The sequence below is a fragment of the Dama dama genome, chromosome 7, assembly GCF_033118175.1.
Source record: "Dama dama isolate Ldn47 chromosome 7, ASM3311817v1, whole genome shotgun sequence".
NCBI lineage: Eukaryota > Metazoa > Chordata > Mammalia > Artiodactyla > Cervidae > Dama > Dama dama.
Window position 1 is genome coordinate 16,685,679 of NC_083687.1, and position 71,323 is coordinate 16,757,001.

The 71,323-nt window shown below is 49.8% G+C and overlaps 1 protein-coding gene and 1 non-coding gene across 2 annotated transcripts; one reads left to right on the top strand and one right to left on the bottom strand.

Moving 5' to 3' along the window:
- Nucleotides 1-9,077: 9,077 nt before the first annotated feature.
- On the bottom strand, nt 9,078-51,857 carry LRFN2 (leucine rich repeat and fibronectin type III domain containing 2). The gene is made up of 2 exons (XM_061146074.1): nt 50,458-51,857; nt 9,078-10,043 (listed from the first exon to the last, which is right to left on the bottom strand). The coding sequence occupies exons 1-2, from the start codon at nt 51,855-51,857 to the stop codon at nt 9,080-9,082; spliced, it is 2,364 nt and encodes a 787-aa protein (XP_061002057.1). The 3' UTR covers nt 9,078-9,079.
- Nucleotides 24,509-24,611, top strand: LOC133060040 (U6 spliceosomal RNA). The gene has a single exon (XR_009693707.1). It is a non-coding gene; the product is annotated as a U6 spliceosomal RNA (small nuclear RNA).
- Nucleotides 51,858-71,323: the final 19,466 nt, after the last annotated feature.

Below are 71,323 nucleotides of genomic sequence, written 5' to 3' on the forward strand. Positions count from 1 at the left end.
TTACTCCAAACCAAAGATGGAGGCAGCTTAGGCAAGGGGATTTTATGATGCCTGGCACAGGCCCCCATTTTCCCATAAATCTCAGGGAGGATGGAAGGCCCTAGAGCTCAACAGAAAAGTCCCAGGAAAAGTCCCAGCCTCTGCTTGCCTAGCAGGTTAGGAATGAATTAACCTACAGCTGTTTGAAGGATTCCTCAGAAGGTAGAATCTCAACAGAAGGCTTAAAACTGTGAAGATAAAGGAAGAATAAGGCCCCTTGATTGCTGTTGAGGTACTCCCCACCTTCTCCCAGGCCTCTAGGGTGACCCACAGTTGTCTCCATTTATTTTTCGACATGGAAGCCAAGCTGTTGGTATGTGGGGGGTCACTGACCCCCAGTATCGTGTCCTGTTGCCCTTCCTGAAGCAGCTGTGTACCGGCAGCTCTCGCAAGGGACCTGTCCAGCTGTGCATGCTCCAGCCAGCCCCCTCTACCTCCAGAGTGAGTAAAATGTTTCTCTAACATTCTTTCTTCATTCAAGCTGGTACTAGTGTGATGTTTCAGAAGTAAAAACCAAACTGGGAGCCAATTATGATCTTCCCACCTCAAGCAGATGGATGCTGTTTTTGCTACAGGAGACCTAGATGTTAAGGAGAGGCAGAGAGGGCTGGTGAGAGGGCTGCCTGGGGTCATCCCACCACCCCTTGGAAGTACTCACCACCTGACTCCAGTGGGGACCCTCTGGCCCCTCTACTTTCTTGAACAGAGCCAGCCTCTCCCTGGGTGGTTTACCTGGCCCCTGACAGAGTCTTCCCATGAGTATTTACATTACAGAAGGGTCTTTTCACCCAAAGGAATAAGGAAAAGCCAGTGGGAGGTTTTTAGTGGCAGCACTTGTCTTTCCAGAGCCCTGATGATTTGATTTTCATCATTATGTCAGACCCGGGACAAGGGTGAAGGGGGAGCAGGGATTGGGGAGTTGATGAGTGAGGGAACCTAGGGGAGAGGTTTGGAATCTTCCAGGCCCTTCTAACTGCTGGGGCAGTGGATCTCAGAAATTAAAGGAGCTTCAGGGACTGCAGAGGCTACCATGTACTTTCTGCTCCTTTCCTGCCTCCTTCCTTCTCTCAATGGCATGAGCAGGGTTGATTCAGCGAGGAAACAACAGCTCCTCCCCTCCCCTGACTGCACCCAGGGGAGATTTTCCCTGCAGGACTGTGGCTCTATACCTGGTTTCCTACCACTGTTGGGCCACAGCCGTCTCTGCCAGCTACTTTCTCTCTGGGCTCTGGATTCCTTGTGAAGGAAGGAATGATGGCTCTGCAAAGACCCACCAGGAAACATAACCATCAGGCATTGGTCTGATTGGAGTACAGGGAGCCGCTCCTTGTCTGGGGTGAATTTTGAAATTCATCATGCACGAGCTTGCCGGTAATAAGATTACTAACAGTTTTCATGGATATTGAACAGGTGATTCTAATACCCATTGTGGGAGGCCAGCGTGGATGACCTCTAATAGCTCTGTGAGCCCTGAGATTCTGTGAGCCTGAGATCCCTAATATTATTGCTAATATGCTGTAACTTATAATAATGTTTTCAATGATGCATATCATTAATAATAATGACCGTTATCACTCTGTCTTTCCCAACCCAATGTGTGATCTATATAACTAAATGGTAACTCCTCAGGCATACTTACCAGAGATGATACTTACCACTGTTACTTTACAAGAAAGAAAACTCAGGCCAAAAAAACAGACTCTGAAACCAGCTCCTCGCGCTGGATGCCCCTCCTCCTCCAGAAGCAGGTGCTCCTGCCTCAGGCTACTCAGGACCCTCCAGTTCTTTGCAGCTGTCCATCTGCCCTCTTCCAGGCCTCCTCCCAGCCACCTCAGAAGCTCCTGGAATTGCCACAGTTGTCATCCTTCTGCCCCTGCTTGTCCGGTACAGGATTCTAGTCCTGCCTGGGTCCCTTTGGCCCAAAGCTGGTCACGTCACCATGCTGGTCCCTTTGGAACTTAAAATCTAGTGAACTCTTCCAGTCAGAGGTGCCATGTGGGCTTGAGGCCAATCCATCCACCCATCCATCTCCTCCTGGGTAGTACATCTATAAGTTATCTTTAAAAGAGTGAAAACAGGCCACCTCTGTAAAACCAGAGGTCTGGGAACTAGCTTATGCCCTGCCCCTTGAGGAAGTGTGTAAGGCCCCCCAGTGCATGCCCTGCGTCCTTCACTTTTATTTTGATTTCTCTTCATAGTGGAGAGTGCTCGGCACACAGTAGGTTAGCAAATGCTTGCTGAAAACACCTAGTGCTGATTGCTCCAACTCTCTCACTTTTTCTTCTGGATCATTTTCTCAAACTCAAGGTTCACATACCAAGATTCAGGCTCTGATCTAAAACCCAGCAAGCTCTGCATCTCTAATGGTCTCTGCAGTTCTGTAGGTAACTTCAGTGTAAATCAATTTATTGAATGTTTACGCAGCTCTGCCACTCACTAGCTGTGTGACCTTGGGCAAGTTATTTAACCCCTCTCTACCTTAGCTTCCCCAGTGGGGATGATAATAGTAACCCATTTGATTGAACTGTTTTGATGACAAGTTGAGATAATCTATAGGAAGCTCTTAGAACAGTGCATAGAACATAGAAAACTCAATGAATGTTAGCTATTATCAATATAATCTTGCAGTTCAACATCAACTTGGAAAATACCAAGCTTCTGTCAACCTATGAAAGGATGAGAACTTTCCCATAATTAGTCAGGGTAGTTAAGGCAACCAGCCAATCCCTGGTAGACAGGCAGAATATTATCCTTGAGAGAGTCCCCAAGGAATGTGTGGAAAGGGTATGATAGGGAACCCAGGAGGGTAACATTCAAGGTTACTGAATGTAACTGAAGGCTTAATTCTCTTCTTCTTGGTAATATTCCTTCTCAAATGGTGAACAAGATACTTGCTTGTTACCAGGACAGGCCAAGTCAGAGATGGAGGGGACAGGTGTGGGGCTCTGAGGTTTTGTCTCATGAGAAAGTGGGGTTGGTCACAGAAAGGTCAGCTGATAGATGTAACCATGGTTTTGGGAACCAAGGACACCTCAGATATAGCACTGGGGATTCAAAGCAAAGACATTCACCCTGGCAAGACATATAAATGCTGGAGTCGCTGCTGGATGTGCCAGAAAGCAGCAATGAACACATGTTACAGAGGAGGTGACAAAAGAAGAGAGGGTGTGCTCATCATCACCTAACCAGATGGGCAGCCTGGACGGAGGGGCGCAGGGCTGTGGGAGGTTGGTCAGTAGGCTGACTGGCTATGGCCCAGGTGGGCTTGGGGATCTCATGGAGATGGGTGAGATTCCAGATTCACCCTCTATCAATAGGAAACCAAGTAAGTAACTGCAGGCTGCACTGACATCCCAGGAAGGGCCTGGGTAGTGAGATCTTCCTCACCACAGCCCTAGAGAGACTCCAGCACTCAATGGTGGAGAGAATGCTGGCTGTGATTCACTAGGAGTACACTCAACTGTTGGCTAAATGGATCAGAAGATCCTTATCCCAACAAAGCAGGACAACAACCAGATAAGAGCCTGCAATCTGGGTCCGTTTCCCCAGAGTCAGTGAGCAGAAGAAAGATGCCAAACATTGTCCCAAATAAGATCATGGGACAAGACCACTGCACTTGTTTGAAGATGCTGAATGGCCCTGCTGGGAATCACAGGATAGCTGGAGAGGGAAAGGTCAGCTTCCCTCTTTGGTCTGTTGGAAAACGTATTAATTTCCCTCTGCTAGAGGCTGCAGGGAAGGGAAACCTATGAGGCTTGTAAACATTCACTGCTGCGAGCTGGGGAACCTGAAATAAGAAAATGAAAGCTGAGAATCTAAGATCTTTGGCTTAAAGGCTGAAAACACAAATAGGTATTTTTAGACTGAGAAGGGGGTAGTGTTCCTTTGAGATGTTTGCAGAGCAACCCATGTAGGGGTCTGATTTTATTATGCAAAGGTAGAAACCTCAGTTGTTTACCTGTGAGAAGCCTTCTTTTCACAGCAAACTTTTCTTCTGCCAACTGTGTCACACGGGTCTGGGGATCTAAGCATGATGTGTGAAACTATGTGTTCAGATTTTGCCTGCTCCTTGCCAACAGTCTTTTCTTTCGGATGCAGGCATGCTTAGTTGCTCAGTCATGTCTGACTCTACGCAACCCCGTGGATTATAGCCCACCAGGCTTCTCTGTCCATGGGATTCTTCAGACAAGAACACTTGACTGGGTAGCCATTCCCTTCCCAAGGGATTTTCCTTACCCAGGAATCGAACCTGGGTCTCCTGCATTGCAGGCAAATTCTTTACCGTCTGAGCCACCAGGGAAGCCTTTTCTTTTGGATAAGTGTGTCTATTTCACCAGCAGCAGTTTGCAGAAATCCCCATGGCTGCAAAAACAGAGGAAGCCCCACCCAGTTTACTGAAGCCCTGAGACCTTCACTGCAAACATACTGAGAACAGACAGCAGAATACACAGAAGTACTCAGCCTGTACTTAGGAAACATCGATACCCGCAGACTCTGGGAGAAAAGTTACGACCCATGTGGGAAGGGGGACATCTGAGACAGTGACCTTCCTCTTACCTGGTTAGAAATGATGTCACTTAAAAAAAAAAAAAAAAAGCAAGTCTAAGTTCTTTTGGGATTTTAGTGCTGTAATCGTGGGAAAATGAAAAAAAAATCTCCTTTGAGGAGAATCTGTGGACTGTATCAATTTGTGGACTGAACTTGGGGAGAGAGGGTTGAAGTCTTGCCAGAAAGATTAATAATTCAGCCAGGCTCAGACTGTATCAGCTACCTCTCTTCTGCAAGAGATCAGAGAGCTAAAGCCTTCTGTCTATCAGGAAAGAGGATCTGGTAGGCAAACACCTCTTCAGTTGGAAGTTTTTGAATTAGGAAGAGACAGGAAGATGGGTTTGGTCTTTGGAGTGAGCTTTTGTGAGGTTTTCTGTCTTTAGGGGACAAAGTTACAGGCTTTCAGGGCAGAGGGGACCAGATGAGGCTGGAGATGGAAAACTATTAAACAAGGGACATCTAGAGGTCACCAGGCCAGGAGAAGGGATGGTAAGGTCTGGGCAAGACCATCTGAAGCCTGGGTGGATTTTCCTGGCCAGAGTAGGAATGTATACAAGCCAAAAGAGGTCAGAAAGACTAACGTGGGGTCAGAAGAAACCACTTAACCAAGAGGACCCTGAGTCAACATTCGGAGAATTTTAGTCCTTGAAGCCAACCCAAACGCTTTCAGATCAGACTATAAATTTGACTACTTCAGTCAGGACAAAATACTGTCTGAAATGAATGAGCTGAAGGGAGGAAGAAAGGATAGAGGAGGTAGTGTGATGTCATGGGAAGAGCTAAGTTTTTGCAGCCAGAGTTACTGTGTGACCTTGTGGAAGTTACTTAACCTCTCTGAGCCTCAGCCCCTTCATCTGAAAGACTGGCATAATAGTATTTACCTTGAGAGACTGCTGTGAGGGTTCGGTGATGCATGCAGATGAAGCAGCAGCACAGGATCTGGAACTGTAGGTGGTCAGTAACTATTAGCTTCCTTCCACTTCCAGAAGCTGTGCTTCCAAGTCAGTGGCTGCACATGTGGAGCTGACTGTACCAGCCCCGTGTGGTTCTCAAGCACCTTAAAGCCAGTTAGCCTGAACTGAGATGTGCTGTGTGAAACAGACGTCAGATTCCCAACACTATGTAAAATATTAATAATTCTGTACTGATTATATGTTGAAATGAAAATATTTTTGATATATTGGGTTAAATAAACTATATATTAATTTCACCTGGTTCTCTATACTTGATTTAATGGGCTACTAGCAAATTTTATATTACAGTGCAGCACAGACTTTATACCTCTTAGACAGTGCTGACCTAGACACTAAGAGGAAGGTAGGGTTGGGAAGCTGTGTTCCAGAAGCTCATTTGTTTCTCTACTGTGGGTCTGTGCTTTGGTTTGTTATCCTGAGTGCATGCGTGCTTAGTCGCTTCAGTTGTGTCAGACTCTTTTGTGGCCCTGTGGACTGTAGCCCGCCACGCTCCTCTGTCCATGGGGATTCTCCTGGCAAGAATACCAGAGTGGGTTGCCATGCCCTCTTCCAGGGGATCTTCCCAACCCAGGGATCAAACCTGCGTCTATTGTGTCTCCTGCATTGGCCGACGGGTTCTTTACCGCTAGCCCCACCTTGTTCTGCTTCCCCAGTAAAAGATCTTTTCGGGGAAAAAAAAGCCATCTTGGGCTTACCCAAAGTGGGTGGAAGGTACTCTGGCGCCCCTAGTGGCTACGTGTGGTGGTGGCCACTGTCCAGGAAAAAGGAAGCAGGGCTGAAGGTGAGAGGACAGAGCCATAAGGTGGTAGGTAGCCTGGACAGACTGAACTATTCCTTCTTAGCCTGGAGCTTCATTCCAGACCCTCTACGGACCTTTACTCCAAGAGGGCGGGTCCATTCTCTCTTAGTTCAGAAGGCTCCCGCCTTATTTGTGAACTTAGCAGGAAGCAGGCTCTCACCAGGCAGAACCAAACAGGTGTGAGAGAAAATGCCATCTCGAAGCCACCTTCAGAAAACCACAGAGTTTCCAGAGAAATAAACAGCAGACTTCACAGACACAGGAATGTTCTTTTTTTTTTTTTTGTCTCTCCCAAGAAATGTGGTTAGTTGTTGATTTTAAAACTGTACATTTTACTGTACACTTTTTTTTTTTTTTTTAGTAAAGGAGAAGGTTGGCATTTGTATTCTGCCCACAGGGATGTTGCTTTCCAAACCTGACAAACACAAGTGCTAGTACATATCATGTCACGACAGAGCTTGGAGCCGCTGACGAGGACAGCTGGTTCCCCTCGCTTCCCAAGTCTACCACTTTTCCTCTAGGTGCCTGAACCCAAAGGCAAAAAGAGAGTGGTATTTGGGGTCACCTCCTCAATGGCTACATTTAGAAAAGGCTGAGTGAGAAAGTGCAGAGGGAAAAAGGAGAGGAGGAAAATGGGGCAGAGAAAGAGGGAGGGTGGGGGAGATTTTCTTTCACGTCACCGAGGCTGGAGGTCTCCCATGACTGCAGAAACCTTGTGCTCCAGCACTGGGGCTGGAAGTGAGCTTGTGGTCTCAGGAAGAGACCGGCCTGGTCTGTTGATGACCTGGTCAGGACCAGAAAGGGACTGGGGGGAGGCAGAGAGGCACCAGAAAAAAAGGAATGAAGACAGGAGAGAGGAGGGAAGGTGAGGAGAGAGAGGAGGGGGGCAAGGAAGGAGGAAGGCATGGGGTCTGGAGGCTCCTGGGTGGGAGCCAGAAGGCAGTCCTGCATAGACGGTTCCCCGCCCTCTGCCTGTGTGTTCTGGGTGGGGCTGGGGGACCACCAGCTCAGCTCCAGGTCTGAGCCCATAAGAACGTTTCAGCCCCAGATGGACTCACCTGTATGCTTTGTAGGCTGTGTGGTCGGCAAGTGGCAGAAGGAGGGAGAATGAGGCTAGAGCTCTGTGGTGGAGGTTTGGGAAAGGAAGGAATGAGGTGGGGAGAGGTAGTGTGTTGACAATGAGGCGAGACCTGGGACAGACAGGGACCAAGAGAGACAGAGGTGCAGGGGAAGACCCTCCAGATGCTTCCAGATGCCTTCCCCTGCACCAGCCACAAGTTGCCTGTCCCCTCTTACCACGGTCTGTGAATGTGGGGTTCAGTCCCCAGATGGGCAGGAGCCTGTGTGCCCCTCCCATCACCATCCTGTCATGTCCATGACAGATCCGCCTCCTGACTGGCATCATGGAAGGCAGCCCCCGTGTCCCCGTGTCCCACCCTGAGCCACCTTCTTCAAGAACAAACGAAGGACAGGCTCTAGACACAGAAACGCCCTAGCCACGGTGAAGACTTGGTAACAGATTTCAGACACCACCCCCAAGAGGTACGTGGCCTTGGGGCCTGCCCTGACTTGGTCACTAACTCACTATGTGACCTTGGGCAGGTCCCTTGGACTCTGGAGGGAAGGAGAGAGAAGGTTAAGGGTGAAATGATCGCAAACACCTCTTCGAGCTTCAAAATCCTGCAACTCATTTAGTCATGAAGGATCCTTAGTCCTTCGAGCTGGAAGGGAGTTGGAGATTTGGTACGATCTCAGTATTTCATGAATTAGGAGCCTGAGGTCCCAGAGAGAAAGGGTCTTGCCTGCTGTATTCAACTGGGTATTGGGTGGTGGCTCTGAAACCCAGACTCGTAGCTTTGGACTCTGTGTCCAGTGCTCCTTCTGCTCCTTCGAGTCCACTCCCCTTAAGAGAAAACCTCTTGGCAATCCCCTCACAACCATGCCCCCCCATCCCAGCTTCCCTTAAAAGAAGCAAAAATCCCAAAGCACCTCCATAGGGTGCTTTGTACCCATGGGTCTCATAAAACCCTTCTCCCTCTCCCACATGTAGAGTCCTGCAAGTTACCCTTCTGGTTTAAGCTGATGTGCTGGGTGTGGGGCGTTGTGTTTGAGAAGCAAAGGAAGCTGGGCCCGCGATGGGGGGTTCACTCAGCCCTCCTGAGTGTGGGGACTTGGCAGTAATGAGGGGGTCTAGACGGAGGACTTCAATCTTCCCCCGAACAAACGTGCCACCCAAATCATTCCCTGCTTTGCTCAGCTGGCAGCGATTGCCCACCACCAGGGCTTCTGGGACCCACTTTTGTGCGTGGCGTAAACTCTCCATTATCTGTGTCACTGAAGAGGAGGAGTCTGGGACGTGGGAGAAATAAATTAAGAAACAAAACAACACTGGAACCATCCGCAATCCAAAGCTGCTTGCTTATAGGCTACATTTGTGATCAGAAAGGCAGGAGCCCTGCCTTCCCAAACACTCAGGGCTCAGTCTGACATGTGAGCGATCGAGTCCGCTTTCCCTGAGCACACCCCGACGGGTGGTGGGGGACGGGCCTGGGAAGGTGTGTGTGGGTGGCATAGTGGGGCGGGGGGAGGCCGTTGACAGGGAGACAAAATGGTCCCTGGATGTAAACATCACCATGGAAACTCCACAAAGACTTGTGGGTAAAGATGCTTCCCCTTCTCCCACCCTGGTAGGGTGGGAGGGAGGAGGCCCACCCCAGGCCTACACCGTGCTCTCCATCACCCACTCGGAGCTGCCGAAAGTTCCTCGGGCCCCCACCAGGTCACTCTCCTCGAAGGGCAAGAGCATGCCATTAACTGAGAGGCTGCGCTTTGTCCAGATGTTCGAGACCCTCCGCGGGGGGCTGTAGCCACCAGGGGCGACCCCTCCCGCAGCTGCGGCCGCAAAGTCCCCCATGTCGAAGGAGTGGCTGCGTTTGGCCTTGCCCTCCAGGGGCAAGGGGAGCAGGCTCCTGGCCCTGGCCGCGGGCGGCCCCAGCAGTGGCTCTCGGTCCGAGGGGTGCCCCTTGGCCGACGTCCCAGACCCTCTCCCGCCTGGAGTCCTGGAGTCCAGCAGCTCCTCCTTTCTCTGACTTTTGAGGTCCAAGGAGGCGAAGGCCCCCATGAGGCGGTCAAGGTTGGGCTTGGGGCGGGGAGCTGGGGGTGGGAGCCTCCAGGGGCCCCGACCCAGCCCCTCCCCGATGCCCAGAGAGCTGGAGGAAGAGGAGTCGCTGCCTCGGGCCAGGCTGGCACTGAAGTCCATGAGTTCGTTGCGCACCACCACCTTGGGTGGCCCAGGCGTGGGGGCCCCGCTGGGCACGCTGCCCAGAGCAGGCAGCTGGGCCCCGTTGGTCTGAGAGTGCACGTTGCTGACGGCAGCCGCGGGCTTCCCCGTGCCCTCCTGGTTGCAGACCTTGTAGCGCACCATGAGGATGACGATGAAGACCAGCAGCGTGGCCACGATGATGCCGCCGATGACCAGGATCATGGTGCCGCCCAGGATCTGGCTGTGCATGGACTGGCACTGCGGGTAGTCGGCCTTGGTGAAGAACTGGGCGCAGCCCACGATGTTGGTGGCCGTGAGCGTGGTGGCCGTGTCATCCCACATGGCCAGCACGCACAGGTCGTAGCCAGTCCCGGACACCAGGTTGTTGACCACAAAGGCCTTGTTGGAGGCTGGGATCATCCTGGGAGGCGGAGGGGATAGGTCCAAAGGGGCAGGCATGGTGAAGGACAGTAGGGTGATGGGGGACAGGGGCAGAAGTAGAAGAAAGAGAGAGGGTGACAGAGACAGGAGACATGGAGAGGGAGAGAGCCGCAGATGCAGAGAGAATGAGGCAGAGAGGAGAGGTGAGAGGTGGAGAGACAGGAGAAGGGAGAGCCAGAGAGGAGGGGGACCCAGGTAAGAGAACAGAGATGGGGGGGGGGTGAAGAGAGAGGAAAAGATTCCGGGGCAGGGGGTAGATGTGTCAGAGCCAGGTACACAGAGAGAGAGACATCGGCAACCAGGTGCGGGAGACAACCCGGACAAGGTGGAAATAAATCAATGATGAGTGTGACCACGAAGGGAATGGAACAGGAGTGGTTGGAGTTGGAGGTTCGGAGAACAAAGGGGAGAGATTCAAGGGAAAAAAGAGAGGAGACATGGGGGAGGGGCGGAGGGGGAGGCAGAGAGATTAAAGACTTGAAGACACAGAAATTAAACAAGAGGGACTGCCCACCTCCCCGCTTCTGCCTTCTCTGCTTCAAACAGCCCCTTGGTCTCTGGGCCGTGGGGGTGAGAGTCAGGTCAGCCATGGCCACCCACCCCGAGGGCTGCCTCCACCCCCTGTCTGTACTAGGAGATTCCCCAGCACTGACTGAGCCCCATTCCGAGACTGAGCTGTGCTGAGTCATGGACAAGGTCCTGTCCTCAGAGGCCAAGGCCACCCTCCACTCAAGATGGCTTTCTCTTGTCTCAGGAGGGAGAACTTCACTGCTGCAGATGGGTTGGGGGTGGGTGGGGGTCTAGGCAGAAGCAAACTGGAGGTGCGAAGAGGGGCATTGCTTGGAGGGGAAGGGCGTGGTGCAGTGGTGAAGACTGGGGGGAGCTCTGCTTCCCAGAGGGAGCAGCGGGGTCCTCCGTCACTGCCATAGCAGGCCAGGGGCATCCAAAGACACCCGGGGCAGTATCACTGGTTGGGGAGGACTTGATGGCTCCCTCCACCTTCAGAGAGGGTCAGAGGGGGCAGCAATCTCCCCGCACTGGGGCTGGTCCACCCTAGCCTCGGCCCCTCCAGCATGCCTTCTGGTGAGAGTTCCTAGAAACGACTTCTGTCTCATCCCACATACACTCTTGCAGAAATACTCACCTTAGCCGGAAGGAGCCTCGTCTCTCTGCAGCCTCCCCCACCCCTCTGCCCCCCCAACTCCCAAAGAACTGGGTATCCTTCTGTCCCCTGCTACTCCAGCACTGTCTGTGCCCGTCAACGGCTCACACCCAGGGCCCGGCAGCTTAATTGAGACCTCAAACACGAAATACTGGAGCCTGAAGACTTCCACCTGGGAACCGCTCACGGAGGCTGGGACTGACAGGCAGGTATTGACGTCCCGTCAGTGGGCAGCCCTGGAGGCTCCTGCCTCCCGCCTCACTCTCGGCCCCTCTCGGCTTCTGCGGAAGCCACACAAGGAAGTTGAGTCCTCTGGCCCGTCCCCACCTCCATCCTATAGCTACAGTGCGTGGGGCAGAAGAGGTGAGTGGAGGAGGCAGAGGCCTGGATCAGCAGGCACAGCACCCAGCCCCTTAGGTCTATCTGTTCCACCTGTGCATCACAGCAGTCCTGGGCCCTCAGGTCACAGAGGAGGGCTGGCCAAGGCTCAGAGAGGTTAAGTGATTGGCCTGAGGTCACACAGCTGGGACTGCCAGGATGAGGCAGTCGGGGCTTTGACACTAGCTTCTAGATCCACAGTCTGGGCTTATTCCTTTCCACAAATGAGGATGATTTTCCTCTTCTCAGTGGAAACCCTGCCCGGGCCTGTTGCAGGTCAGCCAGCCCCTGCCATGGAGCAACTCAGCTCACTGAGGCTCACACTCCTCCACAGACAGGACCTCGGTTCTGCTGGGCCCACTGCTGTGCAGAGTCCACCTCCTTCCACCTCAGGGAAGCGGTGTGAGCGACGTGAGTTGGGGCGGCAGGAGCTGTGCACACCCAGAATGGTGACATAGTAGCGTGTGTGCTCAGTCGTGTCCAACTCTTTGCAACCCCGTGGACTGTAGCCTGCCAGGTTCCTCTGTCCATGGCGTTTCTCCAGGCAAGAATACTGGGGTGGGTTGCCATGCCCTCCTCCAGGGGATCTTCCTGACCCAGGGATTGAACCCGTGTCTCTTAGTCTCACGCGCTGGCAGGCAGGTGCTTTACCCCTAGTGCCGCTGGGAAACCCGACGACAGTAGAGCAAATGCTTCATGGCAAGTGTGCGTCAGGCCCTGTTTTAGGCACCCTATGTCTATCAACTCACTTAGCCCTACAGCAACTCTCTGAAGCAGTCACTGTTGTGGTCTTTTTTCTGCAGAGGTGTTAGGCAAACGTAACATGGAGAGCCGGCATTCAAACCCAGGCAGTCCAACTCCAGTCCCCTCTGACCCACCTCACTTGGCCACCTCTCTGGGTCATGAGCAATAAAAGAACATATCCCTTCAGGGCAGGGATGGGTTGGCTGGTTTATTGAACCCCTGGTATGTGACAAGGGTTTTCATACTCCATATTGTGTTTAAACCTTCCCACAATCCCAGGACACAGGAGAGGGATTCTGAGCCTAGAAATCATCTCAGTGTTTTGCTGTCTTATCCTGGAAGCAGACCCGGTTATTACTACTACTACTAAGAGTAGCCAACATTGAGGGCATACTCTTTGCCAGGATTGTTAAGAGGACTAACTCATTTAATCCAACAATTGTTGGGAGGTCGTTATTATTACTGTTTTACATGTAAGAGCCTGAGGCACAGAAAGGTTAAGCTGCCTGCCTGAGAGCGCCCAGCTAGTAAGTGGCAGAGCCAGGATCCGAACCGGAGAGTCTGGCCCCAGAGCCTCCACTCCTGATCGCTATGCCTTGCTGCCTCTCAGCCACTTTCCTGTCTTCCTGCCCTCCCGGGGGGACGTTGTGTGGACCCTGCCTGGCCTCTCCCCATCCCCCTAGGCTGCTGTTAAGGGAGGTGTTACAGGGTGAGTCTGATCCTTAGCAAGCAGCTGGCACCCGGGATGAAGGGTCAGGCAGGGGAAATCCGTGCACTGTAAATGGCGCAGCAGAAGAAAGGCCAGATAGAAAAGCCTGCTTCCCAGGATTAAGAGCAGAAAAGCAGCTCTTGTTTTCTCTGGTCGGGGGGAGGGGGGAGGGTGGTGTGGACCTAACAGGAGAACTAGAACCAGCTGGCTCAAACCGCCTTGGAAGTCAAGCTTTCCTTTGCTGACAATAATAGCCAACGTTCACCAAGTGCTAACCTTGTGCTGGGAAGTTTACATGTAGTATCTCATTTAGCCTCCTGACAATGATAAGTTATCATTCCCACTCAGGAAAGGAGGAAGCTAAGCAGTTTTCACTTTCCCCTGGGGGAATGGAGCTGAGACCAGATTTGGATCTGGGATTCAGACCCTGGTTCTTAATCACAAGCAAGACTGCTCCCCACTCCAGGCAGTGAAAGGATGGCCTGCCTGAGAAAGTCATGTGAATCAGGCACTATTCAAACCCGAGTGACAGAACCAACCTCATCTCCTGCCCACGTGGCCATGTCCACCCCATTTTGTTCCTGACTACTGACTGCCCCTGGGCTAGACCTGGGGAGCCTGGATCCCTCTTCGAGACAGACTGGGACCTGGGGCCCTGCACTGCAGTGCTTGCACCTGGACAAACATCTCCTCGAGCACTAGAATACAAAGATTCCCTTCTCCAGGGGATCTTCCTGACCCAGGGATCAGACTGGGGTCTCCCAGTTGCAGGCAGATTCTTTATCATCTGAGCCACCAGGGAAGCCCTACAAAGAAGCTCCAAGGCACTAAAAGTAACTGTGTGCATGCCCTGTGGGGGCAAATGATGAACAACAAGATACAAAAAGGCCAAAACCCAACTGCCACTTCTGAGGTGCTGGAAGCAAAAGCAGGGTCCTGTGCATGATCTCTGCATGCAGCACCAACACAGGGGTGGGCAGACCACCCAACTCACCCTTTGAGCCTGGCCCACCAATCTGTCCCACGCTCCTCCCATTTATGGGACCAGCTCAAACCCCTCCCCCCTGGGGGGTGAATAAGGGCATCTGTACTTGTTTCCGCTTCCTCGTGCTGCAGCAGGAGCCCCAGAAAAGCCTTGCCTGAATTTCTCATCTGGTCCTTAGCAATTTCCATTGCTTAAAGAGTCCAAGAACCCAGGTTATTAACAACTTCACTCCTACCCACAACCTAGTAGCACTCTGGCTGGCAGGCTGTACCTTCTGAACCTCTCCCTCTTTCCATCACCACAGTCATGCTTTTGCTTGCTCACCATTTCCGGTCTGCCACTGGTCTCCAAAGTGGCCTCCCCACCTCTGGTTGTGCTTCCTTGAAGTCTGTGCTCAACACCATCATCTCCAGAGTACTCTCCAGCTAAAACATAACTCTGGACGTGTCCCCTGGCCACTGAAACAGTCTTCAAGGGCTAGCTATGACCTACAAGGGACACCCAGGATCCTGAGCTGGGCTCCCAACCCAGATTTCCCATCCCATTCTTGTCCTTCCACTCATACACCCTCATCCTAGCCCACCTTCTTAAAACAACTCAGAATCAGTCAGGCCCCGTGGTGCAGAGGACACACTCCTAGAGCGATGGGATGATAAAGGACCACTTGTAAAGGGATTCCTTTCAGAGAAGTGGGCCAGGGATGGGGACCACAGTGCACAGATAGTAACCCAGGGCTTGTCACAGCCAAACTGTTTCCAGATTCAGGAAGGAGACTCACGGAGGTGGGTGCTACTCAGTGTGGCCCACAGGTGGGTGATCGTTGATGAGCTGTTTGTTCCTGGTCCATGATCAGACAGCACAGACATTGACAGTAAGCTTTAAGAACATTTTACAGCCATTTAGCACTGGTTGGGACACCTAAATGAGTGATCACTTTTTTTTCTGATAAAGTGTTTCTATGATATTCTTACAAAAGCATTGGTCTGCAGAAAAGAAAGCTGGTTTTTCACCACAAGTACCTTGAGAAGCACTGCCCTAGGCAGAGCAGGGTGCCTCAGCCTTGGCACCGCTGACACTTGGACAATACGTCTTGGTGGTAGGGCAGTCCTGTGGACTGTATGTGTTTATTAGCAGCATCCCTGGCCTCTACCTGCTGGATGCCAGTAGCCCCCCTCCCTGGTTATGACAACCAAAGATGCCTCCAGACATTACCATCTGGGGACAAAATCACTGCCTGTGGAGACACATCGATCTAGAAAACTTTGTTGAGGGGCAGAGACAACCAGGGGCAACCGTACAGGGTGATGACCAGACAAATAGGTACCCCAGCCTCAAGTCTCTTCCCTCTTCCCAGCCTTCTGCTACTGCTCCCCATGATCGAACCCAACTGAAAGCCAGAGTTCATGGGGGCACATTGGTCAACCTTTCAGGGCACACAGCAGTGGGCAGGAGGGGCAAATGGATCTGGAGAGGCAAAAAAAAAAAAACAAAAAGATGTCTGGCACAACTATTGGGTCACAGCCCTCTTTGTGAAAGACTCATCCTGAAATCCTGATAGATTTCTTTCCGTCACATAAACTGGCAACATCTCTTTTAGTAGAAAACATGAATTGCTATTTTAAGTTGCTCCAAAGTGTTAAATTTAATTAAGCTCATACGCTCTAAAGCACAATTTAAAACTGCCACCCCAAGCGCTTACCCAGGAAAAACAAAACACGTGTTAAGTAGCTGCTTCTGAGCTGTTTTTCCTCCTTTTTATCCCCCCCCCCCCCCATTAATATTCTTTTGGTATTTGTTCATTCAGTTTAACACTAGCAAACAAATCTACAGCTGACTTCTACAGTTGATAGCCGAGGTTTTAGAAGAAATCACACAGGAGCATATTGGTTACTCTCTCATCATGGTTATCATTCTCATACTGGCTATTCTCTGCCATCTGTCTTCCCTTCACCTGCCCGCCCCTGGACAATGAGGAACTACATTTCCCAGACCCCCTTGCCTGTTCCCAAGCTCCTTTGCCTCCCAGGTAGAGTTGGCCAATGGAGGCCCTAGCAGGTAGGAGGAGGGGAGAGCCAGGTATTTCTTCCTCTTTTTCTGCTTCAAGTGGGATCTCATTGTCAGCTCCTGAGCCTCCTCTGTGATCCCACCTTCAGGGGTTCTAGCTCCTGCCAGATAGACCTAGATCTTAGGTTCTGATCAAACCATCTCCTCCTTGTACCTGAAGTCCTTGGGTGGGGTGGGTGATGGCAGTGGCTTCTGGCTATAGCTAATCTCGGCGATGCTGACCCCTCAGCAATTCCATTACCTGTAACCCAACCCCAGTACCAGATTCCTTCTTAGATCTAGAGTGTTCCCTTTTTCCCCTGAGTGAATCCTAGGTGACACAAGAACATATACTTCACACGACAAGAAGGAAAAATTTGTTTTTTCATTGCATTTCTGGAGAAAACTGTCATTACTTCATGTCAGTAGCATCACATTTTATCTAGTAGAACTCCAGCTGAAGGAAGCACTTTGCCACCTTCTCGGAATCATCACTCCCCAAATCTAACACCTGGCACTTTTGCACAGAGCAGCCCCTCTTCCTGGAAATCACTTGTGTTTTTCCATCTGGTGACTCCATCTTTCGAGGCCTGACTCAGCATCCCCTCTGACCCCATCTCTGCTCTCTGCTCCCACAGCCCCTCCTGCCTTCCTCCAATAGAGCCCTGCTCCACGGATGCCTATGTCTCCCTGGAGGACATGGGCTGTGTCTTCATCTTTGCATCTCCTCTGCCAATCATAGTATCTGGCCTTGAGTCACTGCTGAGTAAATATTTACCCCATGGTTGAGCAGTGAATGAAAGAGTGCTTTGCTAAATGTTAAGGCCTGTACAAATTTGAGGGATTCTTAGTTAAATATAATACAATGGCTGGTGACTCTCAGACACTGGCTGGTCCTAAGGAAATCTTCCTGGAAAGGCATTTTTCTACATCTTTGAAGGGCACCCCTGACAATCTTTATGAACTTGCATGTAGATACGTGTTGGACTGTGTGAGTGCAAGTGAATGTGTGTGTGTGTGTGTGTGTGTGTGTGTGAAAGATGTGGGGGAGACATGTCTGTGTGTCTGTCATTTGAGAGTTGACTGCCTGAGTATTTGTGAGTGTGTGTGTGTGTATGTGTGTGTGTGTAGGTGTTCACATACAAATGGTACAGAAAGGTTATGGTTACGTACAGTGTTCTGGTCACTGCTATGTCCCTCTTCTACCCAGCTTCCCCAGTGCCCCAGAGACTCCACATGTCCCCCAATACTTCTGAGGGGACTCCCCACATGACCTCTCCCAGAGACACTTGCAGGCCAAGTCTACTTTTCCCTAACTGCTACCTTTAAAGCTACTACTAGCTTTACTACTACTGCTACCATTAAAGCTATATTATTCCTGGAACATCTGGGAATGGGAATGGGAGAGGTTCTTAGAGGCCACCTGAGCCTCGGGGCAAAGCCTGTGAGTGGACCCCCGATGACGATGGTCCCCCTCTCATGGGCTCACTCCAGACCGCACTCCCCAGCCTCCTGCGCACTGGGCGGGGTCCAGGTGGTGAGTTCTGGCGAGGGGAATAAGGCAGCAGCGTGTGTACCTCTGGGCCAGGCCCAGAAAGACCAGGAGTCCCTGCTCCCTTCTCCCTGGACCCTGGGTGCAGTGACCAGCCTCAGCCCACCTGAGGGGCGCCGCAAACCTGGTGCCCAGGTCTGCATGTGAGGAAGGCCTCCTGACAGACCTAGGAGACCGCCCTGGACCGTCGGGAGAGCAAAACATCAAACTCTCCCATGCTTGAGCCTTTATGCGTTTGCCTCCATTTGCCCCAGTAGCGGGCCTCTCCTGACTAATCCAGCCCCCTGCAGACACGATAAGGTGACCCTCACGATAAGGTGAGGAATTCATTATGTGTAGGTGTGTCACAGAGAAAAAGACAGGGTGAGTGTGTGTGGGGGTGACTGAAGGGGAATGAGTGTGTTTGTGTAAGAGGACGCAGTCGGCGCTGGTGTCCACACAAGAAATAGAATTCTTGCCTTCCTGGAGGTGGGAGCAGACACCGCGTCTTCCACCCCAGCCTCCATCCCCCTCAGCTCCCAGCATTTTGAGGTGCTCTCCCTTCTCCCCCCCCCCCACCCCACCATCAGTGATACACCGGCCTCCTGCCGAGACCCGGCGCTAATTTGAAGACCACGTCAAGCTGCCCCCACTCCACTTTGCTGGTTCTGCACCCTCATTACTGGCTCTTCACAGAATCACCAGCCTGCCAAGCTCCCTGGCCGGCCATGACATCTCAGGGCACATGAAAGGGCCTCATTAAACAGAGGCAAGCAGCCTGGCTCCCCAGCCTCTCCCTCTGCCTGCCAGTCCCAGAGGGGCCGGCTGGCTTCCCTGCAAGGCAGCAGAGCCCATGCGGCTGGGTCTGTCTGGCATAGGATTTATTGAGTACATACTATGCACCCAGCACTTGACAGGCAGGGTCTCTCTGATTCTGTACCCTGACTCTGTGAGTAGGAGTAATTATCCCCACACTACCAATGAAGAAACTGAGGCTCGGGCGGATCAGTCACCTGCTCACGTTCACACAGCCGGAAGGCGACTGAGCCAGTTTTGTAACCCAGGACTGCCGGGCCACCCAGCGTGATCTTCCCTCTACCGTATTATTACCTTGAGCTGAAGTGAGCAGAATCAGATCATAGCAGAAGCACATCTTAGTGTCTAGCTAAGTAAAACACAAAAACACAAATGTATATGACTACAATGGCAGCTGACATTTATTGAACACTTACTATATGCCAACCAGTGTTCTGAGCACTCTACCTGTATTAACTGATTTAATCCCCACAGCAGCTCTATGAGGGAGGTACTATTATTAACCCCATTTTACAGAAGAAGAAATCAAGGCTTAGGGGCGTTAAGTGATCTGCTCAAGGTCTCACAGAGAAAACATTTGTGCCTGGCCAAGACTTGAACCCAGCACTCTCAATCAATGCTCTTGATAACCCTGAAGTACCTTTCGTAATAATGCTCCTCATTTTAGAGATGGGAATTAACCGAATGGACCTGAAGCCAGAGTGCTAATTAGAGATAAGAGTTCCATGAGTGGTTAAGTGTTGTCCTACTACTTCTGAAAGCTTCTGGGAGGTCTGAAGGAAATGAGGGAGCTACCTGGTTCTCTGTGGGTGGTTTTCCCATAGAGAGAGCTGCCACCAGTGTAAAGGCCCTGAGGCAGGGACAGTGAGAAGACTGGTTTGGCCAAAACAGAGTGGTGGAAATGGAGAGTGGTGGGAAATAAAGTCACCAAATTAGGAGCCAGGAGCGGGGTTCTAGAGGCCTTGCAAATACACTGTGTTTCGCTCGTGTGCCAGCTCCGAGGATTAGATGAGTGCTGGTGTTGAGAAGAATTCTGAGGCTGTGTTCAAACTCAGCAGGACAGACTGCTTTGGGTCTGGAAGGATTTGTATTTGTTGTTTCTGGTCTCGGGATGAGAGAGCAATTAGAGAGAATGACTATAATTACCAATATGTATCACAGAATCCCCTCTTCTGGTCTTGTGCCAGATGCTGGCCTCCCCTGAATGCTGGGCCCTGAGTGATAACAGGGGCAGGCCCGTGGCTCCTCCTCAGAACAGGATTCCCACAGAGCCAGTTTGACTCAGTGAGGGCTCCAAGAATCAAGAGACTCTCATTAACTTCTGAGAAGGGCCAGGGGCCAGGCTCGGTCACTGCCCTATAGCCCCTGCCCCTCCTGAGGACACGGGGGCCCACCTGGGTGCCTGAGGCACTCTGTCTTATTGGCAATGATTTTGCCCATCAGAAAGTAAAGAAGCCACATTCAACAGGAGTGAGATTCTGAGGCAGAGAACCCCAATATCCATTCCCACAGCCCTGAGAACAGCAGGCAGGGCTGGGGATCTAAAGCCCCAGTTGCACTGGCCTTGGATGAACTCTCTGGCTCCCCACCCCCACCTCTCCTCTACAAACAGCCAGTGCGTCCTGTTAAAACTCAGGTCAGGTCAAGTCCTTCCTCTGCCCAATGCCCCCAGTGAGGCCCATCTCACGTAGTCAGAGTCTCACGTGCCCCACAGGCCCTCTATGATCTCCTCTCACCCCTCCCAGGTCCCCTCCTCCCACTCACCCCGCCCATTCTGCACTAGTCACCCAGCCTCCCTGCTACTCCTGACTTGCCAAGGGTGCTGCTGCCACAGGGTCTTTGCACTGCCTGTTGCCCTTACCTGGATGCTCTTCCTCCTGATGTCATACACTCCCTGCCTCATCTCCTCCAACTCTGCTACAGTGTCACCTCCTCTAGCTGCCCTATTTAACATTGCCACCTTCCCCTATCTCTACCTTGCCCCCTCCAAGCCCCTTATTCAGCTCTATCTTTTCCCACTGCCCTTTCACTGCCTGATGGACACTATCATTTGCTTATTTACTAGGCTTCCTGTTAATTCTCTCTCTCTCCTTCCACTAGAATCTCAGTTCAGGGTTAAGATCAGAGTTTTTTGTCTCCTTTGTTCACTGATATTTCCTCAGCCTCTAGAACAATACTTGGCACATAGTGGGCCCTCAAAAACATTTTGAATGAGTGAATGTTCTGTATTGGCACTGCCCAATCCAGTAGCTGGGCTTCCCAGGTAGCTCAGTTGATAAAGAATACACCTGTAACGTAGGAGGGTGGGGAAGATCCCCTGGAGAAGGAAACAGCAACCCACTCTAGTATTCTTGCCTGGAAAATCCTGTGGACAGAGGAGTCTGGAGGGCTACAGTCCACGGAGTCACAAAGAGTCAGACACGACTGAGCGACTAACAAATAAAATAGATAAAATGCAGTAGCTATACGTGGCCTTTTAAATTTAACTTCAAACTAATTTAAATGAAATTAAAATCTCACTTCCTCCGTCACACTAGGCATATTTCAAGGGCTCAACAATCACATGTGGCCAGCAGCTACCACATGGGACAGTGCAGCTGGGAAGCAGCCCACCATCTCAGAGTTCTGCTCACTGAGGCTCTTGCTGCGCCCCTCTCCAGCAGGTGGTAAGGATCCTGCCATTTCCCATGTGAGCCCTGGCGCCCCAAAAAGGTGGGCCGGGCCGGGGAGTGTTGTCAGGCTCACAGACACCCTCCAAATAAGAACAATTGATTTTGTAGGCATCAATCCGGGCCTCTGTCTTCTCTGTCTTCCTAGGCATTCTCTCCATGACTCTGGAGAGTTGCAACCCTTCTTTCCAGCTCTTCCAGCTTCCCTTGGCTCCTGGGACTTCTGGGTTCACTGGGGTCTCTCTGGGGCTCCCCCAGGCCTGACTCAAGCCTGTCGCCCCTCCCCCACAGTGCTCTGACTCTCTGCCTCTCACTCAGCCTGTGGCCAGCCCCTTTCCAAGCAGCCTCCCTCTACCCACGATCCACAGGCTGGGCCAGCTCCAGGCCAAACCAGAGAGGCTTTGGCCCCTCTGGTCCCCCATTGCTATAGCACGTTCCTGCTTTCCCACTTTTCATCTACTAGCTATCCTTAGACTTCTGCTGTGTCTCTATTAAGAAAAGTCTGTGATGAATCCAGTCACCATTATGCCTGTCACCCTTCTCAGGAATAGACACCTTTAGAAAGAGAGGTGGTAGCAGGCAGTGGTGACCCTGGAGGTAGATGCTGGGTTCAAACACTGCTGCTGCCCGTTCATAGCTGAAATTGCTTACTGGTGGTGGTGGTGGGAGGAGGCAAATCCTTTACCTGTCTGGGCCTATTTTCCTAGAAATATCCTATTTCTGTGAAACGGGGCATTTATAAGCTTTGCTCTATGGGGATGTTATAAAGTTTAAATGAGTCATGATTCATGAGGAACCTGGATCAGTGTCTGGCACACAGTAAGAGCCACTGGAGGGTTTGTTATATAAAGGACTGGGTGATGCTGAGCTAAAAGGAATGTTTATCTCTGACAGTGGAAATCCAGGCCTCAAGGGTTCGTGGCTGGCAAATCCCTTGCAAGCATCTCATGGGAGATGCGGGAGTGCCTGGATCCTGGCTGGGCCGACAGCAGACCTCGTGGCTTCAACAGCACATCTCCTTTCATCCCGTTCCCCCTGCTCCCACCGCATGTGACTCCAAAAGTCTTTTTTAGATGGCACATGGTGACGTTCGTTCGGCCCTGGCTGAGTGATTGCAGAGATTACTGGAAGACAAACCAAAGGGAGCCACGGCCCAGCAAGCTGCCTCTTCACCCACCTCCCCAGAGTAAGGGCTCCCCTGGTGACAGGTGAGGATCTGACCTGGGGAGGCCCTGCCTTTGCTCACTGACCCGGCACGTGTGACAGACCCAGCTACCTGGCAAGGGTTTGGGCAACCACCAGCCCCCACGTTCGGCGGAGACCACAGGGTCAGGGCAGGAATTCCTCCCTGTTCCGCTGCACCCCTTCATCAAGAGGGTAAAGCCGAGAGGTCAGCATGTGAGCCTGGAGCTGGACCCCCAGAGTTCCAAGCCCAGTCCATCACTCGCCAGCTCTGTGACCTTGGGCAAGCCACTTAACCTCTCTGTAAAAGGGGACAGACAATAGAGCATCCCTCACTGGATTGCTAGGAGGATGAAATGAGCCAGTGCCTGCAATTGAAACTGTCCCTGGTCCATCACGAGCTTAGAGGATGCTAAGGATTCTGACTGAGGGGGGTCATCTGGTCCCAACGACGTCAGAGATGAATCTGCAGCACGAGGTTAGATTAAATACTAGCTGGGGAGGCAGGGGCGCAGCCCCCCTCCAGGCCCGCTGGCCGAGCTCTGACGGCTGGCCTCTCCACTGGCCCAGCCAGCCCTCCAGCCTGGCCCGTCTCCGGTTGACCCCCACGAAGCTGCAGCTCCTTCTAGTCCTCCCTCTGCCACTTCCACTTACAGGTCACAGGAAGGCTGGGCCGAGGGGGCCATCGATCCCTCTGGCTGTTGGCCCTCCATTCACACATGTCCATGGACACAGCAGGCAGCCCCGCCTCCAGTTTCCCGCAGCTCAGAATTCCTGCTCTCGCTGCTGAGGTCTGACAGTTGCTGCTTGGTCCCACCGGTCCCGGCTCAACCCCATGGGGACACCCACGGGACAAGGCGTTTCTTTCTTGAACATATGTTGGCACTTCCCAAGTTGTGCGGCAGCTCTCTCACCCCGCCCTGCGTTTCCACTTCTCCGGAGTGAACATTTCCCTCCCTCCCCACCATCTCCTCGGGACTCGCTCTCCAGCTTGCACCCCAGCTGCTCCCCTCTGATCACATGCCCATCTGTCTTTTGCCCTCCTCTCTGCCTGTATGAGTGTCGGGGGTGGGCTTGAACTCTGAGAAAAGTGTCCCTTTCCCCCAACTAGACATCCTACTTTTCCTGAGGCCCCCCACCCAAGACAACACTCCTTTTGGGAAGCCACATCACACCCACAGCTCACCCTGAGCAGGTGGTTAATGGAAATGCCCTGTGATTTCCCACGTTTAAGCCATACTACTCCCATCCTGTTCCCTGAAGTCACGTTTCTACCACTGTAGGCTGAGCCAACCCAGGCAAGGCCCCCTGCCCACATCAGGCCTCTCTCTCTCTGTATATCTTTCTCTCCCTCTGTCTCTCCTCATCCAAGTTTCTATGGATGTGGAAATTTTCTCTGCATTTAATTGTTCTTAGCTTCCAACCCCCAAGGACTGGGTCAGCACAATACAAAATAACAAAGTGCTAGTCACTCTGCCGTATCTGATTCTTTGCGACCTCATGGACTGTAGCCCACCAGGCTCCTCTGTCCACGGAATTCTCCAGGCAAGAATACTGGAGTGAGTAGCCTTTCCCTTCTCCAGGGGATCTTCCCTGACCCAGTAGTTGAACCTGGGTCTCCTGCTCCGCAGGTAGATTCTTTACCGTCTGAGCCACCAGGTCAGCACATCTCAGGGGAAAAAAACTGTGGGCTTTGGAACCTGGCAGAAATCTCTCTTTGAAGGCTGGTTCTGCCCCCGTGTGGACTCACTTTTTCCTCTCTCTGAACCTCAGTTTGCTCACATGAGAAGTGGGGAGAGCAGCACCAACCTCCTGCAGTGAGTGTGAGGCATGATGTGTGTGGGGAAAATACCACTGCCCCTCCTCTCCCTTCCCAGGGCCATTTGGTACCCCAACGACGATGACGACGGCGATGATCATTGCCATTTATCTCCTAAAGGAGCTGAGAAAAACTTGCTCAATAACAATTCATCACTTACAGAAGAAACACAGAAGGTGTCAGACCAATTATACCTCATTGTAAACACAGGAGTGAACAAAATGAAGATTCCCCACCAGCCGCCTCCAAACGCACTAGAACAGCCGGCAGATGCCAAGTTAGTGCCACCCGGTGATGTACCTGATCAGACAACCCTGCCCAGTCAGCAGATCTGTGATTTCCCAGGGGCACTGCACAGGGGCTAAGTCACCTGTGCCACCAACTCCTTAAAAATGTCATGCTGGCACTTGCTTCAGCCTCACATATACTTGAATTGGAACAATGTAGAAGAGATTAGGATGATCCTTGTACAAGGATGACACACAGATTCATGAAGCATTCCACATTTCTATGAAATGTTGACACATGTTACAACTTGGGTGAATCTTGAGGACATAATGCTGAATAAAATAAGCCAGACACAAAAGACAAGTACTGCGTGTCTCCCCTTACAGGAAGTACCTAGGGTGGTCAAATTCATAGACTGACAGTAGAAGAATGTTTGCTAGGGGATGGGGGAGGAGGAAATGGGGAGTTAGCATCAGATGGGTACAGAGTCTCAGTTTAGGATGATGGAAAAGTAAAGATGGATGATGGTGATGGTTCTACAGCAATGCAAATATACTTAAGGTTCTTGCACTACAGACTTAAAAATGGTTACAATGGTACATTTTATGTTGTGAATATTTTAGCACAGTAACAAAGTGGCCAAAAAGATACTGTTGCCTTTTACCCCCATTGTAATTCCCTCCATCAGATGAAAAAGGGAACTGTATCACTCTCCCTTCCTGAAAAAGGGAACTGTATCACTCCCTCCCTTCCTGAAAAAGGGAACTGTATCACTCTCCAGGTAAGGCTGTGCTAGGTTGAAAAAAGCTTATTAACCATGCAATGTAGGTAAGTCACTTCACATCTCTAAGTATCCCTCAGTTTTCTTGGCTGCATAATGGGTTAATAGCATGGATCCTACAGTATCTTGTGAAACTTAAACACAATAGTATCTGTTAAGTACTGAGTACAGTGCTCAAGATATGTGCAATAAAAAGCAGCCATCAGTAGAAATTAACACATTTTAAATTAATGCTTCAAGAAAACTTTTTCTTAAATAGAAGTAATCAGTATTACCTTTAGTAACTTAGCAATAAATGTTTCTCTGTGCTATTTCTTAGAGGTCTCAGAGCTTACTGGGGAAGAAAAAGCAGTCATGATGATGCTTGGATTTGGTGCCTGAAGATCGAGTTCAAACCCTGGCCCTGGCAGCTACTAGCTGAGTGAGACTAGGAGGTTGTTGGGAAAACCTAGCAAGCTCCTGCCTGCACGTGGTAAAGTACTTGCAAAGGTGAGGTGTCATTTTTTTTAATGAGGACCCTCAACAGCTCTGCATGAATGAGGGGCTGAGAAACTGACAGGTGCTCCAAGTTACATGCCTGAGGCTGGAGCCCGTGACCAAGGGGACTGCTTGACTTCTGGCTCACTGAACTGCAGGGCGATCGTGCTTGCCGCCTTACCCCACGAAGAGATGTCCTTTCCAGCTGGTGGTCTGCTGGAGCCCGCTCAGCACTTCTCTGGCCTGCACTCCTGCTGATCCTGCCCTGGACAACTCTGCCTCTAACAAGCAGGCTGACCAGGAGGGGATGACTCAGTGTAGGGAGAAAAGCTCTGTGGGCAATGGTGAGGCCACTCTTTCCAGTGGACGGAGAAGCAGAACTGTCCACACCCATCAAATATTCTCCACTCCAGCTGGAGGGACAAGGCTCTAACCCTGGCTCTCTCATGGGCTTGCTGTGTGACCTTGGGCAAGTCACTTCCCTTCTCTGTGCTCCAGTGTCCAATTCTAACATCTAGAACTCCACAAGAATATCACTGAGAGAGGGGTGACGGGAATGAGGGAGAGGCAGGAGGAGGAAAGGCCAGGCACAGTCATCAAAGGGCTGTGGGAGTTCGGGCACCAGGTCCCCAATTCTGAATGGGATTTGACACCAGAGTGACCTGTGCTCTGGGCATCAGTCCTGACTCACATCTTACTGGCTGCATAATCTTTACCCCAGTGCTTAACTTCCCAGAGCTTAGTCGTCTTGCTTCTAAAAGCAGTCAGCAAAGCTAATCTGCAGAGTTGCATGAGAATTAGAAATAAAGTAAGTAGGCGCTGACATGCGATATATACTCAATAGACCATGCATGTATCTAGTGAACGCTTACTTTATCATCTATCCATCTATCATCTGTTTATCATATCTATTTGTCTCCTACCTATCACCTATCTATCTATCATCATAGTTTCTGTAGAGAACATGAACACCATCCAACCCACCCATCTCCCAGTAGGATCTCTTGCAGTGGCGAAGGTGAACAGCCTGGGGTCACTAGTGGGGTGTCTGGGGGTTGGTGCCCCTGTACTGAGTGAGAAGATCAACTTCACTGTGGGACCTCCTCACGAGTTGGGAGTTTTCAAGTGAGGCTGGCCTGGACCTAGCCATGCATCCTCATGGTTTTAAGTGGGAAAAACTAAAAGCACTATTCAATCTTCCCTTCCCTCACCCCCTCCCCCAGCCTGGGGGCAGCAGCTCCTGTGGGGACAATGAGCCTCCAAATGTGCTTCAGGATCCCAGGAGGACAGCCCCCCCCCTCCCCCCGCCCCGACAGTCTCTGATCTCAGCAGGGAAGTAATCCTGTGAGCACAGCACAGACAGTTCTGGAGCTTCCTGGGAGTCTCTCCAGCGCTGTTTACTGGGGGTGCACAGATCCGAGGCCCCAGGCTCACTTTCTCCCTCTCCTGGTCTGGCCGGGGAGGGGCCCTGCTGCGGCTGCAGTGGGGGCAAGGCTGGTGGGGGGCCTGCCACTCTCCCAGCCACACAGGCAGGATGGAGGGCGAAGCCCGGCGGGGGAGCTGCATGTGTGTCCACTGACTGGTGTGCAGGTGTGTGGGTGTGTTGTGTGTGCGTGTCTACTGACTAGGGTTGAAGCCTCATTAGTGTGTGAGGAGATGAGAAGAGACTGCTGGCTTGAGGCTGTCAGTGAACGTGAGCATTTTGATGAGGCGAGCATTTGAACAAGCCAGAACGTGGAGAAAACATGCTCCAAGGGCCTGCAAGGCTCCACGTGGTCTGGCCCCACGACCTCCCTGCCCAGTCTCTGGGACCCTGCCCCTCCCTGGCTTCCTCTGTGGCAGCCACCCCGGCTCCCGCTGCTCCCCAGACATGCTCCACCCTTGAGGCCTCACCCTGGCTGTTCCCTCTGCCTGAAATGCCCTTCCTGCAGACCCCTGCTTGCCTCGCCTCCTTCAAGTCTTTGCCACATCTCACCTTCTAAGGGAGGCCCGCCCAGCCCCCCTGTTTAACATTGCCATCTGCCCACCCCCCTCCCCAGCCCCGTGCCCCTTACCCTCCTCTGCGGATGGATTCTTCTGGGCAGAGCACTGACTGCTCCCCGCACATCTATAATCTGCCCATTTATCCTGCTTGTTGCCAGTTTCCCCGTGAGGCTGAGGATCTCCGGGTGTTCTGTTCGCTGACTGCATCCAGAGCACCCAGAACAGTAACATTTATTTTACGGCGTATTTGCGTCTAGTTTCTCATCTGTAACATGAGGACCATAACAGAAGCTATCCACTTCAAAGAGCTGTTGGGCAAGGGAAATGAATGAGTCACCTACAAGCACCGAGAACAGTGCTTGGCACAGAGCTTGGGCTGGCTATTATTACCACACTCTGTCACAGCCTGCGGTGGAATCGAGTGAATGATCCCCATGAGGGATCGAGCACATCAGTGGTTACTCGAGGGTGAAGGTGCTTAATGCACACTTATCACCTCACTCCCCCTCTACCCTTTGAAAATTCCCAGGAAGGAAAATTCCCTGATGTCCTCCAGTCATGGAACCCACAGTTCTGGACCCCTTTCGGGTTAGGAACCTAATTATCAGTAAATTTACTATCTGTTTGGGGTTTTTTGGTTGTCATTGTTTGTTTGTTTTAATCAAGGGAAGAAGCGAGCCAGACCCCAGCCCGCCCCACCCCAGGCTGCACGGCTCTGGGGTCCTACCAGGATTTAATAGCGTGTGACCAGCAAGCGCGTCCTCTGATGGGTGAGAGCAGCCTGGACCACACAGCACCTGAGCCCAGATTCATCTCCCAGCTCTGCAGCCCCCACTAGGCTGGATGGCCTGGGGCAAGCCCCATCCCCAATCTGAGTCGCCACTCTTCCCTGGTGAGAGGTGGCGGTTAGACTTTTGCTATGGGAATACCAGACCACCTGACCTGCCTCTTGAGAAACCTGTATGCAGGTCAGGAAGCAACAGTTAGAACTGGACATGGAACAACAGACTGGTTCCCAATAGGAAGAGGAGTACGTCAAGGCTGTATATTGTCACCCTGCTTATTTAACTTATATGCAGCATACATCATGAGAAATGCTGGGCTGGAAGAAGCACAAGCTGGAATCAAGATTGCTGGGAGAAATATCAATAACCTCAGATATGCAGATGACACCACCCTTATGGCAGGAGTGAAGAAGAAATAAAAAGCCTCTTGATGAAAGTTAAAGAGGAGAGTGAAAAAGTTGGCTTAAAGCTTAACATTCAGAAAACTTAGATCATGGCATCTGGTCCCATCACCTCATGGGAAATAGATGGGGAGACAGTGGAAACAGTGTCAGACTTTATTTTTTGGGGCTCCAAAATCACCGCAGATGATGATTGCAGCCATGAAATTAAAAGACGCTTACTCCTTGGAAGGAAAGTTATGACCAACCTAGAAGCATATTAAAAAGCAGAGACATTACTTTGCCAACAAAGGTCCATCTAGTCAAAGCTATGGTTTTTCCAGTGGTCATGTATGGATGTGAGAGTTGGACTGTGAAGAAAGCTGAGCGCCAAAAAATTGATGCTTTTGAGCTGTGGTGTTGGAGAAGACTCTTGAGAGTTCCTTGGACTTCAAGGAGATCCAACCAGCCCATCCTGAAGGAGATCAGTCCTGGGTGTTCATTGGAAGGACGGATGCTGAAGCTGAAACTCCAGTACTTTGGCTACCTCATGCGAAGAGTTGACTTATTGGAAAAGACCCTGATGCTGGGAGGGATTGGGGGCAGGAGGAGGAGGGGACGACAGAGGATGAGATGGCTGGATGGCATTACTGACTTGATGGGTATGAGTTTGAGTCAACTCTGGGAGTTGGTGATGGACAGGGAGGCCTGGCATGCTGCAATTCATGGGGTTGCAAAGAGTCGGACACGACTGAGCGACTGAACTGAACTGAAAGTCTTCCCAGACTCATCTGTTCATCTGACTTTCACGGGGCATCTATCTATCGTATGCCAGGGCTGCTGCTGGGGGTACAGCCATGAGCATGAGACGCAAGTCCCCACCCTGTGGAGCTGACACTCCCAGCAGGGAGAAGGCAGACAGTAAGTGATGAACACAACTGGTAAATCACATAATATGTGAGAAAGTGGAGTGTGCTATAGGGAAAAGAAAAAGCATAGCAGGTTAAAAGAAAGTGAAAGGGAGGGGGCGGGTAGGGAGGGCAGACTCAGCTCCATGTGGGCTGGTCAGGGGTATTTAGAGGTGACATTTGAGGCAAGGGACATCTTACACTCCAGAAGCCTATGAATCGCAGGGGTCTTGGCACCGCTCTATTCCGTTAGGGGTCCCCTGGAGTCCCCATCTCTTCTTTTCCCTCTTTCTCTGAGTGTACTGAGCCTCAGATCACCCAGTGGGTGATGACGGGGCCAAAAGACAGATCAGCCAAGTCCCCAAGCGGTGGTGAGTGATTTAGCACCGTCTTTATTCACACTTCGATATTTCACGGCTCCCGTGGCTCTGACGGAATAAATATGACCTTTTATTCTTCACTTTGCTTAAGACTCAAGGTCAACAGCCCAGCAGTGATCTATCAGCTGCTCCCCGCACCGGCCTTCTGTGAGCCAGGGAGCCCAGGGCTGTCAGAGACTCATGGCGCCCCCTCTCCGCCCCACAACCCCGTGCCCCTCGGCGCTGGGCCTGGGCCTTGCTTGACCGAGGCGGCAGCAGCCACGGTGGCTCCGGGGAATGACGGCTCATGGAGGGCAGAGACCGAGCCATAAATCTCCCTCCTCTCCCCGGAGCACCCCCCTCACCAGGGCTGAACTCATGACCCGGGTTTCATTTCAGTCCTGGGAGGTGGCAGCCATGGTTCAAAGGGCAAGTCATACATTAGAATGTCCAGGATATGGCCATAAGTTTTTTTTTTATTATAAAGAAGTAACAAGCCTGCCTGCCTCAGATGGAAACCTCCAGGCCCTTCAGGCAGCTGAGGCCTCTTGCTCTCAAAGAAGCCTGGCTTTACTCATCAGACACCACCAGGACTGCCTGGAAGTTCTTCCACGTGTCTTAACTGAGACCCCTCCCCGAAGCACCCCCTCTCCTGCCTCTCCTCTAGGTTCCTCCTTATGTGCGCATGGGGGTGGGGGAATGATCTGGTCTGGTTCAGACTCCCCCTGTTTCCTCTTGGTGCTTCTGAGTGACAATGGGCAGTGACCTGGGTTTGCTAATAGACCAGGTGGCTGGGAAGGGGTGGCTAGACTGTCTGGAAAGGAACAGTCCTCTATTTTGAACACACCACCTGTGACCCCGAGATACTTGCCTTGCTCCTCTTCATCCTAACTCACATCTTGGGAAGGAAAGAAAGGGACAGGAGCTCTCTGGAGCACAGCCAACCTAGACTCTGAATTCTGGCTCTGCCACTTTTCAAGCTGGGAGACCTTAGGCAGCTTACTTACCCTCTGATCCCAGAGATTCCTACCCTGTTAAGCGGGCTTAGGAGTAACAGCTGCCTCCCAGGGGTGGTGCGCATGCTCAGGGCCCTGAGACGCACACAGCAAGCACTCAGATGCTAACTACGTATTATCAAGGCCTCAAGGTGTAGGCTCCGGAGTCAAATCCCAGGTGGGACACCTTGGGTAAGCTTCTTAACCTCTTTGGGCCTCAGTTTTCTCATCGGGACAACAACAGCACCTTCTTCATTGGGATGTTGCAAGAATTAATTGAGTTAATGAATGAACACTTGAGTACCTGGCATGTAACCATTTCTCAGAAAGATCGGTTCTCACTCTCATTGTCATGGTTGGAGAAGAGGTCATCCACAATCACTGGTACTTTTGACCTAACCCCCATCAACTGACTTTGTGACTTATAATCCACTGACCTCCACCCAGGGTTTCCTGCTGGCTCAGATGGTAAAGAATCCACCTGCAATACAGGAGACACAGGTTCAACCCCTGGGTCAGGAAGATCCCCTGGAGAAAGGAATGGCAACCCACTCCAGTATTCTTGCCTGGAGAATCCCATGGACGCAGGAGCCTGGCAGGCTACAGTCCGTGGGGTTGCAGAGTCCAACATGACTGAGTGACCAAGCACACATGAATGACCTTCAACCAAGCGCATACAAGGACTTGCAACATAAAAACACATATAAAACCAGATGAATAATTTTTTTTAAATGCTTTATGGCTGATCAAAAGTCATTAAAGAGGCTTGAACTAGAGGACCCCAGGATGTTTGCTGTGATATCCAAACACTGACCTCACGTATAATGCCCACATACCAACCAGGTGGCCACACATCCCTGCGGCCACTTCATCCTGGGAAGAGCCCAGGGAGGAGGGGGCGTGAGGGCTTCAGAACATGTGAGGGCAGTGGCTCTGTAGGGCCACCTTGTCTGTGTGGGACTTAGATCAGAGGAGACCAGCAGGCCTGAGGCTGCCTTCAGATGCAGGGGACCCTGGCCCATGAGGAACTGCCCCAGTCCACTTTGCTCTGGTCGGGCCACATCCAGCTGCCAGATCCCACCCATGCAGGAGGCCACAGCCTGACACACATGTGAAGCAGGGACCAGGAGACGCGCCACAGGACACACCCCAGGTCCCTTATTGCCCCAGGGACAAAGATGGCAGACCTTTACTGCAATGCCTCCCACATTTCTTCACTCATTGAGCTCCTACTTGACCTTCTGGGTCACCTCCTCCAGGAAGCCTTCTCTGACCTCCCCAGGATCTGCTCTTGCCAAGCCTCACACAGCTTATCACAGCTGTGGTATCTGAACCAGTGACTACACGAGTACATAGTCCTTTAATACCTCTCTCCCTGGGAAATATGAGCTGCAGAAAGGTGAGGGTGTCCTGTTCCCGACTGCCTTCCCCATGAGTGGCCCAGACCTGGCATCATAAGCAGCAAATAAAAACCTCTAGAATGACTAAAAGTGAAAGGCAAAAGTGGAAGTCAGCAGGGAGGAAGGCTCTTGAATCTGAAAATACAAATAGTACTAGGCAAACCAGGAGAATTATCTGCAAAATTAAATAGTGTGGAAGAAGAATGAGTTTTATGCCTGATAAGGATGAAGACAGAATCTAAGGCCAGGCGGTAGAGAGATGTGGAGGTGGAGTTTGGGGCCTGAAAGAAAGACCTCTCAACTTAAAGGCACCCAGTGGTGGTCTGAGCTCTTGAATAAAAAAGGTGGGGGGGGGGGGCAAGTTCTTGTGTCTGGAAGTTATCCCCCATGTGGGGCCAGTCAGCATTCCAAGAAGGTGGTAGGGGTGGGGGTGATGGGTAGGAAGGGTGGTGGGCATTGTAAGGATTGGTGAAGAAAGGGGAAGGAGGGCCTGGATGACCTTGAACTGTCCCCTTATCACTCTGGACTTTTTCCAGTCTATGGGAGTAGCAAGAACTATGCCCATTTTAAAGACAGAAGAACAGAGTCACAAAAGAGTTTTAAAGAATGAACAACTGAATTGGTCCCAAGACCTTGACTTCCCTCCCTCTGCCTGAACTCTCTCAAGCCCTTAGCGATATGTCCACAAAAGGCAACTGGGCTTTGAGGTTTCCTAAGGACCCCTTGCTGACTCCCCCTGCCTCCTGCTAGAACCTCCACGGTGGCCTCTGTCACATCTGTATCCTCTGTTTGTCAGTCCCAGAGGAAACTGCCTGAGTGAGTATCTCTCACGACAGGTGGAAAGAAACACATCTCTAATGGTGGAATGTCAGACCTCCTGATCTTACATGAAGGTAGTATTTCTGGGTGGGATTCTATTCCTAGGCCCCCTCTAGGAAAGATGAGGGATGATGGAGGGACTCCTTTCCTGACCTCAGAAGGGCGGGCTCCACCCACTCACTTTTGCTGCAGGACCGAAGCTTCTTTCCAGCCTCCCTGCCAGAGGGAAAGGACTGCGGAGCACCCGCCTAGCCAACCCGGGAATTTTCAAAGCCTCCCGTTCCACACAGACCTTTCTTTGATCGACAATCAAAGCTTGAGGGAAAAGCAGCCTTTGGAAGCAGCCCTTGGCAGTGGCTCACACGCAGTGGCATTCTGACGGGCGGTAAAAATATCTCTCTGGTGTTCAGTGCCGGCTGTCGCCACCATCGCAGTTTCCAAGATCCGGTCTCCATGCCCAGGGCCTCAGCAGCCTCCCCACCTGTCCACACACACACACACACACACACACACACACACACCCCAGGAGCCAGAACACAGGTCACCCAGCCCCTGACCACCGACCACCCTCAAACCCACAAGGACCGCCCCAATCGGTGCGGCCAGGCACCAGCAAAAATGCTCTTAAGAGCCACTAGAGAAGGAAATTTATTCTCAGAAATACTGCAGCACATGCCTAATGAGCTAATTAAACAGGAACATAAATAATTACTCCCCTATCAGAGTGAGAGGACTTGCGGGGAGAGGGCGGGGTGCTGACGGGAGGAGCTGGGAGAGTGATGGGTGAGCTGTGATGCTCTGGAGGGGGAGACGGGAAACTCCTCTCTCCGCCGTGGCTGTGGGCTGGGCCTCGGGGAGGTTCCTGGGCCAGGCAGATGCAGCTCCAAGGATTCTGCCAGAAAAATCGTCACAAGATGCTGCTTTGTTTCCTTCATGAGTACTTCCTGCTCACTCATATGCCCACACCCTGACCTCCCTCCCACTATCATAACAAGCCCAGGAGGGGAAATTTCAGTGGAAGGGGTCCTTCTCCCATTTTATGGGTATGGGCATTAAGGAGCAGGAGGGTCTCAAGACATAAGACTCTAACCACCATCATGCACCTGGTCTCCCTGCTTCCGCCCCTGCCTGCTATGGTCTCCAGACTGTAGTCAGCCGGGTTGTCTTTGTTAATCACATCACGCCACTCTCCTGTGCTCAGCCCCCCAGTGGCACCCATCTCACCCCACGTAAAGTCCAAGGCCTCACCATGGCCTGCGAGGCCCTATCTGACCCAGCCGCATCCAGTTCTCTGACCTCACTCACTGTCAGTCTCCCTCCAGACGCAGTGGAGTCTGGCTGCTTCTCCCAACAGAACAAGGACATCCTACCCCAGGGCCTCTGTCGTTGTTCTTTCCTCTCTGTCTGCTCTTCCTCTCACTCTATCCAGGTCTCTGTTCCAATATCACTCTCTAGAAGGGCCATCTCTGACCACCCATATAAAACAGCAGCTCCCCCACTGCATCCTCACACTACTTATTTCTTCTCCTAGTGCACATTTAACATTTTTCATCCCTCTCCTCCATAAGAACGGAAGCTCCTTGTAGACCAAGGCTTGGCCTATTTTGTTCTAACCCTATGGTCTTGAGTAGATTCTACCCCAAAGCAGGCACTCAACAAGTACTTACTGGTTGAATAAATAAAAAAATCTAGATACCAAGACTCAAAGTGCAGTTTGTGCCCAGACTATCCAGTTCCAAATCCGGAGTTTTTCTGTCACAGGTCGTTTCTCCCTTCAGAGCTTGACCCTGGCTCCCCACAGCCAACAGAAGAAAGCCTGAAGTCAGGACAGCTACAAGCCTAGCTCCACCACCTCCAAGCTGGGAGATCTTGTAAGTCACGATACCTCCCTATCCTTCAGAGTCTTCATCCATCAAATGGCAATGTCCTAGGCTTAAAGTACCATGTAAGAGAATAAAATACACATCTTTAAAACAATACCTGGAATGTAGTTAGGGCTCAGTAAATACAGCTACTGTGTGTGACACTCCAGGCCACCCACAGTCTACTCTTCAATTCTCTCTGAACAAACCTCCTATTGTTTCCATAGACCAGAGGGTATCAGCAAGTGGCCCCTGGATGGACAGCATCGGCATCACTGGGAGCATATGTTAGAATTATAGATTCTCAGACCCCACTCCAGACCGAATGGGTCAGAAACTCAGGGGGGTAGGGCCCTGCATCTCTGTGCCAACAGTGCTAAGTTTGTTAGGTGATTCTGATGTGTGCTCAAGTCTGAGACCCACTGCTAGAGACAGCATTTCCACCAAATAATCCAGGTGTGGTCGACTGAGCTGTGGGACCCGTTCCTTCGCTTCTCTTTAATAAAAGGAAGGGCTTTCTCGGTTGTTCAGGGGTAAAGAATCCACCTGCAAGGCAGGAGATGCGGGTCCTATCCCTGGGTCAGGAAGATCCCCTGGATAAAGGAAATAGCACCCCACTCCAGTATTCTTGCCTGGAGAATCCCATGGACAGAGGAGCCTGGTGAGTTACAGTCCGTGGCATCGTAAAAGAGTCAGATATGACTGAGCAACTAAACGCCAATAAAATGAAATCTCCACATTCTTGCCATGGTCTGACGGTGGGTGATGTGCCTGCCTTGCCCCTTGACTTTGGGCTCAGCCTTGTAACTTGCTTTGCCCCATGGGATTTAGCCGATGTAATGCCAGCAGAAGCTTGATGTTTGCTTCTTCACCTGCCCTCTTCATTTCTGCTATCACCATGAGAAAAACATATTCTGGATGACCACTGGCCCCCTACCTGGCTCCAGAATAAAATACATAGAGAAGATTTAAACCAGACTTGGAGCCTGGAGCCCAGCCCACCTGAGACCCAGTGAATTCCAACTGACCATCACACACACAGGGAAGAAGATTCAATAAGCTATAAGCTACTGAGATGTTGGACTTGTTTGTCATGGAGCATTATTACTGTGACAGCACTGACTAATACACCAGGGATTTCAGGGGTCCTTGACCAGGCCTGATCATTCCTGCCTTGGCCTCTTTCTTATTGCTTCCACCTAAAACAGCTAACCCCTCTCCTCTTCCTTCCAAATCCCACCTACTCCCCGTGACACAGCTTATAGCCCACTCCACCTACTTCCAGAAGCTCTGCCCACCCAGTCACAGGATATACTCCTCCCCACCCAGGCTTGTGAATGCACTTCCATTAGCTCATGAAAAAGCTCAAATGGATCAACTTCACCAAGCAATTCATGTACATTTTCACCTTTTAGGTGGTCAATTACTAAACTGAACAGCCCCCTTAACTTAGTATCATCACTAATGAATTACCTGGTTAGAAGGTTAAGTGTTTAATAGTTCCATGTGACGTTTAATTTCTGAACAGGTACCTTCTTGACAAGGCAGCAGAAGTGAGTTCCCACATCTGGACCCTTACTCCCCCCCACCCCACAGCGTCAGCACTGCAGCCACAGCAGAAGTGGGAGGCCGTCTCTGGAGCCCACCCCGGCTAGAAATAGCTCTCCTTTGTAAATAGTTAATGAGCTTCTTCATCCGCGTTGCACGTCTCCATGGCCCTGCTCTCACCCTGGGCTGGCACATCACAGTCTGTGGTTCTGTGTGATCCTGCTCACCCCCCGCCCCCCCACCCGCCCCCCCACCACCTCTGAGGCTCTGAAGATGATGGGCGTTAATCTGACTTCACGTCTGGAGCCCTTCTGTTACCCACAGGGTGCCCACTCTCATCACACACGCACTTGCCAGACCATAGGTCTAATTGGCAAAGACTCAGACATCCCCCTCGGCTTCTCTCTCTGGCTCAGCGTCTCTAGAGATGAGAAAAGAGCACTCACACAGAGCAGAAAAGCAGCCCAGATCATCTCCCTTCCCCAGGCTGGCTTCAGCTACACGTGCAGGCGGCTGGCTCTTGGGATGGTGTGGGCAGATAGGTGCCAAGAGACATGAACGACACTGATGCTTTCATCCACAGAGCTCTCTGGGGCTGCACACCGGCCGGACATCCACCCTCCTCCCCTGACTCCTCCAGCAGAGCCCTGACTTTATTTGGGAAAGCAACACGCCTGAACAAACGACCAACTTTCTCAGCCTCTGATGCAGACTGAGGAAATACAATGGGATAGAAGCAGGAGCTGTGGGGTGGGATTCCTGGGGGACTCTTTCAGCGGGCTGACTCAGGGACTTCTCTGGTAGTTCGATGGTTAAGACTTCACCTTCCAATGCAGGGGTTGTGGGTTCAATCCCTGGTTGCAGAGCTAAGATCCCACGTGCCTCCCAGCCAAACAAAACAAAACAAAAAAAACCCAACATAAAACAGAAGCAGCAGTATTGTAACAAATTCAACGAAGACTTTCAAAAACTAAATAAATAAAGGGGCTGACGCATCTGAAAGGTTGGTGCCTGTCTTCCTTCATCTGGCTTTCCTGGGAGCAGACCCTAGGACAAAGAGTTGAGTGCCAACAGTTTATTTGGGTCCAGGACTCTCTTCTTTTAGGGAAGGTCCATACAGGGTGTGCTGCTAAGCAAGTTACCATCGTGAGCAACCTGGGCTCAGTTGTATAGGGACCCTCTGGGGGACTGCATAGAATACGCCTCAGCTGTTCTTCTTCCCCTGCTAGGGGAGGAAGCTGGAGTGTTAATCCTCCAATTCTCTCTGGCATAGACTAGGGCTGCTTCTGGGGACATCAGCTCCCCTCCACTTCAGCTGCTCTCTCTGTGGGCTAGGCACGCAGGAGGAAGTCCTGGGGGGAAGGGTCAGCAAGCACAGAGGTGGAGAGCCACATGTTAATGGTTGTGCAACTTGAGAAGGAGCCTCAGTCCCTGAGGTCCATGGAACTCCCATGCCAGCCCTGAGCGCCAGCCCTCTGGGATTCCATTACATGACAGAAATAAATCCCCAGTTTGGTCAAACCACCATAGTCAGATCTTTGCAATAAGAAGCACTTCACACTATCTGAAGATACTCTTCTTCACACCTTACATCTCTTCACATTTCACAACACCTTTGGGAGTCACTAGCATCCCTATTCTGCAGATGAGAAGCCTGAGGCTCAGAGAAGGAAAGGGGGGCAGGGAGATGAGAGCCCACATCTGGAGTTCCTGATTCTAGCCTCCTGGTATTCATCACTCAGCCTCAGCAGAAGGGATAAGAAAAATGACTTCAGCAACTAAAATGCACATGGTGCTTTTGTTTCCTAAATGTTTCACATACTTTATCTCTTTGGAGATGATCCCGTTTGAAGAGTTTGTATTTTGAGGTTATAGATGAAACAAAGCCTAAGAGAGATGAGATGACAAGGGCATGGGAGAGCAGAGATGAGAACCTCAATCTGCTGACTTCTCTCACCAGAAGTTCAGATACCAAAGCCCCAGCTGTGGGATTTATAGCAGCTCACCTCCTAGTAATGCCCATTCCCCAGGCACAACGGCCCCATGCGGAACATACATGAGAGTCGCTGGGGGAGTTTTAAAAACACGGATGCTTGGGCCCCACCTGAAGCTGGCTTGGGATCTCCTGGAGACAGCATGCAGCTCCCCATGGATTCCAGAGCACAGCCAGGCTCGGGAAATACCAGGTGATGGGAAACCTCGGGTTCGGCGTCAGAATGCCTGGGTTTCACACCTGCCTGACTCCCGGCTCTCCTGGAGCTGTTATGAGGCTGAAAGGAGCTGGCTCTCTGGTTCTCCCTTCACTACAAGGGGGAAAAGCCACATTCCAAAAGAAAAGCAGGCTGGATACACCCTGTAATAATTTTACTCCTGCTTATTTTTCTCTCTTCAGAGATGTCTTCAGACAGAACTTTTTGAGAATAGAGGGAATGACACATAGAGAAGTTAGTCACCTCTGAACTGATGCCCTGAAGGTTTTTGCACCTGAGTGGTGTTCATCTTGTGTGGAGTAAGAGAGGCAGGATGAGAAAGTAGTGATGTGATTTGAGATGCTCCAGGAAGGCACCCCTGAAAAATGTCTCTCCTATGCTCAAACCTGCTGTGGGCTTTGAAATTACATCCTTAGAGATTCACTCCTTTGGGTTTTCCAGAATTTCCAATTGAACTATGAAGATTTCTGAAAGGGATTATGCCTATACCTTGATCTCTTAAAACTTTATCAGATTGTTTTCCCAGTTAACAGCTCTCTTGGAGTAAGTTTTGAAGAACGGAGCCGCAAGAAGAAGCTTGGAGAACAAAGACAAGAAAAGGGGGCCAAGTAGGGAAAGTTGTTAGGCTCCAAATAACAGTAAGTACTGACATGTTTCTGATACTTCATAGTTGACCACATGTAAATGAGCTTCCAAATATGTGATCTCATCCAGTTCATGCCACTATTGGTATAAATTATGAGAGTGGCTTAGTGACTTGCCCATGGTCCCAGGACTAGTAAATGGTAGAGTTGGGGTGCAAACTCAGGTTCTAGAAGTGCTATATTACTGGTAGTGGACTACATTTCCCAGCCTCCCTTGCAGACAGATATGGCCAAAAGAGATATAAGTAGAAGTTACTGGAGGGAGAACTTCCTTCGCCCTCTTATCCTTCTGTTTTTCATCTTTACCACTCTATAGGAAGGAGATGTGATAGCTAGCGTGCCAGCAGCCATTTCTCACCATGAGGAAACCTTAAAGACAGAACCTGTGCTGAGGATGGCTGAGCAGAAAGGTAGGAGCTGGGTCGTTGGTGGCCAGGCTGCCCAGAAACCCAGGCTAAGCTCCCTTCCACTGCCTTCTTTTACACAAGAGACATAAACCCTTAAGAATTTAAATCTCTTTTGGTTGAGTTTTCTGTTCATCCTAATTGCTATGGCTAGGCCTTAGAAATGTGAGGAAAGCAACTAAAACTGGAAGAGAAAATCTCAGCAGCCTCCCAGTGAATTACCCCATCCTTCTGAGAAAAAGAAGTCACAGTTGGTGTCCCTCAGCCCAAGTCTCCAGCCTTAAGGAAAACTCCTTGGGATATTAATGAGAAGTTTCACACAGCATGTACCTGGCATTGGATGTGGGCACGGTATTTCTAGTCTTTGCTTTGTGGAACCTTGGGAAATCTACTGAATTCATTAAAGACTCAGTTTCACCAGGTATAAAATGGGTATATTTGTCCATCCCTGCTTGTTGATGTCAGATTTCAATAGTCAAACAATGTAAAAAAATATAAAATCCAAGGGAGGCTGATTTTGGCTCTAACCAGGGAGTTCCCTGGAATCTTTCTACCCCAGTCACCCTAACTTTCTCCTTTACACATTTTTTTACCTGACAGTGGGGTCCAATCCAACCTTTCAGTAGAAGCTGAGATGTCTGTGGAAGCAACTGAATCTTCCCCTGAATAGATGGGAGCTCTTATATCCGGTATGGCCCTCCCTGGCTTCCTTGGTGGCTCAGGTGGTAAAGAATCTGCCTGCGATGCAGGAGACCGGGTTCGATCCCTGAGTTGGGAAGATTCCCTAGAGAAGGGAATGACTATCCACTCCAGCATTCTTACCCGGAGAATTCCATGGACAGGGAAGCCTGGTGGGCTACAGACCATGGGGTCACAAAAAGTTGGACACAACTAAGTGACAAACACTTTAGGGAGCACCCTCTCCAGAAGTTTCTCCCCAAACCCACAGGATCATAGGTTCATTAGTAAATTTCCCTCTACCCTATTGTGGTGTTCCAATTAGCGCATTTTCATGGGGTGGGGGGCAAGGGCAATCTCCACTGGGGTATTGATTCACAATGATGGAGTAGAAACTGGTTGAATCTGCCTTCTTATTTTTTCCCTAGATGGGAGACAGGCCAACAGTAATAATAATAATAATAATAATAAAAATGCCCCACTCCAGCCGTGTAAAACTCAATAAGGTGGTCCAGTCTCCTTCAAGGTGGGGATTATGTCATGGAGGAATATGGTACGGGAAGGGGGTTAAATATAAAGTTGCAGCGGGTCATAGAATGGCTACTATCTTCCACCACCTTCAGGGTCTCTTGCCTCATAAGCCCTCACTTTTGCTCCATGAAGATGATGACAGCAGAATAAGCCTCATGAAGACAAGGCTGCATCCTGGCTAATTCCACGCTGTGCTTCAGAAGTACGCTGGCTATTCCCCTGGCCCTCCCGGGGACTGTTCCAACATCACGCCTGGTGACAGATGTTCTTGATGACTCTTAGAGATGAGTGTTAGTAAGTGTCACTTGGACTGATAATGACATGCGGGGCACTTAACTTACCATGTCATACCGGGGATGGGGCACAGCTGGGATGGACCGTTGCTCTCTCCTTGAGGAGGGGAGGCCCCCTTCTTTCTGACTCCCCTCTCCCAGGCTTCTTCCCCACCTTGACTCCCCCGCCTCTGACACTGTCCCCATGAATGCTAGTCACTTCCTGAAAGGGCAGGCCCTGGGGCTGACAGATGCGGGAGCCAGCCTTCCCCAGTCACATGGTCCCACTTGTGGACTGTCTGTGTCTAGTATGACCCAGAGCTGCCTGCAGGGCTCAGTCATGGGTACTCAGGGAAGGCAAATGCCTTGGGAGGTCAGCAAAAACCCTTAGATAATGAGGGAGCTAATTATCTGATAATAAAAAAAAGCAAGACACTATTTCACAGCCAAATTCAAATCCTGAGTTATCCATGGTTTGGGATTAACCAGGCCTCTGCTTCCCCTTCCTGGTATGTAGATTGTTGTTTTTTGTTGTTGTTCAGTCACTAATTGTATCTGACTCTTTTTCAACCCCATGGACGATAGCCCACCAGGATTCTCTGTCCATTGGATTTCCCAGGCAAATCAACTGTTCAGTTCAGTTGCTTAGTCGTGTCCGACTCTTTGCGACCCCATGAATTGCAGCACACCAGGCCTCCCTGTCCATTACCAACTCCCGGAGTTTACTCAAACTCATGCCCATCGAGTCGGTGATGCCATCCAGCCATCTCATCCTCTGTCGTCCCCTTCTCCTCCTGCCCCCAATCCCTCCCAGCATCAGGGTCTTTTCAACTGTAGTAGGTTGCTATTTCCTTTTCCAGGGGATCTTCCTGACCCAGGGATCAAACCTGCATCTCCTGAATTGCAAGCAGATTCTTTACTGCTGAGCTACCAGAGAAGCCTAGGTATATTGACTAGAACCTGATGGTTCACACACAGCTCCCAGCTCCCATGGTTTCTGCAGGTCCATGGTGTCAGTCAGTGGTGATCTGTCAATGACATGTCCAATCTGGCTGGACAATTAAGTCTTCACTAAGGTCCCTGTCTGCGACCTCGGGCCCTGGGTGCAAACCCCGATGAGACAGGGCACCCTAACCCTGAAAGGCAAGATGCCATGTGGGCCCAATTGGCAAGAGCAGGTGGATTTAGCAACTATGGTAACCATATTGTCTTGATCATGGGATAATAAGCCTTAAACAGAGTCACAGACCGTCAGGGTGGGATCATTTAAGTCAAATGTTGCAGTCAGGCTGCCCACTGGGCATCCCTGGTATGGAATCAGCTGGGTTCCACTTGAATCATCCTGGTACGGGCAGCTCTTGGTATCCAGCATCCTGGTACCTTATGGCAGCCCTTGTTTTGTCTGCTGTTGGGCAGCCCTGATGTTCACTTCCATTCTTTTCAGTTAACCAGATATTGACCCACTAGCTGTTGTGGGCCAGGTCTTGCTAGGAGCTGGGGATATGGAGATGGGTATGCATGAGTGGCACATGTTAGAAAGGAAGAAAGATGCAAGCCAAGTCATTTTGCAGCCAGATGGAGAGCAATGAGAAAGGTATGTACAGGCGCTGCTATTGGAATGTTTTTGTTGTAATGGGCCAACGCCTGCTTTCAAGTGTGTGTGTGTGTGTTCTCTTCTACTCATACGTTCTGTGAATAAATTAAAGGATATATGACTTCTTTCCCAAATCCTGTCATCTCCAACCTCTGCCCATCTCACAAGATTCTAGAATCCCATTCTCATCAGTGGATCTCTGGATATATTGCCACTGGTGAAGAGAATCTCTGAAGACTGTGTCTTCCTGTAGTAAATGTGTTACAGCTCTGCTCTGACCAGCTCAAAATGACTCAGTGATTAAAATCGCGACCTCCCATGATCTCAGCACTTGACTTCTTTTAGCACAGCCCCCAATTACAGGAGTCTTTTGGCAGCTCCATCACTTTTCAGCCACAACATCCTTGAGATCAGCTAAAACTCTGAGCCGATGCCACACAAAACTCCCATCAAGCCAGATTTTCTTCATCTTGAACTACGGCGGCTGAGTTTTTGAACCAAAAAGAAAACATATTTTCTGTGTCATTATCCATGTCAATGAGAAAATATTCTGAGCAGCCAGAATGGGGCCGCTGTGGAGGTACAAGCCAGAGGCTTTCTCGCACGTGCACATCAATTTGTTAAGCAATCTGGCCGCAGAGCACCGGGCTGAGCTCTCTGTGATGTACACCAGCTTCCCACTAGCTGTCTATTTACGCACAGTGGTGTATATTGTGTCAGTATGGGGGGGGGGGGGTGAGGCTCACCAGGGAGGGAACCTATGTATACTTACAGGCGACTCACAGTGTCGCGTGGCAGAAACTGACACAACATTGTAAAGCGATTATTCTCCAATTAAAACTAAACTTTTGAAAAAATGGAACTAAAAAATAATCTGGTTGACCAGTTACAGGTTCATTTCACAGTTTACGCATCTCTGTTTTGGCCCAAACTCAGGCTGGGATTTTTGTCAACTGTCCTTTACAATCGTGATGCACTCTGTCTGTGGCACTGAGTCACAGCCACTGGAAACCCACTAGGACATTTTCCAGCAGCATCTACCACCCCAGAGACTCTGGTCCACCTCCCCCGTGGAGACACATGGGGACGGGGTCTCATGGAGAGGATCTCGTGTCAGGAGGGATGTCACTGAGAAGGCTGTCCTTGTGAATGATGAGGGAGGCAGATGAAAAGAACCACTGGGTCATGAAATAGTGAACATAACAAAAAGAAAGACTCACAGATACAGAGAACAAACTGGCAGTTATAGCAATCGGGTGGAGGGGCAAGACTGGGATAGGGGATTAAGAAGATTAAAGATTCAAAGATTAAGAATAATTTAAACTAGGATGTTTAAAATAAATAAGCTACAACGATGCATTGTACAACACAGGGAATGTGGCCAGTATTTTGCAGGAGCTATAAATGGAATATAACCTTTAAAAATTGTGAATCACTATGTTGTATATCTGTAAATTATGTACATCAACTATACTTCAATTAAAACATGAAAAAGAAAAAGAACTGGGTCATAGTGTCCCCTGAAGACAACTCAATACGTGGGCATGATTTGCCCCTTGGGGTTCCTTGTGGGGTTCTGGCAGTCATCATTCTTTGCCAAGGGATTACAGCCCTCTGTTGAGCAATCCTTTCTGGAATTTGGAATGTCCACACCCAGCCTAGCATCCTATGCTTTATAGAGTCTAGTCTTCAAAACCAGAATATCTGTACTTTTCCCATCTTGGGCACTTCTCTTTCTGTCCCTGCTGTCTCAAGCTCACTCCCATGGGCTTGGAAACTTGGCTTGTGTCCTCTAGTCCTGGGACATGACCCTTGGGGCCTGGGGACCAGAACAAATGCAGGGCGATATGATGTGTCTCTGTTGGCCTCGGTTCCCTCCCTGAGTATTGGTCTTGCCCTTTCCACATGGTCTGGATTCAAGTTCTGTCTCTGAAACCTTGAGCCAGTTTCTTATATGGAAAGTGGAATAACGGTAGTTCTCACCCCACAGGGTTTTGAGAAAACTGTTGAGTTCATATGTACAAAGTCGTCAGAATAGTGCCCGGTTCAAACAAGCTCTCAATGCAAATTTGTACCATTATTGCTGTGGCTGTTCTTACCGGGGAAAGGGAGGCAATTTGGAAATTGTGGCTTTGCCTGCTGCTCTTGTCTAGTCTTCCTGCAGCCTCCTTCTCAGCCAGCAGCTTTGTCCTTGCTGCGAAAAACATGGATTAAAAGCCCTGCCATGAGCATCTCTGTACCATGTATTGTTGTTGTTTAGTTGCTCAGTCCTGTCCATCTCTTTGCGACCCCATGGACTGCAGAATGCCGGGCTTCCCTGTCCTTCACCATCTCCCAAAGTTTGCTCAGACTCATGTCCATTGAATCAGTGATTTCGTTAAACTATATCATCCTCTGTCATCCCCTTCTCCTCTTGCCTTCAATCTTTCCTAGCATCAGGGTCTTTTCCAATGAGTCGGCTTTTCACATCAGGTGGCCAAAGTATTAGAGTTTCAGCTTCAGCATCAGTCCTGCCAATGAACATTCAAGGTTGATTTCCTTTAGGATTGACTAATTTGATCTCCTTGCTGTCCAAGGGACTCTCAGGAGTCTTCTTCAGCACCACAGTTTGAAAGCTTCAATTCTTTGGCGCTCAGCCTTCTTTATGGTCCAACTCTCACATCCATACATGATTACTGGAAAAACCATAGCTTTGACTACACGGACCTTTGTCAGCAAAATGATGTCTCTGCTTTTTAACACGCTGTCTAGGTTTGTCATAGCTTTTCTTCCAAGGAGCAAGTGTCTTTTAAATTCATGGCTGCAGTCACCATCCGCAGTGATTTTGGAGTCTAAGAAAATAAAATCTGTCACTGTTTCCACTTTTTCCCCATCTATTTGCCATGAAGTGATGGGACCGGATGCCGTGATCATAGTCTTTTGAGTGCTGTCACGTTCATCTTCGGGTAGAAACCTCTCTGCCCCTCTTGTGAACACGTCCCTGTTGAAGGCTGAGCATATCGCAGAGCCACTGTGCAGACCGGTTGGGGCCTCGTCTTTCCTGTGGGGACAATTCGCTTTCTAAAAACCTACTGCTTCTTCCTCGGAGTCTCCTATTTGTCCTAACAGCCAGTTGTATTGTAAGGATGAAGGCAGAATTGCCACGGTGGCTGAATTTCGGAACTGAAGTCAGGGGCGCGACCTTGGGAGAGTTTAATTCTCTCTGTCTTTTATACTTTCTGGTATGTCCAGGAGAATGAAGTGAGATACTTGCTTCTTGGAAAGCTACGTGTAAAACCCACAGTAAGCTGGCAAAAATGCTGTCTAGTGATTGCCGTTACTATTAACTGGCTACAGATTCACACTGTCCTTTTCCTTTAAATTTTGGATATCTGGCTTCTTCAAGATGGAGCTATGTATCTAACCTTCCTCTTCCCTTTGCCCCCCAGCACGGCAGACAAGATAATGGTCTTACTCTCACCATTACTGTTACTCCTACCCCTATTGCTAATAACAAGAACAATAACCATTTGTATTGCCTGAACACTTACTACGATTCAGAAAGCTTTCCATGATGTTTCTCTTCTAATCTTCAAGACCTCAATAAGGGGAAGTCAGCATTGCTATCTGCATTTTTTTCCCCTAAGCTTTCCGATGCTTCCATTTACTTTTCTTTATTACGCTTTGCTTATTACACTTGGCAAAGGCTGTATTTTTTACAAATTGAAGATTTGGGGCAATGCTGCATTGGAGAAATCTATAGGTGATGTTTTTCTAACAGCATTTTCTCACTTCATGTCTCTGTGTCACACTGCGGTAATTCTCTCACAATTTCAAAATTTTTTCATTATTATTATATTTGTCATGATGTCTGTGATCAGTGGTCTTTGGTGTTACTACTATGATTCTCTGAAGGCTCAGATGATTGTTGGCATTTTTTAGCATTAAGGTATTTTTTAATTAAAGTATGTACATTGTTTTTTTAGACATAATGTTATTGCACATTTAATAGGCTACAGCATAGTGTCAGCATAACTTTTATATGCACTGGGAAGCCAAAAAATTGATGTGGCTTGCTTTATTGCAATATTGGCTTTATTGCCATGGTCTGGAACCCAATCCAAAATATATCCAAGGTCTGCCTATATTTCTATTTATAAAGCTAGTGTCTCCAAGATCTCAATCACCAAATAAAAGTGGTTTGAATTCAGCTTTGAGTGACTTCAGAAGCATAACTCCAACCCCTCTTGGGGTCCTCCCAGGATTCCTGAGATGTCCCAGGGAGGGACTCCATCTTGGCAATCTTGGCTTTTTGCCACCTTGATGCCAGCATCTCTTCCCTCACAAACTGCATTTCCTTTCATCCTATGCCTGTGTAGGCCTCAGAGCTGGTAGCTTTTCGCCTTTACACTTTATATCAAAGTCAAAACCATATAATAAATTCACAAGTGAAGAAATATACTTATTTTCAAAAGGTCAACCTCACACGCTATCAAAGAAATGCAAATTAAAACAAGTTCCATTTTTCACCTATGAGATTGACAAAAATGAAAGTAATTATATAGCTATAATTGGCAAGGGTGTGGTCAAAATAGGTACCTCTCACTGATGAGAGGATAACTAAGTGTTTATATGCAAAGTATAAAGATCATTATTTTTTTTTTTATAAAGATCATTATTTACCTATGAAACCAGTGACTCAACCCCTAGGAAAATAGGCTAAGGAAATCACTGAAGTTTTGCATAAATATATTTATGTAAAAAGATATATCCATTGCTGCTTTACTGCTTTTTTGCTTTTAATACTGAAAAATGGAAACAACCTAAATGTCCAAAAATAAAAGATTGATTAAATAAATTATGTTATAGCCAAATGAAAAATATTTTAATATCATGAAATCTAAGCAAGGTACAATGTTGAGTGGAAAGAATTAAGAAACAAAAGGACACATTAGACTGATCATGAATTTTGTTTTAAACTGAAATAAAACTTAGAGACCAAATGCTCCGGTTAACTATGAGTGGTGGGATTACAGGCAATTTTTATCTATCTCTTTATCATTTTGTCAATGTTCCAAGTTTTCTACAAAGACTATTACTTTTGTAAGCAGAAAAATACATATGTATATTGTTTAATTTCACATGTATGTCACATATATAAAAATGTGTATCATTTAATTTCATATATATATATATGAATGCGTATACTTCAGTTAAGTTCTACTGCTGTTTTCTTTACATCCTGAGAAAGAAACCGCCCTCCAGACAAGCCACATATATGACACAAGGTAAGGGAAGTTCCTTGGCTCCACCAGAGTCCATGGTGCTCCTACCCTCCATCTCATGAGCTTCATTTGGTGATTAAATGCCTTTCTTTGTCCACACCTTTCCATCCAGAGACCTATTCATCAAGTGAGAAAGTCAGAGCTGGAAGAAACCTCATTAATGGATCAAGGTTCTTGAGCTCTTTAGCACTATGGACCATTCAGCTGTCTGGTAGTTGTCAGGGAATGTTTGATGGGAGGAGTCCTACGTGCTGTCTCTCATGAGTCCTTTGTCCCTCTTCAAGTGGAACAGCACGCTGCTCCCAGGGACTGAGGTCATTGTGTGAGGCAAGCATGAGTTTCCTTTAGTAAACATTCTCCTTAGGACAAAACAGCTTAATCTCCTTCCCCTTACTTGAGATATAGATTGTCTCCTGACCTTGTGACTAACGTTACCCCTTGTTCCCTTGGTAACGGTTGCTGTACATTTGGTTTTCTGATCTCTATCATTCCCGAAAGAAGTTTCTTGTAATGCAGCCTATATATACTCATAGAAAAATCATTAAAGCACCTTTGCTCCACCAGAGCTTAGGTCCCCGGGTCTTTTTTGTCTCTCTCTCTCTCTCTTTCTCTCTTTCACTTTCTTATCGTCAACTCCGTACCACAAGGTTCCGGTCCATTAAAGGACCCCAACAGGTAGTCTATGGGATCCCTTCTCAGAATAATTATTTTGAATGCATAAGATAAAACACACAGGATTTCAAAAGAAACCATACATTCCTTGAGCTGTAAGACTCTAAGCCACATCTGTCATGTTTAACACAAGCGGGAATCTGGCTGCAAAGGAAACACACCTGTGGTCAGACCCTGACCCTTTAGCTTGGATCCATCATCTGATGGATCAACTTCTTCTGAACTTCAACTTCCTTCTGAACAACTTAAACAGTTCTGTTGCAGCTTTTGAGTCTTTACCTCCCTTCTACCAGCCTAAGAAATGACCCTTTGATCCTCACAGCAGATCGACAAAGTCAACACTATTGTCTCCATTTTACAGATGAAAAGACTGACACCCAGAGAGGTCAGGACAGCTGGGCAGGATGACCTAATATCCACTGGCTCACATGACCTGTTCTGGTTAATCAGAGCTCATCCAGGACTTTGGCGGAACAACCGGGAGAGGGAGGCTCTTCTTCTAGGGCTGCCCAGAAGAAAAAGGTGTCTGACAATGAAGGCAAACCCAGAAGAAAACGAAACTTAGGGAAGCAAAGAAACTGAGTGCAGAATGCTTGTGGGCCCTTTGATCTAGCTGGGTCTGAGGCAGGTTGCTGAGTTTTCAGTTACGTGAACATCAGCTCTCCCTTTTTCTTCTTTCAGCCAGTTTGGGCTTCCCTGGTGGGTCAGACAGTACACAATCTGCCTGCAGTGCAGAAGACTCAGGTTTGATCCCTTGGTTGCAAAGATCCCCTGGAGAAGGGAATGGCTATCCACTCCAGTATTCTTGGAGAATTCCAAGGACAGAGGCCTCTGGTGGCTACAGTCCATGGGGTTGCAAAGACCTGGACACAACTGAGCAACTAACAGTTTCACTTTCACCCACAGACTAAGTCAGGCATGGATTATCCCCATTTTACAGATGAGGAAAACTGAGGCAGGGCAAGAGAATTAAATGATTAGCAAATGGCAGAGTGATGATCTGAATTCTACACTTCCTGACCTTAGCCATGACTGCCTACGAATCTAGGTGAAAGCCAAATTCATCCTTCATTGACGGAGTCAGATCCTCTGGCCAAGAGATCTGCTTATGGTTATTGCGTACCTTCCATCTAAGGCGCAAATGTGACTGATTCATGTTGGTAGATATATGACAAAAACCATCACAATATTGTAAAATAATTATTCTCCAATTAAAATAAATTAATTAATTTTAAAAAATAAGAAGAAAACTCGGAGCTCATAGTCGTTGAGACCACCTACCACCGTCAGACCTCTGGGAGGCACCATCTGCCCACACACACATCTCTTCAGGTTGCACATGTAGGGTACCCTCTCCTTAAACTTGTACATAATGTTCATTCTGTTTCCTCTCACCTGCACAAATGGCACAGTTTGTCCCTGGAATCGCACAAACACCTTTGGGGGGCGGGGGTGGGGGGGGGGTGGGGGCGTGGCATAGGTAGGAACAGCTCTAAACCCTCCCCATCACTTCCTCCAGGCCCATCTGGACACCTCCCTGCATTGCGGCAGCCCCGGCTCACCTGTAAATCAGTACCTCATCGTCGGAGCAGTTGTACTGCAGCTGGTACATTTTCACCCGCGGGGCAGACTTGCTGACCGACCACTTGACCAGGGCCGAGGTGGTGGTCACGTCGGACACGAGCACAGCCCGCTCCGGGGGGCTTTTGGGAGGCTCCCCGCCCCCACTGCCTCCGCCTCCGCGGCTGGTCTTGCTGGAGCCGGTGATGTCCGAGAGGCGGGACTTGGGGGGCGCCGCCCGGCCGGTGCTGTTGCTGAGGTGCGGCAGCTGGACGATGGAGACCTCCACCGTGGCCGTGGCCTCCCCGGCGGCGTTGGCGGCAATGCAGGTGAAGGCGCCGCTGTCCTGAGACGTGGTGATGAGGATGTCCAGGGTGCCGTTGTCATACACGGCGGTCCTGGAGGAGTTCCCCACCAGGCGGTCATCGGGGGCCACCCAGTGGATGAGGGGGCTGGGGTCCCCGATGGCCTTGCACTTGAGTGTGGCCGCCTGGCCCTCCAGGACAAGTAGCTTGTGCGTGTGCTGGGTGATGAGCGGCGGTTCGCACACAAACTCCTCCTCGCGCACGTGCCAGAAGTAGCGGCCCTTGAGGCCCCCCGGGGAGCCGCACGTCTCCAGGTCATCATCCCGCTCCAGCCTGCGGAGCCAGAGAAGCTCGCAGTTACAGTGCAGCGGATTGCCCCCGAAACTAAAGGACAGGGGTGGGGCGAAGGGCGTGGCGGTCAGAGCCGAGGCCTGGGAGCGGGCGAAGATGGGGTCCGGGGGCAGCTTCTGCAACCGGTTGGAGGTGAGGTCCAGGCGGGCCAGTTTCTGCAGGTCGGCGAAGGTGCCCTCCGCGATGTGGTCCAGCAGGTTGTGGTCGAGGCTCAGCTGGTGCAGGTTGATCATGCGCCGCACGGAGCCCCAGGGCAGCCCGTGGAGGTTGTTGTAGGAGAGGTCCAAGTCCTCCAGCGTCAGCAGGAAGTCCTCGAAGGCCTCGTCGGCGATGCCGCCCAGCTGGTTGTTGTTCACGATGAGATGCTGCAGGTTGACCAGGCCCCGCAGCGTGTCCTCCCCCAGGCTGGGCAGCCGGTTGCTGTCCAGGTGCAGGGAGCGCAGGCTCTCCAGGTCCAGGAAGGAGAAGGGCTGGATGTGACTGATGGTGTTCCTGGACAGGGTCAGGTCCACCAGCCCCGTCATGTTGGCGAAGTCCTGGCGGCCAATGTGGATGATGAAATTGCCGCCCAGACGCAGCTCCACTGTCCGCCGGTCGATGTCCGGCGGCACGAAGAGCAGCCCCTTGGAGGGGCACAGAGTCCCCAGTGACTCAGACAGGTTCTGACAGACGCAGTACTTGGGACAGGCGTCGACCACAGCAAACGCCATGCCAAACGCCAGCAGGCCGCCAAGCAGGGTCTCCATGGTCTGGTCACTCAGGTCGTGGTGCCTGGAAGGGAGGGACACAAGGTCAGGGTCAGGAGGTGATTTCCTAACGCCCTCACCCCCAGCGCCCTCCCTTACACCTACCGGCTGCCCTAGGGAGCAGGAGAGAACGGCAGCTGCTCATGCAGGAGTGATCTCTTCTGGCAATCCCGCTGATAACTATTCTGTTTCCTTTTTCCTTAGCTCTTATCGCCTTGGAACAGCCTACTTGATTTACTTGTTAATTATGTTTATGGAATACTTTCTATCTCCCCAACTAGAATGTCAGTTCCAGGAGGGCGGGCACTTTTGTCTGTTCTGTTCATCGCTCTAATCACTTCCCAGGTGGCTCAGTGGTCAAGAATCTGCCTGCCAATGCAGGAGACACGGGTTCAATCCCTGGGTCGGGAAGATCCCCTTGAGAAGGAAATGACAGCCCACTCCAGTATTCTTGCCTGGGAAATCCCATGGACAGTGGAGCCTGGCGGGCTGCAGCCCTTGGGGGTCACAAAGAGTCGGACATGACTTGGTGACTAACAACAACAGTGCATCTAGCACAGTGCTTGGAACACAGTAGGTGCTCAATACTTGTTGGATGGATGGATGGATGGATAATTCCATAGCGGTGGTTTGTCTAGTAATCTTTGGATTTGAAACGTACATTATAGTAGCCTTTTGAAGCGGTTTTGCCTTCTTAACTGGATTAGGCTCACTGTGAATTGGATCAGCATTCTCTAAGAACAAGAAGGTAGACAAGGAGAGAGCTGTCCCTGGGAGCCGCCAGGGTAAGTGGGGAACTGGCTTTGGATAAATTCTTCATCATGGAGAATCCACAGAGTGGGTAAGTCTCTGGGAGTTTAGGGGAGTGAAGAAGGGGGTGGGATGGGAAACCAAGGCATAGACTTCTTCTGAGCACTCAGTATGTACTGATCCCCTGCCCAGATCTTCATATAAATTACCTCATCTGAGCTTCAGGAACACCCTTCACAGAGAAGGACTTATCATTGTTTATAGATGAGGACTTGTCCGCAGCCTGAGAACCTCCTTCAGGTCCTTATGAAAAAGTCACTTTCTCACCGAGGCCCTACCCTCTGTGCATATCCCTCTTCCTTGCTCTGCTTTCTCCTTGGAATCGATCACTATCTACCTTACTGTAGATTTCATCTATGTGTCTTGTTACTGTTTGTCTTCTTCAATGGCAACAAAGCTCCAAACAGTTGGGACTTGTTTATAATTCACCCCCGAATAAAAGGCCTAAAGCACCGCCTGGCACATAGAATGTGCTTTTGCAAGAATGGCTATCTAGCGAAGGAAGGGTGGGGCTTTGGTTCATGTCTTTCAACCTTCAAATCTTCTAGTTTTCTCACGATTCCATGTTGCACCCAGTGTGGCTCTATTTACGTGGTGCTAAAAACATCCACTGAGCTGGACTTTTGGAAAACCGTGCATGCTGGTTTTGTTGCATCACACAGACCAGCACGTCTCAATTTGCCTTCTAGGAGTGTGAATTGAGTTCTACAAGGAAAATGCCTAAGGCCAGTGAATTGGGAAGCACACCCTCTCTTGCGAAAGCTCTCTACACACTAGCAAGTTCAGAAGGGTTGAGAAATTCTGTGGCAGTAAAGAAATTTAGATTAATGTTTAATTCCATGTGGCTTCATTTTTTAGTTAAATATACTCCTTTTTTGCATAACAACTATTAATATCTTGATAAAGCAGAGCTCCATTGCTCTGTTTGAGGAGCACAGATGCAGACAACTAGCTGATACAAAAAACCCAGAAACATAGTAAATTTTAAAACCCATTCTAAATTAATTTAGAATAATTAACATATTTGTCAGTCTATCTTCTATGAAATATGAGACATCTCTTTATATAGCAAGACTTTTTTTTACATCTCAGTAAATATTTATGGTTTTCTAAAAAAAATGCTTTGTAAATAAAAAAACCTATTCCAATTGAATATTAATTTATTGTGAAGATTTGAATTCCATCATTGTATCTCTTTAAAGGTAAATCTCCCACCTGAGATCCTTTAGGGCTAGAAATTTACTCTACATTTCATCTATAGGATTATTCCTGAATAACACTGTCTAATAGAAATGTACCATGAGCCATAAATGTAATTTTAAATTACATACATATTAAATTACATTTAAATTACACAGCCATATTAAAAAAGTGAAAAGAAACAAGTGAAATCAATTTTGGTCAGGTATTTAATTTAGCCTACTGTATCTAAAATATTATTTCAATGTGTAATCAATACAAACAATTGTGAATGAGGTGTGTAGCATTCTTTTTTATTTGTACTAAGTCTTCAAGATCTAAGAGTATTTAACACTTAGAGAACATTTCAGGTGCTCAATAGCCTTACGTGGCTATGGGCTTCCACACTGGACAGCACCGTTGGAGCAGGGGTTAGCTAAGTGTATTCCAGGGGCCAAATATAGCCTGCCACCTGTAGTTGTAAATAAAGTTTTATTAGAACACGGCCTTGCACATGTCTGCAGATTGTCTATGGCTCTTTTTTTATGCTACAATGGTGGGAGTAAGTAGTTGCAACAGATAGAATGGGGCCAGCAAAGCCTAAAATATTTATTGTCTTGCCCTCTACAGAAAAAGTTTACTTACCTCTGTTCCACAGGATTTCTCTCCTTTTCATCTTCATTATGGTCACCCTCATTAAATGTCTTTGTCAGCATGCCTAATTCCATGCAACTCTGCTCTGAAGTCCCATGAGCAACTGCCCACCTTGCCAGTCCCTGCTCTTACTGACCTCTTCCATGAAGGGTACCAGCCTGCCCTGACCCTGGTCCCACCAGGCACATCTGCCCCAGAGGTGTCTGCCTGCCACTTTCTCAACAAGCAAATATGTCTGACCTTCTAGGTTCACACTTAGCTGAGTCCTAATAACACAAACAGGAATCTCCTCCATCTACATTGACCTTCTTATCTTTTTGGCATAAGAACAAATCTTTGCAAGAGCTGGTTCTGCCTATTTTTTCACCTTATTTCTCCCAACTCTCTCTCCCTTTGTTCTTCTTGCTCCAACTACACTCAACATTTTTCACTTATAAATACCAGGCTGCTCTTGCTCTGGGACTTCCTCCTTGTTCTGGTCTCTTCCTGGTTTCTCTCCCACCTCCAGTCCTGCCTAACCAAACTCCTAGTCTACCTCCAGGCTCAGCTTAAATATCACCTGCTCCAGGAAGCCTCTCTTGACTGAAACAGATGGTCCTGCTATTTTCCCCTTAGTAACCTATACTCAATAAAACTAGACAGCATATTAAAAAGCAGAGATATTACCTTGCCAACAAAGGTCCATCTAGTCAAAGCTATGGTTTGCCCAGCAGTAATGTATGGATGTGAGAGTTGGACCATAAGGAAGGCTGAGCACCAAGAATTGATGCTTTTGAACTGTGGTGTTGGAGAAGACTCTTGAGAATCCCTTGGACTGCAAAGAAACCAAACCTGTCAATCCTAAAGGAAATCAACCCTGAATATTCTTTGGAAGGACTGATGCTGAAGCTGAAGCTCCAGTACTTTGGCCACCGACTCACCGAAGAGCCGACTCATTAGAACAGACCCTGATGTTGGGAAAGATTGAAGGCAGGAGGAGAAGGGGACAACAGAGGATGAGCTGGTTGGATGGCATCACCAACTCGATGGACTTGAGTCTGAGCAAGCTCTGGGAGATGGTGAAGGACAGGGAAGCCTGGCATGCTGCAGTCCTTGGGGTCGCAAAGAGTCAGACACGACTGAGTGATTGAATGACAACAGCCCTATACTTGTCCTATGTATCGCTCACCACACTGACATAGTTCCTTAATCACTTACATGTCTGCCTTCCTAGACCAGAAACTCCATGAGGCAGGGAATGTATCTATCATGTCCACCCATCACTGTATCTTAGCACCAATACCACACCTACCTAATAGTAAGTTGCCCAATGAGTATGGAATGAATGAATGAATGATTGAATTGTGGTGCTGAACCCAGTGAATTTCTGGTATTGTCACTGAGTTCTGTATCAACCCTGGGCAGAGCCAACACTCACTTGGCTAATCAGCTGAGAAAACCATCTTTGTGGGGTGGCCTGGTCACACAGAAGCTTCAGAAGCATCTTCTGCCAGTCATTTGCTATGCTCTCCAGGTTGGCTCACTGTGGTCATAGAATATGTCTCTGGCCACTGCATCTGCTCAAGGAGAGGTGAGAGGTATCCCCTGTGCCCACTGGGGACACAGGGACAGTGACAGTCACACCCAGGATATCCCTTGCTAGTTAAGTTGGAGGTGGCTGTGTGCCTGTGTGCATGTATGTATGTGCATGTGTATGTTTATGGAGGAAGGGGACAGGGTTTGAGAAAGGCATCCTCCTTATGAGCTCTTGTCACACTGCATTTTCTTGTTCTTTTAAATTTTTTATTTTGTATTGGGAGTGTAGCTGGTTAACAGTGTTGTGATAGTTTCAGGTGGATGGCAAAGGGACTCAGTCATACATATGCATGTATCTATTCTCCCTCAAACTCCCCTCCCATCCAGGCTACAACATAACATTGAGCAGAATTCCCTGTGTTATATGGTAGGACCCTGTTGGTTATTCATTTTAAATACAGCAGTGTGTACATGTCCATCCCAAACTCCCTAACTTTCCCTTCCTCCCATCCTTCCCCTCCGGCAACCATCAACCCTGCATTTTTGAAGGCTCAGCAGCACTTCCCAACGTCTTCCCATCATAGCACACACAGGAATCGGTAATAATCATTGTCAGGTATGTGTGAGTTCAGGGCTGAGGCTGTTGGTGCCTGTGGGGGGTATCCACCTCTGCCCCTCCAGATCCTCTCTCCACCCTCTCCAGCCCTGCCCTGTGTCCTGGAAGGCTGATCAGTATGGGCAAGCAACATCAGTGTCACATGGACCGACCGCCCTGTCCCATGGCATCCTTGTCCCTTTCCCACCTGCCTCCATTGGCTGCCCTCTGGGAGAGAGAGACAAGGCATCCCTGGATACTTTGGGATGCATGGGGCCCATGGTTTCAAACAGTTTTGTCCTTGTAAATTATGCTAAACAAACCACATTAAAAAAAAAAGTTTGTTGAGGATTAACAAACGTCTAATGAATTCAAATCAGTGACATAATAGAGCTGGGTAAATATATTTTAAGTAATCAGCATGGAAGATTACTGACAGAACGTGACTATTGAATCTTAATTAAAATTGTATTCTGAGAACTGTCACTTAATATATTACTCTCATATAGCCAACAAAAAGCAGCTTAAACCCCAAGTTGGGAGGGAGGTGAGAGGAACAGGGTGAATAATAGGCAATTAGTGCACACCCTAGGGGCAGAGGGCTCTCTCTTTTGAGAAGGGATTTTAGCAAATGCTAGAAGGAGCAACCCAGGTCCCTCTTAGCATCTCGGAATGGTGTAGGTGGTGGAGGGGACCACGGAGAGATGGAGATTAGGAGTAGAAGGCTGGGATCAGGAACAAAGAAGCTGATGAAAGCAGGCAGGAGGGGCCATAGGATTATTTGTGGGCAAAACTGAGAAAGGTGCGTGGGGATCCGAAGGAGGCTGTGAAATGGATGCTGGTATCAAATGTCAGAATCAGCCTTCATGGGAAGAATCCATCTGCAAGGGAGCCAGACCTTGTCTGCTCAGAATGTCTATGAGCCAGGACTTGCGGAGGGGAGGGGTGAATTAGGGAAGTTGCCAGAGAAACAGAGGCGATGAGCTGGAGAGGAAGAGAAACAGTCTCCTCTGGACCTACAGTGCCTGAGAAAATCAGCACGGCTCTAGGAGTTTACCCAGGATAGGAACGGTGTCTCCTCTCTCCTTCCCTAGGTTCTGCACTTGGTTTTCACAACTCTGCAAGGTGAGTGCTAAGCCTGGTCCAACGGTGCTCTTGTGTAATTAGAAAAAGGTGTCCCCACTGGGTGTTTGGAGAGCTCCTTAGCTGAGCAGGCTTGTCCAGTGAGCAACCTGCCCTTCCATACCTGACGATCTGAGTATTGCTACCCCTATTTTAACCACCAGGAAGTGAGGTTCAAACAGGTTTGGACCTGCCCAAACTCTCCCAGCTCCCCCAAGAAGAATCACAGTTTGAACTCAGGAGAGTCTGGCTCCGGGCCATCATAATAGTAGAAGAGGAAAGAGAAGAACCTGATAGAGAAGAGACACTTGAGAGGCTTCCACGTGCCTGGTGTACACAGAAACTGGCTGCCTCTACTACGAGATTGCTTAGTAACCTGGGACGTCCCAGCTGTTCAACTAAATTTGGGCACTTGAGTTTCCTGCTTGGGGAGGGGCCTGGAAGGAAGGTTGGTGTTCTCAGAAGCCGAGGTCTCATTGGCTCAGGAAGACCCACCTGTCAGGCCCAGCGGTAGTGAGTCACACACACACACACACACACATACAATGCACGCACACAATTAAATATACTGGCAATGAATTTACAGTTATGGAACGAGGCTGGTGGTTTGTAATCAGAATCTCCAGATGGGATTTTACATTTAAAACAAAAGGGAAAAAAGAAAGATGAGGACAGAAAGGGGAAAGCTAAGGGACATGGTAGACATGGTGGCATAAAATGAAAGTTCCCCTTCCTTCACTTGATATGGAGACCACAGACTTCCCTCCCCCACTTCCCTCAGCCCCTGGGCCTTGCTTCCCCATCAGAACCACCTCAAGCTGTTCCAGACAGAAGAGGCAACATTTAGCAGATGGCTGGCACGATATATGTGATATCTCTCCACCCCGATTTCCATTTAAAAGATACCTTAGCAACCAGCCGAGGAACCACCCGCCCCTGGAGCCTGTAAATCAAGTAAGATGCCTGTCTCTGCTTCAGGTAAAAAGAAATGGCCCCTCCAGGGTGCTCCAGGCTGATGGGAAAGTGTGAATTAATAAGAGTGGGAGGGGTTTGAATCTGCTAGGAGAGGCCTGCATCTCACCCTCACAGAGAGCTGGCTGCTCCCCATAAATCACACCACTCAAGACAGCCCTGAAGGGACTGACTCTGGAGCCAGGGAACTGGAAAAGGAAACTTGATTTCCAGACATGGACTTCCAGAAGACGCTGCTTCTCTGGTCTAGGAGTTGCCAGGTGGTGACCCTGCCCCCAGCCTGGTGTGTGGTTCCAGTTTGAAGCTTCCAGCCCTGCCCTTGCCCCATCGCCAGCACCGCCACCTTCCAGGCCATCCAGAAGTAACAGTTTGGGGCTTCTTCTAAGGGTAAGAAAAATGAGTTATTATCAGAGAACTGATATTTCCCATTCCCCTCTCTGATGCTGCCTTGTATAGGAATCCTTCTAGAACCTTAAGAAAGAAGGGAGGGGGCAAGTTCAATGAATGTGTTGGAGAAGAAGATAGCTCCTGACTTCAGAGATCTCTTTATCTGATGGGGGAGGCATAGTCTTTGACCTCATGCTAAGCTGCTTCAGTCATGGCTGACTCTGCAAACTCATGGACTATAGCCTACAAGGCTCCTCTGTCCTTGGGATTCTCCAGGCAAGAATACTGAAGTGGGTTGCCATGCCCTCCTCCAGGGTATCTTCCTGACCCAGGGATCGAACCTGCATCTTTTATGTCTCTTGCAATGGCAGGCAGGTTCTTTACCACTGGCTCCACCTGGGAAGTCCAGTCTTTGACCTCAGGCAGCTTCAATTTTGATATTGGAATCACAGCTTCTAGTCTAAAGAGAGAGAAGGGGAGAGAGAGAGAGAGACAGAAAAAGTGAAATCCCCAAGGGATTCCTCTGCCCTTGGAAGGTCCAAGTTCCACGGCTGCAGAAAGACACCCACACAGGATGGGCAAAAATGTTCCCTGTGCTGTCCCCAGGCAAGGCCACAGAGACAGAAACCACATCCTGACTCCCGGGACTGCGTCATAAACTAGCTGGAAAGAGCGGTCTTAGATAGCAGAGGTAACAGGAAAGAAAAGGGGAAATGGAATCTAAAACATCCGAGGGCAGATTGAGCCCATTTAGATTCTGTGTAAACTTCTATTGTGCAAGGTAAGCAGTTGTTACGGTAAGTAAGTTATTAAGCTCAGAACTGCTTCCTCTCTGTTCTGGGTGACAGCCCTCTGCCTCCGTGTTAAAGCATCCTCGGTAGCTTTTATTGTATTGCAGTGTAATTATGTGTTTCCCTGTCTTCTACCCCATTCACCTGGGAACCTCTTCTTGGCAGGAACTGTATTTTGTTCAGTTCTGAATCCCCAGTAGCAAGGCCAGTACCTAGTACAGAGCAGGCACCAGGGACGATTGAGGAGAGAAGGAATGAATGAATGACCAAATGAATGGATGGATGACTGCTCCAGCATATACCTGGGCACCTTCGATGCTCTATTCACGCCCTCTTACTGCAAGAGTGTGCTCACTCCCATCGGGCAGGCCAGGCAGGCTGGGGCAAATTCATGCCCTGGAGAGCAGACCCCCAACCAAGGCCAGCAAGGGGGATGAAGGATAAACCCCTCAGCTTCTTCACTGGTTGGGTGGGGCCACTTCAAAGCATGTTCTGCACAGTCTCCTTCAGGTCCCCAGTGAGAATGAGCCCTGGGGCCCTTCGCAGTAACTTGCTTCTTACACATCCTGTCCTGGGTGTGTCCCCCTCCTTATCTCACCTCCTACCCATCTTCCTTTTTTCCGGGTGCCCTGTCGTCATGGGCCGCATAAACCACTTATACTCAAATCCTTGTTTCAAGTCCATTTCTGGGGAATCCAGCCCAGGAGACACTTCTTAATTATAACTCTCAGGATTTAAGATACCCACTGAGCCTGGACCATTGGGAATAAAAAAAAAAAGTTGATCCAAAAGCCATGTACATTCTTGTCAAAGACTGACACAAACAGGCCACTCACTCAAGGAAAGGGACTTTTAGTTGCCACGCAAATGGTTGGTATTGAGAGTTGAATGGAAAAATGTCTTCTCCCCAATGTAGTCACAACCGGGGTTGTGGAACACTAGTCCTCTTTTGTCTTGAGATCTGTGTGAGCCAATATGCGGATGAGTGTGTGTGCGTGGTGAGTGTTTATGTGTGAATGAAGAAGACCTGTGAACGGAGGGGTGTGGAGTGTGAGTGGAGAGGTGTGTGTATGTGTGAAGAAGCGGGCGTGTCTGACTGAATGTGCCTTTGTGTGTGAGAGAGGCGGCGTCGCATGAATGGAGGTGATGACTGAGAGAACTTGTGTGCTTCGTGAATGGAGGGCTGTGTGGGTGAAGGAGGGCCTGGTTTTACGAATGAGGGCCTGGATGTGAATGAGGCTGTCTGCGAGGAGAGGGTGTGTGAGGCGAGCTTATTCGTTCGGCTTTGATAGGGACAAATACTGTTTTGTGGGCGTGTTGTCAACTATGAATGCATTAATCTCCATGGTTGCCTGTGATCTGGCCCTGCTTAGGGGACACAGACAGCCCACAGGGCTGGCAGCTCACAACAGCAGTTTAGGCCTCGGCCTTCCTCCCCATAATCCTCCTGTCAGCGTCCACTCCAGCCCTCAGGTGTGAGTGTGTGGGGGCTCTGGTTTCACACAGAGATTTTGTGCTTTGGTTCAGTCATGACTTTCAAGACTCTCCCTTTGTGATAACCCCTTCCCCCATTTCAAGCATCTTTTTGATTCTGTCACCTGAAGCCTCAAGCAAGGCTTCAGCTTTCAGAACCTGGGGGGCCTGCTTCCTTTGTACCTCAGAGGTGGAGTGTGGAGAATGTGGATACACAGGGATGCACTTCTAGTCAATCCAGTCTTTCAGTCCTAGCTCTCTCTCCCAAGGACTTCTTCAGCAGATTCACATCCAATGACCCAGTCTGCCATTTTAGCCCTTTCATTCGTCTCTGCTCTAAATCACAGAGCATCCCCAGGTTCACTGACTCACCAGCACCACCCTCAAGTACCCCTAGCCTCTCCCTAGTTCCCACACTCAGGGGAGCAAACGGAGTGTGTGGTCCCCTCTAGGACCTTGGTGATGAAGGGAGCAGTGGGGTGGATAATTCAAAGCGGCAGATAATCCAAAACTCATTTCCATTTGGCTGGGGAATGTTCACTCTATGATTTACTCTCCTCATTATGTTTGGCTCTGGCTAAAATTAAAATTGGCTTTTCTTCTTCAAGCCACCCAGGCTACAATGTAGGCAACGGTGGAATAGCACTGAAGTTTAGTCCAGCTAGGGAACTTAATTATAGACTAACATCTGACTAGGATATCAGCCTTGAAGGTCAGTAGAAGTAGGGGTTGGATTTCACTCAGCAGACTGGGCTTCTTGAGGCAGGGGTGAGTCTCCTCTCAGACTGGGGCTTCCTGAGGGGCAGGGCTCTATCTCCCCTCAGATTGGGGCTCCCTGAAGGGCAGGACTGTGTCTCCCTTCAGACTGGGGCTCCCTGAGGGCAGGACTGTGTCTCCCCTCAGACTGGGGCTCCCTGAGGGCAGGGCTGTGTCTCCCCTCAGATTGGGGCTCCCTGAGGGGGCAGGACTGTGTCTCCCCTCAGACTGGGGCTCCCTGAGGGCAGGGCTGTCTCTCCTCTCAGCCTGGGGCTCCCTGAGGGCAGGGCTGTGTCTAGCATCTGCCCACAGTTCTTCCTTCGGGATGAGGATTATTAGCAGTGTCCTCCTCCTCCTCACAGCCCCCTCTCCTCTCCCCACCCTGGGAAGCCGAGGTGAGGGTCCAGCCTCCCTGCAGCAGCCCTTCCCCACAGGTCCACGGCTGGGCCTCACAGGGGCTGCCCGCCGGCATTATATCATGGAAGCTCACAGGCTGCTCTGAGCAGGCCACTGTCTCATTGCGCAGGCCTGTGGTTACGACCCTTCCTTGCTATTGTGCATTTGGTACAACATCGAGCATAGCATGTTTAATCTTGGACTCCTAATAACACCTCTGATTATTCAAATAAAAAGAATTTAGGCAATCAAATTGGCTTGATGGGCGTTTATTTGGTTATTTGTGGGTAGTAGGGAGGGGGCTGCTGCAACGGGGGACACAGTTACAAAGGATTCCCATGCTGCCACCTCCAATGTCCGCTCTTTAATTGGCCTTGGGACAGAATCCTCATCACCTGTTGGCCAACCTAGACTCACAAGGTGACACATGAAAGCAAGAGGACTTTTCAGTGGGGGCTACCTTTGCTAACCCTAACCCCACAAATTCCCTCAGCAGACATAGGTCTTGAGAAGAAGTCTCGCTAGAGAAAAGGCCTGCTAGACTGTCCTGTGTCACATGCCCCAGGCGAGCCGCGCTACAGGGGCAGGAGGGGTGGTGAGGCAGGGCTGTCCAGCCCTTCAGGGTGGGTGGCCATGTGGGGTGCCAGGCCTGTATGCCCTCTCCACCTCTCTGCAAACTCCTCCTCACAGTCCAGGTCTAGCTCAAGCCCCTGAGGCTTCTTCCCACTTTATGAAAAGCACCCTCTGTGCCCTCCCATTTCTGAAAAGAAGGGACAAAGAGACATCAGTTAGGGAGAATAGATGATAGAATCGAAGATGTACTTAAGGGATGTTTCATGAAGCGACTATTTACAGAGGTGTGGGCAGGGTTAGATGTGGGTTCGATCCCTTGGTTGGGGAGATCCCCTGGAGAAGGGAATGGCAACCCACTCCAGCATTCTTGCCTGGAAAAATCCCATGGACAGAGGAGCCTGGCGGGCTATAGTCCATGAGGTTGCAAAGAGTTGGACACAACTGAAGCGACTGAGCATGCACATATGGGCAGGGTTAAGGAATCCCAAGAGGGGTGATGAGGCCCCCAGGGGCTGGCAACTGAGGGGGGGGGGCTTGTCAAACGCTTTTACCCCTGGCCTGAAGGGGTGAAGGCAGAGGGCAGTTCCCAGAACCCGTGCAGGGTTACAGCCACGGGAGAGAGACAGGGATGGATACAACCCACTGACCCAGCAACCAAATGCAGGAAGCCAGAGGACAAAGGATACTGGAGGAGGCAGTTCACATAGGCTGGCCTCCCGGGTCACAGGGCAGGGCAGATAAACAGGGAAAGTTCACTTGGAGCAGCAGATGGAAAAAAAATCTGCACACACAGAGAGAGCCTTCTCTCTTGTCAACTTTCCCAGTGAGCTGTTGGATAATAAAAGTACTTGTAAGTGTAAGGAGAACCGGGAGGAAAAGGAGGAAGGGGAGAAAGAGGAGAGAGACATGAATCCATTGGAAACAATAAACCCCACAGACTCAAGGGCAGTAAATATGAATTCAATTTGCTTTTGCCATTTACACAGCCCAGCCTTCTTAAGCGCTGACAGGCTGATCAGATAAAAGTCGCTATTGCCACCAGGATGGCACATTTAAATTTTTATTGCAAACACCAGGCTCCATTACCCTGGGATTTGCTCTCTGCATTCCTAATGTTGTCTTTCTTCATGTCGGAATAGGAGCACTCTGGCTCCCAGGGGCAGACTAATTCGGCAGGAAGAGTTCGGTGCAGGAGTTCTGAGACCTGGGTCCCATCCTGGCCCTGCCCGGGGCTTCAGCAAGCTGCCTCTCCTCTGCAGGCTTCAGTTTCCTCATCTGGGCAATTTGGCTGGATGGTGTGGGGGAGAGGGGGTGTGAGGGGTCGTCTATTCAAATCCATTTCCTGCCCCAGCCTGGTGCGATCTGGGTGGGGAGCAAAGGAGACTCAGACCAGCTGAGCACCCTAGCCCATTCCTAACCTGGTCCCTTCCTCACATGTGGGAAATGAGAGACCTTGGCTGCCTCCCTCTCCATCCTAATGTCTGAAAATCTCAAAGAACATCTCTTTTTCCTTTATTTTTTTCTGTTTGCAGACTCATCTCTCCCTCCCCTTTACCTCCTTCCTTTTCTTCCTGCTCCTCTTTCTCGCACAATCCTCCATCCTTCCCAAGCTCCCTCTGCCTGTATGCTTCATCCTCTCCTTCCTTTCTCCCTTGGCCTCCTCTCTGGAGATATTGGAATCGAGATCTGGAATGGTACAGTCAATCCCTCCCCACTATGACCTTCCACCCACCCCTACAGACAGGGGGATGAGCCTGATCCCGCAGCAAGGGCTCAGTCGTTCCATCAGGCTTCCGTGGAGCACCTGCTCTATGTGGCAAGCAGGGCATGGGGATGAGGGTGGACAGAGTCAGATGGGATATCTCCCCTCTCTTCAAGAGGAGCTTACACACACATACTTGGATAACTGGGAGCCACCAGAAGAGGGGAGTGTGTAGAGCGCAACCGGTACTTTACACATGGCATCTCAGTTAAACCATTTCCCACTGCAATACTATTTACCCATTTTACAGGGGGAGAAACTGAGGCTTGGGAAGCTTCTATAACTTGCACAATGACTGAAGACAAAAGGCAGAGCTGTAATTTCAGTCCAGATACGCCCTACCCTTCCACGGATGGCACTGTCCTCACAGAATTCTTCAGAAGACATCCCTCCTAACTAGAGTGATGGAATCCCCCTTGGAGGAAGGGGCGTAAACTGTGGTCTTGAAGGATGGGTGATAGGATATCAACAACTAAGGCTGATTCTCTTAGGGAGACTATCCTAGAAGAACAAAGAATCACGGTACTCAATAGACTGGAGGATTTACTGAAGCTGGGTAATTACAGAAACCTTTTAAAAGGAAGGTGCTTCTGAAGGCCCCAGTTTGAGAAGCACTGTGGTTAGAAGCTGGACTTGGAGGCACGTGGATTCCAGAGTCCAGCCCGGCCCCATGAAGGGCCAAGGGCTACCGTTCACAAGCTGCGTGACCTTGGGCAAGTTGCTTCCCCTCCCACTACCTCAGTGTGCACATCTGTAAACCTGGATGATCTCACAGAGTTGTGAACGCTGACTGGGTTCCCCCATGTCAAACACCTCAGCAGGGCCACGCAGAGTGAAATCTCCTGTGTCGCCCGCTATAATTCTTCTGGGGATTGTCTTTAAGTCACAACTGGATGTTTTCTTAGGTTGCTACTAAAATCAAAAACTAAAAGGTAAAACAAATTCATAGAACTCAGCACCCCCAGGGGACCTCAGCCACTAGTTTAAGAAATCTAGTCACTGTAGGTTCCATGGGAGGAGTTAAGGCCAGGAAAGCTGGGGTCTAGGAGCAATAACTGAATCTTCCTCCAACCCAGCTGCTCGGATTCCAGGGTTAGGCTTGAGGGTTGCTTTGGATGGAGCATGCCTCCAGCCCAGGGAAAATGTAGCCAGAAATGAAGAGAGAGTAATTTTTTTTTTTTTAAGTGAAGGAAAGAGTCTTCAAAGGCAAAAGTGCTTAGAACCTATGAAAGTCATAATGAAGCTCTGCTCAGAGTATTTTATGGCCACTCACTATGGGGCCATAGAGAAAGTGTCCCCGCCTCTCCTCTCTTCTCACTCCAGGCTTCTTGGTAATTCCATCCCCAGCCTGTTTCTTGATAGCAGTGACCCCACCAGAACAGCAGCCCCATGCTCTGTTCATTAGGCTTCCATCATTTAAGTGTTGTGCACATATTTATTGTCCTAAATCATTAAGCAGCTATAAATTTATTGAGCACCTGCTGTGCTGGGCACCATACAGATTTCTCAATAAACAGTTCCCTCCTGTCCTCTGGGAAACTGCAATCTACTAAAGGCAAGACAGAAAGAGCCAGCCCTGAGAGAAGAGGGAGAGGTGTGCCTGGCAGAGAACAAATGACAGAAGCAAAATCTGCCCTGTCTCCTCCTCACCCTGCAACTCACCCAGAAACAGGGGCTGTGTCTTCCCTCAGACCAGGGCTCCCTGAGGATAGGGCTGTGTCTTCCCTCAGACCAGGGCTCCCTGAGGATAGGGCTGTGTCTCCCCTCAGACCAGCGCTCCCTGAGGATAGGGCTGTGTCTCCCCTCAGACTGGGGCTCCCTGAGGCGGGGCTGTGTCTCCCCTCAGACTGGGGCTCCCTGAGGCGGGGCTGTGTCTCCCCTCAGACCGGGGCTCCCTGAGGGCAGGGCTGTGTCTCCCCTCAGACTGGGGCTCCCTGAGGGCAGGGCTGTGTCTCCCCTCAGACTGGGGCTCCCTGAGGCGGGGCTGTGTCTCCCCTCAGACCGGGGCTCCCTGAGGGCAGGGCTGTGTCTCCCCTCAGACCAGCGCTCCCTGAGGATAGGGCTGTGTCTCCCCTCAGACTGGGGCTCCCTGAGGCGGGGCTGTGTCTCCCCTCAGACTGGGGCTCCCTGAGGCGGGGCTGTGTCTCCCCTCAGACCGGGGCTCCCTGAGGGCAGGGCTGTGTCTCCCCTCAGACCGGGGCTCCCTGAGGGCAGGGCTGTGTCTCCCCTCAGACTGGGGCTCCCTGAGGGCAGGGCTGTGTCTCCCCTCAGACTGGGGCTCCCTGAGGCGGGGCTGTGTCTCCCCTCAGACCGGGGCTCCCTGAGGGCAGGGCTGTGTCTCCCCTCAGACCAGCGCTCCCTGAGGATAGGGCTGTGTCTCCCCTCAGACTGGGGCTCCCTGAGGCGGGGCTGTGTCTCCCCTCAGACTGGGGCTCCCTGAGGCGGGGCTGTGTCTCCCCTCAGACCGGGGCTCCCTGAGGGCAGGGCTGTGTCTCCCCTCAGACCGGGGCTCCCTGAGGGCAGGGCTGTGTCTCCCCTCAGACTGGGGCTCCCTGAGGGCTGGTCTGTGTCTCCCCTCAGACTGGGGCTCCCTGAGGACAGGGCTGTGTCTCCCCTCAGACTGGGGCTCCCTGAGGGCTGGTCTGTGTCTCCCCTCAGACTGGGGCTCCCTGAGGCGGGGCTGTGTCTCCCCTCAGACTGGGGCTCCCTGAGGGCTGGTCTGTGTCTCCCCTCAGACTGGGGCTCCCTGAGGCGGGGCTGTGTCTCCCCTCAGACTGGGGCTCCCTGGGGCAGGGCTGTGTCTCCTCTCAGCAAATGGGGCTCCCTTGTACCCAAATCCTATACTTCACTATCATGATAATAACTCTTCATGAACACTCTGTTAATGCTTCTTTCGTGCAATAAATGAACACCTGGGACTTCCCTGGTGGTCCAGTGGTTAAGAATCTGCCTTGCAATGCAGGGGATGCAGGTTTTATCCCTGGTCGGAGAACTAAGATCCCACTTGCTGTGAAGTAACTAGTCCACAAGCCACAACTACTGAGTCCTGATGCCACAACTAGAGGGTTTGTGAGACACAGTGAAAGGTTCCACAAGACGCACTGAAGATCCCAAGTGCCACCACTAAGACCCAACACAGCCAAATAAATAAAAGAAAAGAAAAAGAACTGAATACCCAATTGACCTTTTCATTAATCTCAAGCTCAGCATTCTCCCAGTTCGTGCATCTGTCTCCCCCATGTAAATGTGGGCATTCGTTAGATTTAAAGTTACTGTGATGTTATGATGTTAACTTCAGATTCAGAAGTGAGCCTCACCTTCAGTGTCTCTTCTTTCCCCAAACTTGGCTCCCTGTAGCATCATCTTAGGCACAGTTGTCACTGTCTGTTGATGCCTTCTCCCACCTGAACTAATTGGGGACCTGTGCTTAGAGAATCTTGAAAAAGTTTGTCCTTAAATTGGTATGTTTCTCAGAAGGCCAATGACTTGAATGTGGCTTCAGTAATTCTTACTCTTCAGCACTTGAAATGTACATGACACCATCACCATCATCAATATCATGTATCATGATCTAATGGTGAACACTTTAGAGTAATCATTACTCTTTTACAGATGAAGCAAGTGAGACTCAGAGAGTTGTCTAGGTGACTTGCCAAGTCCTCCTCTTAGTCAGTGGCCGCTGGTCCTTCTGGGTTGACAAAATGAGAGTTTTGTCAATATTGTCAGTCTCGGGACCCTAGGACTCACTCATTCTCCAGGAGAGCCAACCAACAAAATGCAGATGGGCTGTAGCCCAACACTCAGCACAATCACTTTATTATCAAACACTTAACTGAAGGAGAATGGGGAGCTCATCTCAGAATTTCAGGGTGGGGGTTCCCTGCCCCAACATGTCAAAGGTCAGAGTGCTCCCAGAATTTGAGCTCAAGTATATGAGAGGTCCAGGGGCTGGTTGTTCCTGAGTGGTATCCTTCCTACTGGTCTTAGTGGGAGAGTTCGAATCACACCATCACTTGGCCTCAGGCTTCAGGGGGGCTGCCAACACAGGGCAAGGATTCACACCTTCCTGCTATGAATTGGAGAAGTGGATCAGTACTCAGGTGAAGCAGTAAGTTTTACATTTTCCTGTAAACCTTGGAGGTTCAGTGTTCAGCAAGCCAGTGCTCCTTTTGAGATCCCAATTCAGGTAAGGTTAAAAAAATCATTATTCTGATAAATTAGGGGATCAGAGTGAACTTGAAGCTAAGGGGGAGCCATCCTTGTTGCCGTGTGACCACAGTCAACCATGGCTAGCCTACTAACCTCTGTTGCCTCAAATGTACATGGGAGAGGAGTTTGGGAGCAAGGCGATCTCTGAGTCCTCTTCCACACCTAACCTTTCCTAAGCCTATTCTTGCTGCAAGACTTTAAAAGAGCAAATAAATCAACGGTTAAACTATTAATGGCTGATTAGGTTAACTGAGAATTCTGCACTGCCTTAACCAAGGGACTGAGTCTCTAATGAAATATCAGGCATTATCCCCTGACTTTGGGGAGTGGTATTTGGTGAGACTGCAAGGCTGAAGGGAGTCTAATCATTTCTCCTAATTCACATCACATAAGTGCCTCCCATCTTTTGACAGAAAACAGAGCCAGAAAGGACAAATGCCTGTGGCTTATGTTCTCATGAAGAGCTAAGGAGATTGGATGGAGGCTGCTTAGATAAGTAAAGGAGAACTCAGCCTACTTTGCTGAAGGAAGGAAGCAGGGCAACTTCCTTCTGTAGTTGAGTGGAGGAGTAGTGGGGAAGTCAGGTTGGAGAGCTGAGAGGGCGATCAAATCAGTCAGCTCTTTCTTGATACCCAGCATTGTGCATTTCCTCCATGCAGTGACAGTATGGAGCCTCCTAGCTCTATAGTTATTATCAGTTGTCTTCTAAGATCCATTCTCCCCTCCTCCCTAGTAAAAATTTCCAAGTGTTATTTGGCCACAAGACCATGCAGAATAAAGACTACATTTCCCAGCCTCCCTTGTATCTAGGTGTGGTCATATGATCAAATTTCATCCAATGATCTATAGACAAAACACTAGTATGTGATACCCTGAAAGTGAAAGTCATGTCCGACTCTTTGTGACCCCATGGACTATATGGTCCATGGAATTCTCCAGGCCAGGATACTGGAGTGGGTAGCCTTTCCCTTCTCCAGGGGATCTTCCCGACCCAGGAATTAAACCCAGGTCTCCCACATTGCAGGAGGATTCTTTACCAGCTGAGCCACAAGGAAAGTCCAAGAATACTGGAGTGGGTAGCCTATCCCTTCTCCAGTGGATCTTCCCAACCCAGGAATCGAACCAGGGTCTCCTGCATTGCAGGTGGATTCTTTACCAACTGAGCCACCAGGGAAGCCCTATGTGATACCCTATTGGTGTACTTTAAAAAAGGATACACCCTTCTTTGCCCCCCCACCTCTTTCCTAAGAACTGGAATGCTGATGCATGGACAGAATTTGAGCAGCTATCTTGGTCCATGAACTGGCAGCCAGGTGTTGAGGATATAAAATTACAAACCAGAAGGAACCTGGGCAGCTGGTGATCATGGCACCACTAATCAGTCCTGGACTCTCTGAAGGTTTTGGCTTTTGTTTTAATTATAACTTTAAAAAATGTTTAAGACATAAGAAGTTTCAAAAATAGTAAGAGTTCCCATAGACACTTCACCCCACTTCTTCCCATGATAATATCTCACATACCCATAGTATCAATACATTTTTAAAGCAGGAACTTGACCTTATTACAGTGTAGTTCACTTGAATATAGACCATATTCCTTGCACTTTATACATGAGAGAGAAATAAACGTCTTTTTCATTTAGGCTACTTGGTTTTGTTTTTTTTATCACTCACAATGAAATCAATTTCTAACTGATATAATTTCCAAAAGGTATAGATGGCATCCAAACTCCACCCCTGAGAAAGGCACATGATAGGCAGAAAGAGCTGGTCCAGATACAGGGAACAACCAGACAACCTTCAGGGAAATGTGGAGAAGTCCTTTTAAACAGTGGAAAGCATAGGACTATCCAGCCATCTTCCTTTGATGGTGCTGGTGAACAGACTGTCCTCTCCCACCTCCTTGCTCCACCACTGCCCTCGGCAGGCATCCCTGTCCCCATGCTTAAATCTATTCTTATCTTTCTCTTGCTGGATCCACCTCCACCCCCACCTCTTACCTATGCAGAGCTCTACATCCCCTGCTAATTCAGGGAGACCTGAGATGCTCATTAGTGTTGCTGGTTCCTGGCCCATCAGAGTCACATGTCAGGACAGGGAAGCGAAGGCGGGTGACATTTGTTGGTATTTTCAACTCGGGTGAAAACAAACAAATTGAACTGGAGTTAAATGTCAAAGGCTCCTGAGCATGCTGCCTGGGAGGGAGGGAGGACCATTTCCACAAGGGGACAGGCTTCTCTGTGTCCCTGAGGGGGTGTGTGTGGGCGATGCAG

Bases quoted from the DNA above. Each gene is read 5' to 3' on its own strand.
- LRFN2 (XM_061146074.1), bottom strand. From the start codon at position 51,857: ATGGAGACCCTGCTTGGCGGCCTGCTGGCGTTTGGCATGGCGTTTGCT. The intron at 10,044-50,457 runs GTGAGCCGGGGC...TCCGCCTCCCAG, and splicing joins GATGAGGTACTGATTTACAG to GATGATCCCAGCCTCCAACA.